This window comes from Triticum aestivum, chromosome 3D (assembly GCF_018294505.1).
Source record: "Triticum aestivum cultivar Chinese Spring chromosome 3D, IWGSC CS RefSeq v2.1, whole genome shotgun sequence".
NCBI classification, from domain to species: Eukaryota; Viridiplantae; Streptophyta; class Magnoliopsida; order Poales; family Poaceae; genus Triticum; species Triticum aestivum.
The window spans coordinates 590527627-590599715 of NC_057802.1; the positions used below are offsets into that span (position 1 = coordinate 590527627).

The following is a 72089-nucleotide window of genomic DNA, read 5'->3' on the forward strand; positions in this document are numbered from 1 at the left end:
TCTATAGCTGCAAGATGGAGGAGAATAGTTCTGTCAGTGAACACATACTCAGAATGTCTGGGTACCATAACCACTTGACTCAACTGGGAGTTAATCTTCCTGATGATAGTGTCATTGACAGAGTTCTTCAATCACTGCCACCAAACTATAAAGGCTTCATGATGAACTATAACATGCAAGGGATGGAAAAGATAATTCCTGAGCTCTTCGCAATGCTAAAGGCTGCGGAGGTAGAAATCAAGAAGGAGCATCAAGTGTTGATGGTTAACAAAACCACTAGTTTCAAGAAAAAGGGAAAAGGGAAGAAGGGAAAATTCAAGAAGAATAGCAAACAATTTGCTACTCCTGGGAAGAATCCCAAGTCTGGACCTAAGCCTGAAACTGAGTGCTTCTACTGCAAAGGGACTGATCACAGGAAGCGGAACTGCCCCAAGTATTTGGCGGATAAGAAGGATGGCAAAGTGAAAGGTATATTTGATATACATGTTATTGATGTGTACCTTACTAATGCTCGTAGTAGCGCCTGGGTATTTGATACTGGTTCTGTTGCTCATATTTGCAACTCGAAACAGGGGCTATAGACTAAACGAAGATTGGCTAAGGACGAGGTGACGATGCGCGTCAGAAATGGTTCCAAGGTCGATGTGATCGTCGTCGGCACACCACCTCTACATCTACCTTCAGGATTAGTTTTAGACCTGAATAATTATTATTTGGTGCCAGCGTTGAGCATGAACATTATATCTGGATCTTGTCTGATGCGAGAAGGTTATTCATTTAAATCAGAGAATAATGGTTGTTCTATTTATATGAGTAATATCTTTTATGGTCATGCACCCTTGATGAGTGGTCTATTTTTGTTGGATCTCGATCGTAGTGATACACATATTCATAATATTAAAGCCAAAAGATGCAAAGTTAATAATGATAGTGCAACTTATTTGTGGCACTGCCGTTTAGGTCATATTGGTGTAAAGCGCATAAAGAAACTCCATGCTGATGGGCTTTTGGAATCACTTGATTATGAATCACTTGATGCTTGTGAACCATGCCTCATTGGCAAGATGACTAAAACTCCGTTCTCTGGACAATGGAGCGAGCCACTGACTTATTGAAAATAATACATACTGATGTATGCGGTCCGATGAGTGTTGAGGCTCACGGCGGGTATCGTTATTTTCTGACCTTCACAGATGATTTGAGCAGATATGGGTATATCTACTTAATGAAACATAAGTCGGAAACATTTGAAAAGTTCAAAGAATTTCAGAGTGAAGTGGAAAATCATCGTAACAAGAAAATAAAGTTTCTATGATCTAATCGCGGAGGCGAATATTTGAGTTATGAGTTTGGTCTTCATTTGAAACAATGTGGAATAGTTTCGCAACTCACGCCACCTGGAACACCACAGCGTAATGGTGTGTCCAAACGTCATAACCGTACTTTATTAGATATGGTGCGATCTATGATGTCTCTTACCGATTTACCGCTATCATTTTGGGGTTATGCTTTAGAGACAGCTGCATTCACGTTATATAGGGCACCATCTAAATCCGTTGAGACGACACCATATGAACTGTGGTTTGGCAAGAAACCTAAGCTGACGTTTCTTAAAGTTTGGGGCTGCGATGCTTATGTGAAAAAGCTTCAACCTGATAAGCTCGAACCCAAATTGGAGAAATGTGTCTTCATAGAATACCCAAAGGAAACTGTTGGGTACACCTTCTATCACAGATCCGAATGCAAGATATTCGTTGCTAAGAATGGATCCTTTCTAGAGAAGGAGTTTCTCTCGAAAGAAGTGAGTAGGAGGAAGTAGAACTTGATGAGGTAATTGTACCTTCTCCCGAATTGGAAAATGATTCATCACAGAAATCAGTTCCAGTGATGCCTACACCAATTAGTTAGGAAGCTAACGATGATGATCATGAAACTTCAGATCAAGTTACTACCGAACCTCGTAGGTCAACAGAGTACGGTCCGCACCAGAGTGGTAAGATAATCCTGTTCTGGAAGTCATGTTACTAGACCATGATAAATCTACAAACCATGAGGAAGCAATGATGAGCCCAGATTCCGTGAAATGGCTTGAGGCCATGAAATCTGAGATGGGATCCATGTATGAGAAAAAAGTGTGGACTTTGGTTCACTTGCCCGATGATTGCCATAGAAAACAAATGGATCTTCAAGAAGAAGACTGACGTTGATAGTAATGTAACTATCTACAAAGCTCGACTCGTTGCGAAAGGTTTTCGACAAGTTCAAGGAGTTGACTAAGGTGAGACCTTCTCACCCGTAGCGATGCTTATTAATGGATTTCTTAAAGAAGACTTGTATATGATGCAACCAGAAGGTTTTGTCGATCCTAAAGGTGCTAACAAAGTGTGCAAGCTCCAGCGATCCATTTATGGACTGGTGCAAGCCTCTCGGAGTTGGAATATACGCTTTGATGAGGTGATCAAAGCATATGGTTTTATACAGACTTTTGGAGAAGCCTGTATTTACAAGAAAGTAAGTGGGAGCTCTATAGCATTTCTAATATTATATGTGGATGACATATTGTTAATTGGAAATGATATAGAATTTCTGGATAGCATAAAAGGATACTTGAATAAGAGTTTTTCAATGAAATACCTCGGTGAAGCTGCTTATATATTGGGCATCAAGATCTATAGAGAGAGAACACGACGCTTAATTGGACTTTCACAAAGCACATACCTTGATAAGATTTTAAGAAGTTCAAAATGGATCAGTCAAAGAAAGGGTTCTTGCCTGTGTTACAAGGTGTGAAGTTGAGTCAGACTCAATGCCCGACCACTGCAGAAGATAGAGAGAAAATGAAAGTCATTCCCTATGCTTCAGCCATAGGTTCTATCATGTATGCTATGCTGTGTACCAGACCTGATGTGTGCCTTGCTATAAGTATAACAGGGAGGTACGAAAGTAATCCAGGAGTTGATCACTGGACAGCGGTCAAGAACATCCTGAAGTACCTGAAAAGGACTAAGGATATGTTTCTCGTTTATGGAGGTGACAAAGAGCTTATCGTAAATGGTTACATCGATGCAAGCTTTGACACTAATCCGGATGACTCTAAGTCGCAAACCGGATACGTATTTATATTGAATGGTGGAGCTGTAAGTTGGTGCAGTTCCAAGCAGCGCGTCATGGCGGGATCTACGTGTGTAGCGGAGTACATAGCTGCTTCAAAAGCAGCAAATGAAGGAGTCTGGATGAAGGAGTTCATATCCGATCTAGGTGTAATACCCAGTGCATCGGGTCAAAGGAAAATCTTTTGTGACAATACTGGAGCAATTGCCTTAGCGAAGGAATCCAGATTTCACAAGAGAACCAAACACATCAAGAGACTCTTCAACTCCATCCGCAATCAAGTCAAGGAGGGAGACATAGAGTTTTGCAAAATACATACGGATCTGAATGTTGCAGACCCGTTGACTAAGCCTCTTCCACGAGCAAAACATGATCAGCACCAAGACTCCATGGGTGTTAGAATCATTACTATGTAATCTAGATTGTTGACTCTAGTGCAAGTGGGAAACTGAAGGAAATATGCCCTAGAGACAATAATAAAGTTGTTATTTATATTTCCTTATATCATGATAAATGTTTATTTTTCATGCTAGAATTGTATTAACCGGAAACTTAGTACATGTGTGAATACATAGACAGAAAAGAGTGTCCCCAATATGCCTCTACTTGACTAGCTCGTTAATCAAACATGGTTAAGTTTCCTCACCATAGACATGTGTTGTCATTTGATGAACGGGATCACTGTTGGGAATTGTAGCATAATTTTAAAATTTTCCTACGCTCACCAAGATGCATCTATGGAGTATACTAGCAACGAGGGGAAAGGAGTGCATCTACATACCCTTGTAGATCGCGAGCGGAAGCGTTCCAATGAACGTGGATGACGGAGTCGTACTCGCCGTGATTCAAATCACCGATGACCGAGTGCCGAACGGACGGCACCTCCGCGTTCAACACACGTACGATGCAGCGACGTCTCCTCCTTCTTAATCCAGCAAGGGGAAGGAGAGGTTGATGGAGATCCAGCAGCACGACGGCGTGGTGGTGGATGTAGCGGGTCTCGGCAGGGCTTCGCCGAGCTTCTGCGAGAGGGAGAGGTGTAGCAGGGGAGGAGGGAGGCGCCCAAGGCTGAGATATTGCTGCCCTCCCTCCCCCCTATATATAGGCCCCCTGGGAGGGGGGGGGCGCCAGCCACATCCCATCTAGGGTGGGGGGGCGGCGGCCAAGGGGGGTGCCTTGCCCCCCAAGGCAAGTGGGAAGCCCCCCACCCTAGGATTCCCAACCCTAGGCCCATGGGGGGGCGCCCAGCCCACTAGGGGCTGGTTCCCTTCCCACTTCAGCCCACGGGGCCCTCCGGGATAGGTGGCCCCACCCGGTGGACCCCCGGGACCCTTCCGGTGGTCCCGGTACAATACCGGTAACCCCCGAAACATTCCCGGTGGCCGAAACATGACTTCCTATATATAATTCTTCACCTCCGGACCATTCCGGAACTCCTCGTGGCGTCCGGGATCTCATCCGGGACTCCGAACAACTTTCGGGTTTCCGCATACACATATCTCTACAACCCTAGCGTCACCGAACCTTAAGTGTGTAGACCCTACGGGTTCGGGAGACATGCAGACATGACCGAGACGCCTCTCCGGTCAATAACCAACAGCGGGATCTGGAAACCCATGTTGGCTCCCACATGTTCCATGATGATCTCATTGGATGAACCACGATGTCGAGGATTCAATCAATCCCGTATGCAATTCCCTTTATCAATCGGTATGTTACTTGCCCGAGATTCGATCGTCGGTATCCCAATACCTTGTTCAATCTCGTTACCGGCAAGTCTCTTTACTCGTACCGCAATGCATGATCCCGTGACTAACGCCTTAGTCACATAGAGCTCATTATGATGATGCATTACCGAGTGGGCCCAGAGACACCTCTCCGTCACACGGAGTGACAAATCCCAGTCTCGATCCGTGCCAACCCAACAAACACTTTCGGAGATACCCGTAGTGCACCTTTATAGTCACCCAGTTACGTTGTGACGTTTGGCACACCCAAAGCACTCCTACGGTATCCGGGAGTTGCACGATCTCATGGTCTAAGGAAAAGATACTTGACATTGGAAAAGCTCTAGCAAACGAAACTACACGATCTTTTATGCTATGCTTAGGATTGGGTCTTGTCCATCACATCATTCTCCTAATGATGTGATCCCGTTATCAATGACATCCAATGTCCATAGTCAGGAAACCATGACTATCTGTTGATCAACGAGCTAGTCAACTAGAGGCTTACTAGGGACACGTTGTGGTCTATGTATTCACACATGTATTACGATTTCCGGACAATACAATTATAGCATGAACAATAGACAATTACCATGAACAAAGAAATATAATAATAACCATTTATTATTGCCTCTAGGGCATATTTCCAACAGTCTCCCACTTGCACTAGAGTCAATAATCTAGTTACATTGTGATGAATCGAACACCCATTGCGTCCTGGTGTTGATCATGTTTTGCCTCTAGGGAGAGGTTTAGTCAACGGATCTGCTACATTCAGGTCCGTATGTACTTTACAAATATCTATGTCTCCATTTTGAACACTTTCACGAATGGAGTTGAAGCGACGCTTGATATGCCTGGTCTTCCTGTGAAACCTGGGCTCCTTCGCAAGGGCAATAGCTCCAGTGTTGTCACAGAAGAGAGTCATCGGGCCCGACGCATTGGGAATCACCCCTAGGTCGGTAATGAACTCCTTCATCCAGACTGCTTCCTGTGCTGCCTCCGAGGCTGCCATGTACTCCGCTTCACATGTAGATCCCGCCACGACGCTTTGCTTGCAACTGCACCAGCTTACTGCTCCTCCATTCAAAATATACACGTATCCGGTTTGTGACTTCGAGTCATCCAGATCTGTGTCGAAGCTAGCGTCGACGTAACCCTTTACGACGAGCTCTTCGTCACCTCCATAAACGAGAAACATATCCTTAGTCCTTTTCAGGTACTTCAGGATATTCTTGACCGCTGTCCAGTGTTCCATGCCGGGATTACTTTGGTACCTTCCTACCAAACTTACGGCAAGGTTTACATCAGGTCTGGTACACAGCATGGCATACATAATAGACCCTATGGCCGAGGCATAGGGGATGACACTCATCTTTTCTATATCTTCTGCCGTGGTCGGGCATTGAGCCGTGCTCAATTGCACACCTTGCAATACAGGCAAGAACCCCTTCTTGGACTGATCCATATTGAACTTCTTCAATATCTTGTCAAGGTATGTACTCTGTGAAAGACCAATGAGGCGTCTCGATCTATCTCTATAGATCTTGATGCCTAATATATAAGCAGCTTCTCCAAGGTCCTTCATTGAAAAACACTTATTCAAATAGGCCTTTATACTTTCCAAGAATTCTATATCATTTTCCACCAATAGTATGTCATCCACATATAATAAGAGAAATGCTACAGAGCTCCCACTCACTTTCTTGTAAACACAGGCTTCTCCATAAGTCTGTGTAAACCCAAACGCTTTGATCATCTCATCAAAGCGAATGTTCCAACTCCGAGATGCTTGCACCAGCCCATAGATTGAGCGCTGGAGCTTGCATACTTTGTTAGCATTCTTAGGATCGACAAAACCTTCCGGCTGCATCATATACAACTCTTCCTTAAGGAAGCCGTTAAGGAATGCCGTTTTGACGTCCACCTGCCATATCTCATAATCATAGTATGCGGCAATTGCTAACATGATTCGGACGGACTTCAGCTTCGCTACGGGTGAGAAAGTCTCATCGTAGTCAACCCCTTGAACTTGTCGATAACCCTTAGCGACAAGTCGAGCCTTATAGATGGTCACATTACCATCCGCGTCTGTCTTCTTCTTAAAGATCCATTTGTTTTCTATGGCTCGCCGATCATCGGGCAAGTCAGTCAAAGTCCATACTTCGTTTTCATACATGGATCCTATCTCGGATTTCATGGCTTCTAGCCATTTGTCGGAATCCGGGCCCGCCATCGCTTCTTCATAGTTCGAAGGTTCACCGTTGTCTAACAACATGATTTCCAGGACAGGGTTGCCGTACCACTCTGGTGCGGAACGTGTCCTTGTGGACCTACGAAGTTCAGTAGTAACTTGATCCGAAGCTTCATGATCATCATCATTAACTTCCTCCCCAGTCGGTGTAGGCACCACAGGAACATTTTCCCGCGCTGCGCTACTTTCCGGTTCGGAAGGGGTGACTATCACCTCATCAAGTTCCACTTTCCTCCCACTCAATTCTTTCGAGAGAAACTCCTTCTCCAGAAAGGACCCGTTCTTGGCAACGAAGATCTTGCCTTCGGATCTGAGGTAGAAGGTATACCCAATAGTTTCCTTAGGGTATCCTATGAAGACGCATTTTTCCGACTTGGGTTCGAGCTTTTCAGGTTGAAGTTTCTTGACATAAGCATCGCATCCCCAAACTTTTAGAAACGACAGCTTAGGTTTCTTCCCAAACCATAATTCATACGGTGTCGTCTCAACGGATTTCGACGGAGCCCTATTTAAAGTGAATGCGGCAGTCTCTAAAGCATAGCCCCAAAATGAGAGCGGTAAATCGGTAAGAGACATCATAGATCGCACCATATCCAATAGAGTGCGATTACGACGTTCGGACACACCATTTCTCTGAGGTGTTCCAGGCGGCGTGAGTTGTGAAACTATTCCACATTTCCTTAAGTGTGTACCAAATTCGTGACTTAAATATTCTCCACCACGATCTGATCGTAAGAATTTTATTTTCCTGTCACGTTGATTCTCAACCTCACTCTGAAATTCCTTGAACTTTTCAAAGGTTTCAGACTTGTGTTTCATTAGGTAGACATACCCATATCTACTTAAATCATCAGTGAGAGTGAGAACATAACGATATCCTCCGCGAGCCTCAACACTCATTGGACCGCACACATCGGTATGTATGATTTCCAATAAGTTGGTTGCTCGCTCCATTGTTCCGGAGAACGGAGTCTTGGTCATCTTACCCATGAGGCATGGTTCGCACGTGTCAAATGATTCGTAATCAAGAGACTCCAAAAGTCCATCTGCATGGAGCTTCTTCATGCGCTTGACACCAATGTGACCAAGGCGGCAGTGCCACAAGTATGTGGGACTATCGTTATCAACTTTACATCTTTTGGTATTCACACTATGAACATGTGTAACATCACGTTCGAGATTCATCAAAAATAAACCATTGACCAGCGGGGCATGACCATAAAACATATCTCTCAAATAAATAGAACAACCATTATTCTCGGATTTAAATGAGTAGCCATCTCGAATTAAACGAGATCCAGATACAATGTTCATGCTCAAAGCTGGCACTAAATAACAATTATTGAGGTTTAAAACTAATCCCGTGGGTAGATGCAGAGGTAGCGTGCCGACGGCGATCACATCGACCTTGGAACCATTCCCGACGCGCATCGTCACCTCGTCCTTCGCCAGTCTCCGTTTATTCCGTAGTTCCTGTTTTGAGTTACAAATATGAGCAACCGCACCGGTATCAAATACCCAGGAGCTACTACGAGTACTGGTAAGGTACACATCAATTACATGTATATCACATATACCTTTGGTGTTGCCGGCCTTCTTGTCCGCTAAGTATTTGGGGCAGTTCCGCTTCCAGTGACCACTTCCCTTGCAATAAAAGCACTCAGTCTCGGGCTTGGGTCCATTCTTGACTTCTTCCCAGTAACTGGCTTACCGGGCGCGGCAACTCCCTTGCCGTCCTTCTTGAAGTTCTTCTTACCCTTGCCCTTCTTGAACTTAGTGGTTTTATTCACCATCAACACTTGATGTTCTTTTCTGATCTCCACCTCCGCTGATTTCAGCATTGAATATACCTCAGGAATGGTCTTTTCCATCCCCTGCATATTGAAGTTCATCACAAAGCTCTTGTAGCTTGGTGGAAGCGACTGAAGGATTCTGTCAATGACCGCGTCATCCGGGAGATTAACTCCCAGCTGAGTCAAGCGGTTGTGCAACCCAGACATTCTGAGTATGTGCTCACTTACAGAACTATTTTCCTCCATTTTACAGCTGAAGAACTTGTCGGAGACTTCATATCTCTCGACCCGGGCATGAGCTTGGAAAACCAATTTTCAGCTCCTCGAACATCTCATATGCTCCATGTTTCTCAAAACGCTTTTGGAGACCCGGTTCTAAGCTGTAAAGCATGCCGCACTGAACGAGGGAGTAATCATCAGCACGCTGCTGCCAAGCGTTCATAACGTCTTGGTTCTCAGGGATTGGTGCTTCACCTAGCGGTGCTTCTAAGACATAATCTTTCTTGGCTACTATGAGGATGATCCTCAGGTTCCGGAACCAGTCCGTATAGTTGCTGCCATCATCTTTCAGCTTGGTTTTCTCTAGGAACGCGTTGAAATTGAGGACAACGTTGGCCATTTGATCTACAAGACATAGTGTAAAGATTTTAGAACTCCCACTCAGATAGACATCCCTCTAGTCATCTAAGTGAAACATGATCCGAGTTAACTAGGCCGTGTCCGATCATCACGTGAGACGGACTAGTCAAGATCGGTGAACATCTCCATGTTGATCGTATCTTCTATACGACTCATGCTCGACCTTTCGGTCCTCCGTGTTCCGAGGCCATGTCTGTACATGCTAGGCTCGTCAAGTCAACCTAAGTGTATTGCGTGTGTTCCGAGGCCATGTCTGTACATGCTAGGCTCGTCAACACCCGTTGTATTCGAACGTTAGAATCTATCACACCCGATCATCACGTGGTGCTTCGAAACAACGAACCTTCGCAACGGTGCACAGTTAGGGTGAACACTTTCTTGAAATTATTATAAGGGATCATCTTACTTACTACCGTCGTTCTAAGCAAATAAGATGCAAAAACATGATAAACATCACATGCAATCAAATAGTGACATGATATGGCCAATATCATTATGCTCCTTTGATCTCCATCTTCGGGGCACCATGATCATCTTCGTCACCGGCATGACACCATGATCTCCATCATCATGATCTCCATCATTGTGTCTTCATGAAGTCGTCACGCCAACGATTACTTCTACTTCTATGGCTAACGCGTTTAGCAACAAAGTAAAGTAATTTACATGGCGTTATTCAATGACACGCAGGTCATACAAAATAATAAAGACAACTCCTATGGCTCCTGCCGGTTGTCATACTCATCGACATGCAAGTCGTGATTCCTATTACAAGAATATGATCAATCTCATACATCACATATATCATTCATCACATCTTCTGGCCATATCACATCACATAGCACTTGCTGCAAAACAAGTTAGACGTCCTCTAATTGTTGTTGCAAGTTTTTACGTGGTTTGTAGGTTTCTAGCAAGAACGTTTCTTACCTACGTATGACCACAACGTGATTTGCCAATTTCTATTTACCCTTCATAAGGACCCTTTTCATCGAATCCGTTCCGACTAAAGTAGGAGAGACAGACACCCGCTAGCCACCTTATGCAACTAGTGCATGTCAGTCGGTGGAACCTGTCTCACGTAAGCGTACGTGTAAGGTCGGTCCGGGCCGCTTCATCCTACAATGCCGCCGAAACAAGAAACGACTAGTAGCGGCAAGAAGAATTGGCAACATCAACGCCCACAACTGCTTTGTGTTCTACTCGTGCATAGTAACTACGCATAGGCCTGGCTCATGATGCCACTGTTGGGAATCGTAGCATAATTTTAAAATTTTCCTACGCTCACCAAGATGCATCTATGGAGTATACTAGCAACGAGGGGAAAAGAGTGCATCTACATACCCTTGTAGATCGCGAGCGGAAGCGTTCCAATGAACGTGGATGACGGAGTCGTACTCGCCGTGATTCAAATCACCGATGACCGAGTGCCAAACGGACGGCACCTCCGCGTTCAACACACGTACGGTGCAGCGACGTCTCCTCCTTCTTGATCCAGCAAGGGGGAAGGAGAGGTTGATGGAGATCCAGCAGCACGACGGCGTGGTGGTGGATGTAGCGGGTCTCGGCAGGGCTTCGCCGAGCTTCTGCGAGAGGGAGAGGTGTAGCAGGGGAGGAGGGAGGCGCCCAAGGCTGAGATATTGCTGCCCTCCCTCCCCCCCTATATATAGGCCCCCTGGGAGGGGCGGCGCCGGCCACATCCCATCTAGGGTGGGGGGGCGGCGGCCAAGGGGGGTGCCTTGCCCCCCAAGGCAAGTGGGAAGCCCCCCACCCTAGGGTTCCCAACCCTAGGCGCATGGGGGGAGGCCCATGGGGGGGCGCCCAGCCCACTAGGGGCTGGTTCCCTTCCCACTTCAGCCCACGGGGCCCTCCGGGATAGGTGGCCCCACCCGGTGGACCCCCAGGACAATTCCGGTGGTCCCGGTACAATACCGGTAACCCCCGAAACATTCCCGGTGGCCGAAACTTGACTTCCTATATATAATTCTTCACCTCCGGACCATGCCGGAACTCCTCGTGACGTCCGGGATCTCATCCGGGACTCCAAACAACTTTCGGGTTTCCGCATACACATATCTCTACAACCCTAGCGTCACCGAACCTTAAGTGTGTAGACCCTACGGGTTCGGGAGACATGCAGACATGACCGAGACGCCTCTCCGGTCAATAACCAACAGCGGGATCTGGATACCCATGTTGGCTCCCACATGTTCCACGATGATCTCATCGGATGAACCACGATGTCGAGGATTCAATCAATCCCGTATGCAATTCCCTTTGTCAATCGGTATGTTACTTGCCCGAGATTCGATCGTCGGTATCCCAATACCTTGTTCAATCTCGTTACCGGCAAGTCTCTTTACTCGTACCGCAATGCATGATCCCGTGACTAATGCCTTAGTCACATAGAGCTCATTATGATGATGCATTACCGAGTGGGCCCAGAGATACCTCTCCGTCACACGGAGTGACAAATCCCAGTCTCGATCCGTGCCAACCCAACAGACACTTTCGGAGATACCCGTAGTGCACCTTTATAGTCACCCAGTTACGTTGTGACGTTTGGCACACCCAAAGCACTCCTACGGTATCCGGGAGTTGCACGATCTCATGGTTTAAGGAAAAGATACTTGACATTGGAAAAGCTCTAGCAAACGAAACTACACGATCTTTTATGCTATGCTTAGGATTGGGTCTTGTCCATCACATCATTCTCCTAATGATGTGATCCCGTTATCAATGACATCCAATGTCCATAGTCAGGAAACCATGACTATCTGTTGATCAACGAGCTAGTCAATTAGAGGCTTACTAGGGACACGTTGTGGTCTATGTATTCACACATGTATTATGATTTCCGGACAATACAATTATAGCATGAACAATAGACAATTACCATGAACAAAGAAATATAATAATAACCATTTATTATTGCCTCTAGGGCATATTTCCAACAATCACATCATTAGAGAATGATGTGATGGACAAGACCCATCTGTTAGCTTAACATAATGATCGTTAAGTTTTATTGTTATTGCTTTCTTCATAACTTATACATATTCCTCTGACTATGAGATTATGCTGTAGGGGAACGCAGCAGAAAACAAAAAATTTCCGACCTACGCACCAGCCCAGGACCACTATGGAGACTGCATACATGGTTTGATCTTTTTCGTTACCGACTCGTAGCGCAGCGGGAAGTAGAGTCGATGACGATCGGCGGTGCAGATCCCCGCAGCTAGGATTTACAACCTCCCAACCGCGAGGATGTATACCCTCATCTGCTCCTCAGACAGCCCTCCGGGAGGCGGTCGAACAGCCCCCCGGACGGTGTCGCGGACAGCCCTTCGGGAGGACCTTCGAAACTCGAACGGTCACTCGGACAGCCCTTCGGGAGGACCTTCGAAACTCGGACGGTCACAGGGACAGCCCTTCGGGAGGCACTCACGAACTAAGACCGAAACTACGATCTCTCTACAGAGTTGCACACATACGGTGTCATCTATCCGGCAGGGCTTCGCCGTCCAGAACTAGTTCCTGCCGGAACCCAGACAGCCTTATGGCTCTACGAAACTCTTTTCGTGGGAGGGAGAGAAGAAGCCAGATAATGCATGGCATGTGTATGAGAGCAAGGGATGAGTGTGGAGGGCTGCCCCTCCACCTCTATTTATAGGAAATCCCAAGGGGGTAGGGTAGTTTCACAAAAAACCCAAAATGCACATGAATGAAGTCCTTCCACAAGGACCTAGGAGTGAAACCAAGGAACAAGAGGGTCCCCAAGGGGGGATACCCCATGTGGCCGGCCACACCCCCATGAGGGGCCCCAAAAATGGCTCCTATCCATCCATGTCATCCCCAAGATCTTTTGGAGCAAAGCCCCAAAAGGTGGCTTTCCATAAAGTAACCATAAAGCTGATTTTCACTATTCACGACGACATTTTTCAGCGTCTGATCGAACTGAAAATATTTATGTGGGCTAAGAACATTTCCAGTACCCACTAAAATGATTTTCAACGCGTTCCGAAACAATTCCGGTTTTAGTGATTTTCATCTGCGAAACGCATCTGAAGTGGCTCCGGCAGCTCCGGAACATTTCCGGTTTTTATCTCAGAAAATTCCAAAAAGCTTCCAGAATGATTCTGGCATCCTCCAAGAATTATCAGGCATGTGCCGAAACCAATTTGACTTAATGGTGTATCCCGAAACAACTTTTCGGTATCATCGAAACTTATCCGATGACCTCTCTCTGCGGTACGATTCCGCTGTCCGAAACTTTTCGGTGTCCGAAACTTTTTCGGTGATTTTCTCTCAGACTCCCTGTCTAGTATTCAGCAGATAGATGACCCTTAAGCGTGTGACCCTATAGGTTCGGTGAAGTATAGACATGACCCGGAACCCCTTCCGATCAATGATCAACATCGGAGCCGTGGACACCCATATTGACCCCTATACCCACACGAATAAATATTCGAGTGAACCTCCAGTTGCCGTGTGCTATTCCTGTTGCTTCGCGATATGTTACAAATACCCGAGGTGAGACATGTTGGCATTCCCGTGGATCAACAACTTGTCCACTATGCTAGTTACCTCGTTACCGGTATTGTTCTCTTTTCTCGTTATCGTGTTCCGGCATCCCCGTGATCAAATCACAAAGTGTCTGGCCAGACGATGATGGATACCGTAACACCGAGAGGGCCCAGAGATATCTCTCCATCGTCGGAGGAGCAAATCCCAATCTTGAGCTATCAAGTTACTTGACACACTTTTCCATGAACCCGTAAGCCGCCGTAATAGCCACCCATTTACGGATGACGTTTAACAAACCCCAAAGTTCATGAAGCAAGCATGAAGAAACTCGATACTCTCATGGTCTAAGGAATCATGCAAACGTTAACCATCTCTGTGTTATGTACCAATAAACTTGTGACGAATGAATCTCATAGCATAACATCAATCCGGGTCGATTCAACACAAATGTTCTCTTAACATTGTGCCCTCAAGGTTGCTGAATAGACATGCCCATGATCAGGAAAACATAACCATCATGCAACACTTGAGCTAGTCTTAGAGGCCAGACTAGGAATACATTTTACCGTTTATTATTCCACACGTGCATATGAGTCTTCCTCCGAGCCTCGTGGTTATTGCAGACTCGAGAACCATAGCAGTTATAGCATGGAACATAAACATAATTATGAACTCGGAGATAAATAATATCATTTATTATTGCCTCTAGGGCATATCTCCTACAGACTCCCACTTGCACTAGAGTCAATAATCTAGTTAATGCTAATGCACTTTACACCTGTGGCACACCGGTGTAAATATGCTTCGCTTGTGGTATAGCCTGATGTCCAACGGATCTGACGACTTCAGTTCCGTGTGTATCTTTGCATGTCCTCGCGTTTTCACGTTTTCACAAAATTCATATTTTGTGTGGACTTGGCTTTGTATGTATGTGAATCACAGGTCGAACCTGGATTCCTCAGACTGAGTTTTGGAGCAACTACCTGCAGTAGTGTCCCATTGTCAAAAGCCATCTTGGAACTATACTAAGTTCATGAATGAACTATATGATTCAACATCTTCTTTGTCGCTTCTAAAGCGTCAACATACTTAGCCCTTGTTATAGAATTCGCCACAGTAACTAGTTTGAACAAATTCCAACTAACTGTGCCACCACAATGTGTGTTACACAAAACCCTTAACTTAAATCGAAAATCGCACGGTGAAAAGATGAAGACTATCGATGTAACATTTTACAACGAACTCTTCATGATCTCCGCTTGCAAGAAAACATATCATCAGTACTTACTCTAGTACTCAATGACATCTTTCACTGTTGTCCCACGATCAGTACTTTGATCACTTTAGTATCCATACTCGCAACACCATGGGAGTATCGGACATATCTGGTTGTTTTACATACCATGGAATACATGATTAATCCAAACACAAAAGTGTGTGGAATCTGCATCATGTATTTTACTCATCAGTGTTTTGGGACACCGAGTCTTGCAAAAACTCTTTCCATGTGACTTTGGCAAGAATCACTCCTTGGCGTTTTAAATGCTAAAAGGTTTTAGCATCTTGTCAATATGTATTCATTGCTTAGCCCCATTAGGTAAATCTATCTCCATAGATCATCATGCCTAATATTGAGGCTATTTAGCCTAAGCACTTCATCGAAAAACTATTTTCAAATGAAGTCCTAATTTGTGTCAAGAAATTTATTTCCAATTACCAATGTGCCAAGCACATAAGGTTTTTAGAAATATTATTACGCTCCCACTTACTTTCTTGAATTACAAGCATCTTCGTTACCCATTGATGAAGTCAAAACCCCTTTGACCATTTCATCAAAACCCGAAGATTCCAACTCCATTTTGCTCTCTTCTGTCCATTGCTGGAACTCTGAAGTTTGCATACCTACTAGCATCCTCTGGATCGACAAATTACTTTGGACTGTATCATATACAAGTCCTAGCTTTCATTTCCATCAGATGGAAATCCTTTTATCATCCATGTTTCATATCTCATGATTGAAATATGTATTAATTGCTAGTTCAACCCGAACCGACTTTAAGCATCGCTACGATGAAAACAACCTCATCGTAGTCAACTCTTGAACTTGTTATTCAACAAGTCGAGCTTTATGGATAAAACATTTTATCCGTATCAGTTTTAAGTTCCATAAATATTCTTTAGACTCTAAGTCTTCCGAAAGGTGTATCAAGGTTTTAATCTTGAATCACTTATATGGAAACTAACTCGGGTTGTATTGGCATTTAGCCAATTCCGGAGTCAGGGCCCATCAACGCTTCCTTGTGTATCGTAGGTATAATGTTGTCTAACAACAATATCTCGTTTGCGCACCTGAGAGGTTTGCACGAGCCTTGCCTACGTGGTTCAGCTGCAAGTTCGACCGAAGTTCATACATTTTATTGTAGAGACTTCCGTATCAGTCGCAGTAGGAAACTCTGGAATTACTTCCAAGGTCTCTTTCCTTTGATCTGATGACGTAGATACTGTTTATCTCGTCGAGTTGCACTATTCTCCCACTCACCTTTTTGAAAGAACCATTCTCTTTAAAAGCACACCGTTTCGCGGCAAAACTATTTGCCTCGGTATAGTGAGGGAGGAATACCCAACATTTTGGTATAACCTACAAAGTAGCACTTGTCTGATTTGGAATAGGTTTGTAACCTTTTACACAAGCCCCATATTCCAAATGTTAAGAAAAGATATAACATGGTTGGGCGTACCATACCATGGCTTCATTTCAACAGACCCGATGTAGCTCTTTTCAGTGTAAAAGCCGCAGTCTCTAAAGCATCACTTTAAAAGGGATAATGGCAAATTTATTTATGTCATCTTTGACCTTACCATGTCATAAATGGTTTGATTACATCTCCACAGACTTTCCACTTGCAGTGGTGTTCCGGGAGGTGCAAGTTATGAAACCCCTTTCACAACTCATCAGACATTCGCTAAACATGTAACTCAAATATTCCTTTGTGCAATCAAATTGCAGAAACATAATTTTCTTGTTACAATAACTTCTACTTCATTTTTGAGAACCTTTCGAATGATTTCAAAAGATCCAGACTTACGTCTCATCAAGTAAATATCCATATATCTACTTGAGTCATTTCTGAAGATAAATAAATCCACCACTAACAACACTTATCGGACTACACACATCAAATGTATGATCACTAATAAGTTTGTTGTTCGTTCCTTATGGCCTGTGAACGGTATTTTAGTCACTTCACTTTTCGGAGGAAAGTTGCAAGTGTCAGATGATTCAAAATCAAAAAGACTTCAAAATCCATCATAATGGAATTTTCCATGCGGGTTTCTCCAATGTGACCAAATGTAGTGCCACACTTGTGTGGTATTCTTTTAGTCTTGCGACATTTAGCGTCAGTGTTATGGATGTATCATATTACCATCAATATTCATAACATACATGCCATCTTGGATGGAAGCATGGCCCTTCATGTTATTCATAATACTTAACAACAATTGTTGTTTTTATGAACAACTCTTTTGCAACAAACATTGTGCAATGGGCTAGAGTGTATGAAACTCTAAAATGAATTATGAAAGTAAACCCAGAGGTATTGTATTATTATCAATATTCATAACATACATCTCATTCATAATGAAAGTATGGCCCTTGTGTTATTCATAACATCGAACATAAAAAGTTCTCTTATGAACAACCTTCTTGCAAGATACCTTATGCAATGGGATAGAGTTTGTAAAACTCTAAATGAATTATGAAAATAAATACAGACGGCAATACACCGATGGAAGGTATAGTAACATTTACTATGTTCCCTGTGTATACCTTAACCTCATTTCTAGCTAGTCTTTCAGGCCATAGTAGTTCTTACATCGAGTTGCAACAGAATGCAATCGAGCGGGCAATTTTGTGATGAACTCACAATACCCAAGAATTAGTGATTAACATGTTTAACCATAATTCGCAAGAACTATATCTTTGACCAGCCTTCTATACATCAAAAACTTGTATGACATTCATACATGAGCTGGATATTCCAGTCTTCTTTCCTTTTGCCTTTATACTTCTAACAGTTTAACTTTTAGTATTTCTCCTACTCTCAGAAGAAGCACCCAACTTAAGAGTGGCATTAGCCCCGGACTTCCTAGGCGTGTAAGTCATACTAACACCCTTTGGACACTTCCTTTCTCTTTAAGTTGTTGTTTTATTCACCTTTCATTATATGACAGGCGTTCTTCTGGATCCCTTTCCCAACAGTCAAATGCATAGTAAACACTTTTACTAATACTTGCAAACAAACATTGCTTTGTTTGTATCTGAAAATAATTTTCAGTTCCATGAATATCATATAACTATCCCAACTTTCGAAGTTTGGGTTTCATGGAAGCAAACATATTCCACTTGACTGTAACAGAATCCTAGCTTTTGGATCGAAGGACGAGAGTCACATGATCCATAGCATTAGCGGGAGGATACGGAAAGCATGCGATAGGACAATGTCCTTCTCGGCACTTTTGAGGACAATCCTCATATTACGTTACCAATCGTAAAGTTTTAACCAGATATTTAACAGCTATTCAATTTTAATAGGGAAGGTGGAAATGCGAGCCATTATTCTACAACTATTATGCAAGAAACACTTAGACAATGTTCATAATTAATTGCACTGAGAATTAAACATGTTAATTCAACAGTGCGCTCCCACTCAAATCAATATCTCTCACAATTAATTTTGAGTGATACAAGATCCAGACTTCAATTCATCGCCATAGAATCATCATCTCATAACGGGAATTTTAATCGGTAGGCCAACTTGCCGATCACATCTCTATGTGACTCTTGCTCATCTTTCGATGCGTGTGTTCCGAGCTCAGGACGATCCTGCCATGAACGTCAAGACAACCAAGTGATCTTGCTGCGAGGTCTGACCTCACCCGCCTCACACTTCTCTAATCGTTCGTACCCATGCATCCATGGCGCACCCCGAAAAGATAGGTGCCGTGACGGTGCTACACTTGGGAGAACACTAACTACTTGATATTTTAAGTGAGAGATCACCCTAATAAAAGCGACTACCGCGCAATCAAGAAGGGTGCATCATAAGGGATAAACATCTCAGGCAATTCATAATAGCATGATATGGTATAGCCCTTTCTGACGGAGAAGTATTTCATTTCTTCGTCTTCGGCATTCGCGTCGGTGTTCACCTTCGCGAAGATTGCCACCACCTTGTCGATGCACCAGATAATATTGCTATCTCTATAGCTAACAAAATAATGCATTACAACAAGGTTGACACGCAGGTCATTAAAGTGCAATCATATGGCTCCAGCCATCATGCCGAATCATGACACGCAGGTCATGTTAATCAAATTACATCATATAGTCATCTCATACATAATCGAATTAGTATGAGCACTGCTATACCACATCACATGCACATCCTGCAAAACCAAGTTAGACGCCTCTAATAGGTTTATGCAAAATTTTATTTTACGTGGCTTCTAAGGTTTTGACTTAAACCGCAGCTACCAACGTTTTATCATCAAGTATGATTATTCAAGTTGCTACATTAACATCTCGGGGTGTATGAAACACGGGATAATTAAATCTCGAGCCCCATACTAAACTTCGTCATACGCATGACCCCCGTGCAGATCATATCTGCAATGCCCTTTCATCTGCGAATTTCATCTTTCTTTTGACTACGGCAGAACCCAAAGAACTGATAGCACTTCCATGATCAATCAGGATCACGGATTGCCAGAACTTTGTCAAATTCCACCATGCTGTCTCGAGATTGAGCAAACGCAAATTCTAGGGAAGCAACAAGAACCTCGGGTAACAGATTTCATCTGTCACCCGCATAAATAATTTTCAGCAATAGATCTCATCTACTACCTAATTATATTATGCAATACCCATACATCTCCATGTATTCTAGATCGAAACCTGCATCTACGCATAGCACGGCTCTTGATGCCACTGTAGGGGAACGCAGCAGAAAACAAAAAATTTCCGACCTACGCACCAGCCCAGGACCACTATGGAGACTGCATACATGGTTTGATCTTTTTCGTTACCGACTCGTAGCGCAGCGGGAAGTAGAGTCGATGACGATCGGCGGTGCAGATCCCCGCAGCTAGGATTTACAACCTCCCAACCGCGAGGATGTATACCCTCATCTGCTCCTCAGACAGCCCTCCGGGAGGCGGTCGAACAGCCCCCCGGACGGTGTCGCGGACAGCCCTTCGGGAGGACCTTCGAAACTCGAACGGTCACTCGGACAGCCCTTCGGGAGGACCTTCGAAACTCGGACGGTCACACGGACAGCCCTTCGGGAGGCACTCACGAACTAAGACCGAAACTACGATCTCTCTACAGAGTTGCACACATACGGTGTCATCTATCCGGCAGGGCTTCGCCGTCCAGAACTAGTTCCTGCCGGAACCCAGACAGCCTTACGGCTCTACGAAACTCTTTTCGTGGGAGGGAGAGAAGAAGCCAGATAATGCATGGCATGTGTATGAGAGCAAGGGATGAGTGTGGAGGGCTGCCCCTCCACCTCTATTTATAGGAAATCCCAAGGGGGTAGGGTAGTTTCACAAAAAACCCAAAATGCACATGAATGAAGTCCTTCCACAAGGACCTAGGAGTGAAACCAAGGAACAAGAGGGTCCCCAAGGGGGGATACCCCATGTGGCCGGCCACACCCCCATGAGGGGCCCAAAAATGGCTCCTATCCATCCATGTCATCCCCAAGATCTTTTGGAGCAAAGCCCCAAAAGGTGGCTTTCCATAAAGTAACCATAAAGCTGATTTTCACTATTCACGACGACATTTTTCAGCGTCTGATCGAACTGAAAATATTTATGTGGGCTAAGAACATTTCCAGTACCCACTAAAATGATTTTCAACGCGTTCCGAAACAATTCCGGTTTTAGTGATTTTCATCTGCGAAACGCATCTGAAGTGGCTCCGGCAGCTCCGGAACATTTCCGGTTTTTATCTCAGAAAATTCCAAAAAGCTTCCAGAATGATTCTGGCATCCTCCAAGAATTATCAGGCATGTGCCGAAACCAATTTGACTTAATGGTGTATCCCGAAACAACTTTTCGGTATCATCGAAACTTATCCGATGACCTCTCTCTGCGGTACGATTCCGCTGTCCGAAACTTTTCGGTGTCCGAAACTTTTTCGGTGATTTTCTCTCAGACTCCCTGTCTAGTATTCAGCAGATAGATGACCCTTAAGCGTGTGACCCTATAGGTTCGGTGAAGTATAGACATGACCCGGAACCCCTTCCGATCAATGATCAACATCGGAGCCGTGGACACCCATATTGACCCCTATACCCACACGAATAAATATTCGAGTGAACCTCCAGTTGCCGTGTGCTATTCCTGTTGCTTCGCGATATGTTACAAATACCCGAGGTGAGACATGTTGGCATTCCCGTGGATCAACAACTTGTCCACTATGCTAGTTACCTCGTTACCGGTATTGTTCTCTTTTCTCGTTATCGTGTTCCGGCATCCCCGTGATCAAATCACAAAGTGTCTGGCCAGACGATGATGGATACCGTAACACCGAGAGGGCCCAGAGATATCTCTCCATCGTCGGAGGAGCAAATCCCAATCTTGAGCTATCAAGTTACTTGACACACTTTTCCATGAACCCGTAAGCCGCCGTAATAGCCACCCATTTACGGATGACGTTTAACAAACCCCAAAGTTCATGAAGCAAGCATGAAGAAACTCGATACTCTCATGGTCTAAGGAATCATGCAAACGTTAACCATCTCTGTGTTATGTACCAATAAACTTGTGACGAATGAATCTCATAGCATAACATCAATCCGGGTCGATTCAACACAAATGTTCTCTTAACATTGTGCCCTCAAGGTTGCTGACATAGACATGCCCATGATCAGGAAAACATAACCATCATGCAACACTTGAGCTAGTCTTAGAGGCCAGACTAGGAATACATTTTACCGTTTATTATTCCACATGTGCATATGAGTCTTCCTCCGAGCCTCGTGGTTATTGCAGACTCGAGAACCATAGCAGTTATAGCATGGAACATAAACATAATTATGAACTCGGAGATAAATAATATCATTTATTATTGCCTCTAGGGCATATCTCCTACAGACTCCCACTTGCACTAGAGTCAATAATCTAGTTAATGCTAATGCACTTTACACCTGTGGCACACCGGTATCGAAGAGGTATCTCTAGGCCCTCTCGGTAATGCACATCACTATAAGCCTTGCAAGCAATGTGACCAATGAGTTAGTTGCGGGATGATGTATTACGGAACGAGCAAAGAGACTTGCCGGTAACGAGATTGAACTAGGTGTGATGATACCGACGATCGAATCTCAGGCAAGTAACCTACCGATGACAAAAGGAAATAACGTATGGTGTTATTGCGGTTTGACCGATAAAGATCTTCGTAGAATATGTAGGAACCAATATGAGCATCCAGGTTCCGCTATTGGTTATTAACCGAAGATGTGTCTCGGTCATGTCTACATAGTTCTCGAACTCGTAGGGTCCGCACGCTTAACGTTCGATGACGATTTGTACTATGAGTTATGTGTTTTGGTGACCGAACTTTGTTCGGAGTCCCATATGAGATCACGGACATGAAGAGGAGTCTCGAAATGGTCGAGAGGTAAAGATTCATATATTGGAAGGTAGTATTCGGACATCGGAATGGTTTCGAGTGGTTCGGGTATTTTACCGGAGTACCGAGGGGTTACCGGAACCCCCCGGGGAAGTATTGGGCCTACATGGCCTTAGTGGAGAGAGAGGAGGGCCGCAAGGGGTGGCCGCGCCCCCCCCCCCCATGGCAGTCCGAATTGGACTAGGGGAGGGGCGGCGCCCCCCTTTCCCTCTCCCTCTCCCTCTCCTTCCTTTTCCCCTCAGATAAGAAAGGAAAAAGGGGGGCGAATCCTACTAGGAGTGGAGTCCTAGTAGGACTCCCCCATGGCGCGCCCCTCTTGGTCGGCCGCCTCCTCCTCCCCTCCTTTATATACGGGGGCAGGGGCACCCCGTAGCACATCAATTGTTCTCTTAGCCGTGTGTGGTGCCCCCCGCCATAGTTTACTCCTCCGGTCATAGCGTCGTAGTGCTTAGGTGAAGCCCTGCGCGGATCACATCACAATCACCATCACCACACCGTCGTGCTGACGGAACTCTCCCTTGACCCTCTGCTGGATCAAGAGCTCGAGGGACGTCATCGAGCTGAACGTGTGCTGAACTCGAAGGTGCCGTACGTTCTGTACTAGATCGGTTGGATCGTGAAGACGTTCGACTACATCAACCACGTTAAACTAACGCTTCCGCTTTTGGTCTACGAGGGTACGTAGACACACTCTCCCCCTCTCGTTGCTATGCATCTCCTAGATAGATCTTGCGTGATCGTAGGAAATTTTTTGAAATTGCATGCTACGTTCTCCAACACTAACCCCCCCCCCCTCAACCTTTTCAGCCTACAGAGCAAGTTCCTACTTACATTGCGTTGCCTGCCTAAGACCTTGTCAGATCCCGCTCAAAGAAATGCCCTCTCAATTTTTTTCAAAAGTAAAAAAGGTGCCCTCCGGAGGTGCCAGCGCGGTGATGGTAAAACTTGCTAGGGAGGTGAGCATAGATCTGACAAGGGCCTTCCTACCATCCGCGGTGATGAACCTCCCCTGCTAGGGAACAAGCTTTCCAGCCGCCCTGTCAATGAGAAACTAGAGATTAATCTTCCTTAGGCGATGGATCGATAGGGGAAGGTCAAGATATTTGAGCGGGAAGGAAGAACACTTGGCGGGAAAGCTTTACCAGACGCATTCAAGGTCGATGCCCGCACATCGAATCGGGGCGTCATGACTCTTCTCCAAATTTGTCACGAGACCCATGACCTCCCCAAAACCGGCGAGGATGGAAGTGATGTGCATAATGTCCTCCTTCATGGGCGCCATAAAAATTGCAATGTCGTCAGCACACAAGGAGGTGCGAATACATGTCTCTTCCCACCATTCTGATGAAAATGACCATGTTTAGTGGTGTGGTTGAGCAGGTCCTATATAGGGTAAATTGCCAGCACGAAGAGAAGTTGCGATAGCGGATCACCCTGTCGTAGACCCCGACCATGCTTGATGGGCTCACCCAAAGTACCATTGAGCATAACTCATGAAGACGACGTGCATAGAAAAGGCGGTGAGCATATTTATGAATCTAGCCGGAAAGCCAGGTCTGAGCAGGATATCCAGCAGGTAGTCCCATCGCATAGGATTCAAAAGCGTTTTTGATGTAGGGCTTGCAGAGAAGGGTTGGCTTCTTAGTGTAGTGCAATTTTGTAGCCGAGTTGTGCACATACAAGAAGTTGTCATGGATACTTCTGGTCTTTATGAAAGCACTCTTGGATTGGCAGATAAGGGCGTGATTGAATGGAGCAAGCTGGGATGCCATTATTTTTGCAACAATATTCGCAATCGGGTGGATGAGACTGGGACCTACAGAACAACTACCTCACTGGGGGCATCCCGCCAATGATCTCCAACTATGAAAGCCTTGCGTCTCTACCCCAGCCTCAACTATATCAATGGCTCCATGCCCCAATCCCTCGGCAGCCTTAGCCGGCTCCGAGACCTCATCCTCTGTGGGAGAATAACTCGAGGGTGAGATCCCGCTGTTAAGAAACGTAGTAATTTCAAAAAAATTCCTATGCACACACAGGATCATGGTGATGCATAGCAACGAGAGGGGAGAGTGTGTCCACGTACCCTCGTAGACCGAAAGCGGAAGCGTTAGTACAACGCGGTTGATGTAGTCGTACGTCTTCACGATCCGACCGATCCAAGTACCGAACGCATGGCACCTCCGAGTTCAGCACACGTTCAGCTCGATGACGTCCCACGAACTCCGATCCAGCAGAGCTTCGAGGGAGAGTTCTGTCAGCACGACGGTGTGATGACGGTGATGATGATGCTACCGACGCAGGGCTTCGCCTAAGCACCGCTACGATATGATCGAGGTGGATTATGGTGGAGGGGGCACCACACACGGCTAAGAGATCAAGAGATCAATTGTTGTGTCTAGAGGTGTCCCCCTGCCCCCGTATATAAAGGAGGGAGGGAGAGGCCGGCCCTAGAGGGGGCGCGCCAAGTGTGGGGAGTCCTACAAGTCCTAGTAGGATTCCCCTTTCCTTTCCGGAGTAGGAGAGAAGGAAAGAGGGGGAGAGGGAGAAGGAAAAGGGGGCTGCACCCCTTGTCCAATTCGGACCAGAGGGGTGGCACGCGCCTCCTTCCTTTTGGCCGCTCTCCTCTATTCCCGTATGGCCCAATAAGGCCCAATACTTCTCCCGGTGAATTCCCGTAACTCCCCGGTACTCCGAAAATACCCGAATCACTCGGAACCTTTCCGATGTCCGAATATAGTCGTCCAATATATCGATCTTTACGTCTCGACCATTTCAAGACTCCTCGTCATGTCCCCGATCTCATCCGGGACTCCGAACTACCTTCGGTACATCAAATCACATAAACTCATAATACAATCATCACCGAAACTTTAAGCATGCGGACCCTACGGGTTCGAGAACTATGTAGACATGACCGAGACACGTCTCCGACCAATAACCAATAGCGGAACCTGGATGCTCATATTGGCTCCCACATATTCTACGAAGATCTTTATCGGTCAAACCGCATAACAACATACGTTGTTCCCTTTGTCATCGGTATGTTACTTGCCCGAGATTCAATCGTCGGTATCTCAATACCTAGTTCAATCTCGTTACTGGCAAGTCTCTTTACTCATTCTGTAATACATCATCCCGTAACTAACTCATTAGTTACGATGCTTGCAAGGCTTATAGTGATGTGCATTACCGAGTGGGCCCAGAGATACCTCTCCGACAATCGGAGTGACAAATCCTAATCTCGAAATACGCCAACCCAACAAGTACCTTCGGAGACACCTGTAGAACACCTTTATAATCACTCAGTTACGTTGTGACGTTTGGTAGCACACAAAGTGTTCCTCCGGTAAACGGGAGTTGCATAATCTTATAGTCATAGGAACATGTATAAGTCATGAAGAAAGCAATAGCAACATACTAAACTATCAAGTGCTAAGCTAACGGAATGGGTCAAGTCAATCACATCATTCTCCTAATGATGTGATCCCGTTAATCAAATGACAACTCATGTCCATGGCTAGGAAACTCAACCATCTTCGATTAACGAGCTAGTCAAGTAGAGGCATACTAGTGACACTCTGTTTGTCTATGTATTCACACATGTATTATGTTTCCGGGTAATACAATTCTAGCATGAATAATAAACATTTATCATGAAATAAGGAAATAAATAATAACTTTATTATTGCCTCTAGGGCATATTTCCTTCACCCGCCGCCGTTGGTCAGCGATCGTACACTCGAGAACCTCATCCTCCAGTACAATGGCTCACATATCCCATCAGAATTTATGAACTACGAGAACCTGAGATGGATATTGCTCGAGAGCAATCGGCACTCCGGGATGGTGTCGGCCTCGCTGGGTGGCTAGACAACCTTGCAATCTTGAGTCTCAACAACAACTCCTTCTCAGGCCGAATACCGCCGGAGCTAGGAGACTGCATGAGTATAGTTTGGCTGGATTAGTTAGTCTCACATCTAGAGCTTGTTCGCGCGACCGATAATTTCAATGAAGATAACATGTTGGGATATGAAGGATGTGGAAGGTATTTAAGGGACAAGTCGGCAATGGTTTGGTGGTTGCAATAAAGGTTCTTGACATGCAGTCTAACTGCCTAAGAGTGCAGTGTCGGAGCTAGACAAAATGAGTTGGGGGAGACAAAATGTGAGTGTTGGGAGGGGCAAAAGCTAAAAATGTTTCCATCTAATCACAATAATTGATGCTGGGGCCATAGCCCCCCCCCCCCCCCTCCAGCAACACACATAGCTTCGTTGTTGCAAGCGTGCCATTGGAAGTTCTTTCGGTGAGTGTCGTGTGCTTCACATATCCCGGCACCACAATCTGATACAGATAATCAACACATGTTCTAACATGGATTTCAGCGCGTTGGTGCTATAGTACATGCCCAATGGTAACTTAGAGACACTGCTTCTCTTCCTGCTAGGCGGCGAGAGGCAATTCGGGTTCCGTGAGAGCCTAGGCGTTATGCTCAAGGTATCGATAGCAATGGAGTATCTACACAATGATTACCATGAAACCGTTATGCATTGCGACTTAAAGCCAAGCAATGTGCTCTTTGACGAGGACATGATTGCACATGTCGCAAATTTTGGCACTGCAAGGCTACTAGAAGTTGATGATGGATTTGCGTTCGCCATGAGCATGTGTGGCACAACTGGGTACATGTCACCAGGTACTTAGTAATGATTATCTTACTCAGTGTACCAAATATTTGTTAAGCTGTTGATTAACTATTATTGGTCAATCACATTGAAAGTTGCATTTATCCCCTTTTTTCAGAGTATGGGTTGTATGGGAAAGTGTCACTAAACAACAATGTGTTTACTTATGAGATCATGCTCCTTGAAGTCTTTAGTGGAAAGAGGTCGGCATATGCTATGTTTGTTGGAGAATTGAGCCTAGATGGTGGGTTCACTAGTTGTTTCAGGCAGATCAGCTTGCTCATGCTGTGGATAGACGACTACTCAATGCTCCGACATGGGCATTGACTTTCTTGGGCCAACACTCGTATCAAGTGCACCGGATGCCATATAACATTTTAAAAATCTGAAGAAAAAAAATCTACGTTGTCACAAAATTTGAAACATATCTTGAGATATAAAAATGAAAAATTTGATATCAATGTAATAATGGGCCAAATCTAAAGCCCAACTTATGTTATATACTGTTCAATTGCCATTTATCTTTTCGATCTATGTTTTGGATTTTGACTTGATGTTGTGTGGATGTGCTAACTATTTTTCAGAAATTTTTGAACATTAAAAATGTGCATTGTGAGTTTGGGGCACCGGTAGTACCACAAGCACGGGTGCATCAGATATTCTCCCAACACAGGAGGTTGGTGTGCTCTGCTCCAATGACTCACCACATGATAGGATAACGATGAGCGATGTAGTGCCGAGCGTGAAGAACATCAAAACAGAGTATACCAAAAATACAACATCTGCATCAGGAAGTGCGTCACAATGATTGGTCGCCCTTGCTTCATGGCCACGTGCACGACCGTTCTGGGGAAACAAAAAGAGGAGTGAGCAATATTTTTTTTGATATATTCGGTAGCGCTTTCTTTGTTCTAAGACAATGAACAAAGATCGATTCGGAACCGAAACTTTGTGTAGATCAATGTGCCATGTGTGATTCGTACTATTTGAAATGAGACCGAGAAGTCCGCGGCGTCACTCCATGATTGGTCTTCCCTTTCATAGTTTTTTTAAAAAGGAGGATGATCCCCGGCCTCTGCATCTGAGAGATGCATGCGATCATTTTATTGAATATTCTCGAGGACCTTATAAAGTAGAACAATAATATGCCTGAATCCGCCATCTTGGCAACATCTGCCGCTACTCCTATCCAAATTATGAAGGGGTGCAAGCTGGGCCACATACCCATACCTCTCACCTAAGCCTAATATCTACAGCCGGAGGCCCCGACCAAGCCATCTGCCGGGTCCGGTGCTCAAACCGGTCTTATGCACTCACATGTGTCGTCGCCGCCATCTTCCACTGGTCCATCTTCAGAGCATATTGAGGCGACAACCTTGGTAGGTCCTCCGCCATCGACGCCACCACGACGCCAAACGACGACCTCCACCTCCGCGAGCCTTGGCAGGTCCTCCGCCATTGACGCCACCACAACGCCAGCCGACGACCTCCACCTACGCGAGTCCATCTCCAAGCAACGGACGTAAACCCATGCTAGGATAGGGCCGCACCACCGCCGTCGCCTACCACCCACAAGCGCCACCCAACCCCAAGGTTCCCAAAGCGGCGCCTTCAAGAAGGGAACGGCGCCGTGAGCGCCGCCGCCGCCCAACAAAGTTAGGGCTTTCGGCCGGGAGACCTAGGGGAAGGTGAAGTGAGGAGATCAGTCCATACCAACGCCTCCAAGGAGGGGAACGGCGCCCTCAGGCGTCGCCGTCGGCGCGCCGGTCATTTCCGGCCAGGGATTTCGCCCGAACTAGATCCCCGCCACCAGCAGCACCTCCTGTACAGAACTGGCGACCAAGAGGAAGCGCGGACCGACCAGGCTGGCCCGCACGCCGAACAGGGGAGCAGGGGAGGCGCTAGATCGCGCGCACCGACCGCCGCAGAAGCTGCCGCCGGCCGCCAACGACCACCGGATCCCGCCCCCGCGCGGCCGGGACACCAGATCCACCGCCCGCACGGCTGCTAGCCGGCCGTGCCTTGCCAATGAAGCCGCCGCTCCAGATCCGGGGTTCCCCACGCACATGTAGGGCAACCGAGGCCCCGCCGCCACCATCCTTGGCGCCCCGGGCTTCCCCGGCGGCTGCCTCAGGCGGCGGCGAGGAAGGGAAGAGGGGGAGGGGGGTGAGGAGGAGGGGCGGCTAGGGTTGGGAGGAGGGGCGGCTAGGGTACACCTAGTAATAATTTACATCTAAGACGTTCATGCTCTGCACCTGAGAAGAAACACAAAACTTTTACAAAGAACCAGAAGAGTACAGGTGACCATAACCACGTGCTGTCAACAGAAAACTGTTGATGGGTAATTAAACCAAAAAAGGTGGGATAATTCATATCTTATGGAAGAGGACAATGGGATTATGCACACACAAAAATCGCCATCTTTATTGACTCATAATTTAGCATCAAGGAAATACAAATACATCGAGCACACACCGCAAGAGGATTATGCTATTGGCTCATCATATTCATTTGACCCAATATTTCAGTTGTACAATCATGGAAAATACTGAATTTATAGTACATTGGAAAATGTGACTGAATTTGCAGGAGAAGTTGTATGATAAACCTCCGAAATGCTTTACAGAAGGGGAAGTGTCGATCTATTATTACATTGGAAGGGAAGAAATAACCTTGATTTCTATAGATGTTGCCAAATCATTAAACCCTCGGCAAACAGTAGAGCAGCAGATTTATTACAGATTTCAGTCTGCTGACAGTACATCACCTGAATGTGAGGTAAAAATGTCATCAAATAAGGCATATTATACAATACCCACAGCACAAAACACCAAAGAAAACAAAGGCAGATTAACACGATCATGTGTTGCTTCAATCCTTCTTCTGGACTCTGAGTGTGAAGGCCTGGAGGGACAAGAGCACTTGCTTGATCCTCTCTCTGATCTCGCCGTCAATCAGATTTCCATCAGCGTCAAACTTTGGCGGCTGCTGAAATGCTTGGACGAACAGCTCTGGCTTGTTAATGAAATGAAGATCTAAGAACTGTTAGAGTTGTGTCGAATATTATTGTACAAGTTAGGTTACGGTTGGACTTGGAGTCGTATAGTAGGTAGACAAGATATGGAATCGTGTCCAAGTAGAACGCTTGTATCCAAGGCCTCTCATATATAGCGGGGGTAGACACACGACGTAACCTATGCCAACATAATAGCACGGGCACGCAGGGGAGCCAACGGCGTGTGCCGGTGCCCGGGCGGCCAGGGTGCGGTATTGTGACGGTGTCATGGGGAGGAGCGCCCATAGTCATGCCCCGGGGATGTAGCCATATTGGTGAACCTCGTTAACAAATCTCGGTGTCATGCCTCGTGTGATTGCTTGGTCCTCGGTAGATCGATGGTAACCTCGGATTAATTATAACAAGTGGTATCATGAGTAAGGTTCGAAGAGGTCGCAGATTGTTGATCTAGAGGAGGTCGTGGTCGTGGAAAAGGTTTACGACAGATGGCGCAATTGGGCGGCAGCGGATGTTGCCGGCAGTTTTCATGTCGCGGAGTCTTGGCCAGTATAGCAACGGTGACACGAATCGGAAGCAGTCGGAAGCTGCAGGATGACGGTAGATCGGATCAGCGGAACAGAGGCTCGGGGACGCAACGCGTGGCGGAGGCGGGATCGTGCAGGGGCGGGAGTCTTGCGTCTCAATCGGAGCGGCGGCACTTTCAAGGGCGCTCGCGCGTGGCTCTGGCCGAGCCGGACCGAGCAGGCAGCGCCAGGTGGGCCTCTAGGCCAAGGCGTGGCCGTTTTTTCAGGAAAAAAGGCAAGGGCCAAGGCATGGCTGTTCAAGTGCAAGGGGGTTCCGAGGAGCGTGACGCGAAGACGGACGGGGCTGCTGCATGCATGGTAAACAAGGAGGCCTCACGTACTAAGGCAGATGGCCTGGAGCTGCTCGTGTGGTGGTACAAGTTGTGCAAAGCCAAGGGTACCACGAGATTTGTTTGTGAAAAAAAAAAGTGCAGTTCTTGTGCGTGCATGGAGGAGCTATTAGTGGACCAAGACAAGAGCAGGGAATTGTGCGGAGGGATCGCTCGGTCAGGTTTGCATGAAAATTTCTCTTGTGGGTCATGTTTGCTAAGTGGTTGTTTGGATACAGGGAATTAGATGTGGGATTTTAGAAAACGAGTTTTTAGAGGATTTTTAGGAAAACCTGTTTTGGTTAGTTATTCTGGTAAAGTAAGTACATACAATACTTTGTTTGGATGAGAAATATAGTAAAGCATGGATACGCAGCTCCATCACATAGCGACTTAGTCAAAATTCCAATACGTTCCTTCAGTCGATCTATTGAGCTGCTGGCGCTTAGCGGGAGCGTCTCCGTCGAGCGCTCCTGTCAGCCTTGCTGTGGCCGCTTCCCCAAGTAGGGCGACAGAGACAAGGGCGCCGTCGGTGGAGTCGTTGAGGACAAAACGAACCAGGCTGCCGGCGGCCGGCCATGCAGTAGTGTCCTCTGTGCGCCGCTGGGATGACCAGGGAGGGAGTAGTGCTTACGATGTGATGCCATTCGCCGCTCATGTTCATTGGGAGATCAGGTTGTAGCAACCGTTGGTAGGACGAACACATCGGCTATGTGTGCTCCGCGGCAGCTCCCACCTCGCCAAGTCGCCATGCCACACGGCAACAGGCACATGCGAGCCCCGAACAACATGCTCGCCGATGCTTGTAGAGGACGTCGCGAAGCATGCGATTCGTCGCCGTGTCACATGACGACGGCCACGTCCGGGCCAGAGCGGCTAGCCGAGCGGCACTGACTGCCAGCGTCGCCTCGCATGTGCCTGCAAAGGAAGTGGCGGCGCTCTGATGCGTCGCCGTGCGACACGACAACGACCACGTCCGGGCCCGAGCGGCGAGCTCACCCACTCGGCGGCGACTCGCTCATGCCCGAAGAGGATGTCGTGGGGCGCTCGTGATGCGCCCAACACGTCTCTATAGCGTAGCATCTGGCCAGGTCAGATTGCGGCCGTCGTCGTCGGCAGAAGGAAGAGCACGTCGGCCATGGCACCATGCGCTCCATACATGGCCGCCGTATTCATAAAACTCGTTTATATAAAAATGCCAAATAGTCGTTTTTCTATAAGCCGGGTTTTTGAGGTTTTGTAGAACTCAGTTTTCTTTATCCATGATTTGGTTAGGTGATCCAAACAAGATTTTTGGTTGTTACAACCGAAATTGCATTTAACTAGAACTAGTTCTCTATAATCTTGCTATCCAAACAACCCCTAAGAGTGCTTGGTGCGTGTACTTTAAGGACGGTAACACGCGCATAAAGCTTGGAGGAGTCTGAAGTGTGGCATGGCAGGATCATGCATACACAGGGCGTCAGGCAATGCACGGATGTGCGGGCAGACACGACGCAGGGTGGAGCATGGTTGCAGTCGGTAAATTCGGCTGGGTCGGACTGGACAGTCTGATGGATCGAAATTGATGTCGGTTAGACAGAAGACGGCGGTGATTTCAGCGACGACGACACAGGAGCGTGATGCTGATGGTGGCCGACTTCTGTGGCGTGGAAACACGTGGTGCATGCCTGAGGCTTGTGCGGCTTCGACAGACTATGGCACGGGGTTGATTCAAGACGGTGCGCACAAGGGAGCTTGAAGTCAACAGGGCGCGGGGTAGCACAGCGCAGCTACATGGAGTCATGTTGAAGGTGGAGCTGAAGTCTGATGGATGACTATGCTCTGTGCTGATGGAGGGGCTACGACGTAAATGCATGGAGAGTCGAAGACTATTTCAGCGGAAAAGTGAGAGGCACGTGGATTGGACTAGGTACCGGTGGTCTGATGGAGACGTGATACTCGGTATCGGTCGGTGATGATTGATGGTTCTCTGCAGTGGGGGTTGAGGCAGTGTGGGCTAGCTACCCGGGAGACTCGACCAGGACAGCAGAGGCTCGACGCGGTGATAACGGCGAGGTGTGCGGTAAGCACGGGACATAGCACCAGACCGAGGCACTAATGGTGTGACATGTGGTCAGACAAAGTGTGCAGGGGTGTTGAAGCTTTGTTGACGAGTACTAGATTCAAGTTGGTGACTGGGTCTATCGGTGCCGGTTGATGGACAGGAGTTGACCATGAAGAATCTGAGAAAGTGGTGGAAAGTCTGAAATTGTCAAAAGCTAAGAGGGTACATGGCCGTATATTCTGTGGTGTTCAGTGCATATGGGAAAGTGCAGATGACAAGTACAGAAGGAGGCGGAGTGCTATAGCTATGAGACATATCAGAGACTATCCGGAAGAAGGGTGATACAACTATGAATTTGACTCAGGGTGACACAGGGCAACGGTGAAATTCCTTCAAGTTTCAGACAGACGGTCATGAAAGAGCGGTGATGTTGAGTTCAGGTAACTCTTATATGTGGCATTCAATATGTGAGTTGTTCACTTCCACGCAGATCTGTTATCGGTGTGTGATGGCGTTGAACGGATACTCCGGATATTGGAAGCAAAAAGTTGAGTAATGAGGAACTTAATTTTTGCTCGAGTGTTGACTGTGAAGAAGACGAGAAGGGACTAGAGTTGCAGGTGGAGTCACATGGAGTCTGGGAGTAGCAGTGGTGCTCATGGCGTATCTCAAGTCCAATGTACATGGAGGTTCGACTCACGGATGAATCCGAGGTGGTGGAGAATATTCGTCAAGGTGGAGTTTGTTAGAGTTGTGTCGGATATTATTGTACAAGTTAGGTTACAGTTGGACTTGGAGTCGTATAGTGTGTAGACAAGAAATGGAGTCACGTCCAAGTAGGACACTTATATCCAAGGCCTCTCATATATAGTGGGGGTAGGCACACGACGTAACCTATGCCAACATAATAGCACGGGCACGCGGGGGAGCCGGCGGCGTGTGCCGGTGCCCAGGCGGACAGGGTGCGGTATTGTGACGGTGTCATGGGAAGGAGCGCCCATAGTCATGCCCCGGGGATGTAGCCATATTGGTGAACCTCGTTAACAAATCTCGGTGTCATGCCTCGTGTGTGATTGCTTGGTACTCGATAGATCGATGGTGACCTCGGATTAATTATAACAAGAACACCCTGACCTGCCGGAGATGGTACTGTCATCTATCCACCTCCTGCGCTGACAATCGCAGCAGGTTTGTCTGCCCAGTAATTCTTTCCTCTAGAAGCCCAATCAAGCGCATTCTTTAGAGGGGCTGCAGTAGAGAGTTGAGACACAGAACATGTGAAGAAAACACGTATACGAGCATCAATGATACATTCTAATAAGAAAAAGTTGGTCAAAGTTTGTCCATCGACAGTTTAGGAATCACTAAACTGTCTATGGGCCTTCATGTCTCAACCTTCATGATAACTGCATTTTTCGGGTTAGCTATCTGTCCTCCTTTTGCTCCAGATAATTAAGGTGTTACAACAATTGATCATTTTATTTTGCACGTAAACTAAGCATGTTATTCTACTGCGCCTAGTGTATGTATGCACTGGACCAGTACACCAAAAAATTATTGCTTATGATGATTTTCAGAATTCCAATGTTTATGAAGCAGATAGAGAGGTTCAAGGACTAAGAGCTCAACTTGGCTGCACATTCAGCAATTTTGCATAAGAGAGCATGTCTTAGGCTCAACCACTTGTTCAGGTTTATGAAAAAAAGGCACATCAAAGAGGAAAAATATCAAGAGAACTTGATGAGAACCATTTAATTGGTCAATCGAAATAGGGCAACCGCTGTCAATTAATAGTACCGAACATAGTTTTACAGTCAGTGTGAGTAGTTCACTCGAACATAGTCTTACGATTATCTGGTAGTACTGATATACACTGCTATAACACTTTATAGTTGGACTGCCACTAGGAGCCAAGAGCAATAGATTGTTAATAGTATCTTACATCCTTCAAGCAAATATAATAAGTGAAACAGCTGAGTATCAAATTGCCATATTTGTTTAATCAGACTTGTCAATTAGCATATATAACTACTGAAACGCAGAAAGAGGGAATGTCCGTTGGATATTTTGTGCAGTAGAATTGGACATTTCTCTCCCCGCAAAAACAAAAAGAATTGGACATTTCTCAGGTGTACCGGTTATCACAGAATCATATAAAATTGAACTAGAAGGGCAGGAAAGAATATTTTTGGGCAGTATAGAATATTGACACCCTTTACTTTATAAAATCTGCAAGAAAGGAATAAAGGAGGTTCTAACACTTCATGATGGCATGCTTACTTACTGACAAGACAAAATTGTTCCTTCTTTTTTCAGTTGGTCTAAAAAATTTCGTATTCCGTGATCACTACTTTAGATTCAACATACTATATGTTCATGTTTTCAATATACACACGCCCGACATGACTCCACTAACTAAGCACCATGACAATGGCATGAGAATCAATTACACTGATTTTCCATAATGGGAATCAGACAGAACCCGCCACTTTTGCACCATGGAAAACCAAGTGTGAATCCACCTTCTGAAACACTGCTCTTATGCACACAGAAACTCATCATTTGGCATAGCCAGCCTCCATTACCTATACTGCCGACAAACCATAACATAATCCTTGGTTGTATTTGAGACAGAACATATGTACGCCCAAATTACACTGACCACTAGTAACTTGTAAACTGTATCCATGTCAATTCGTGCAGGAGCAAGTGCCAATTTGGGCGACATTCTTACATAGCTTGAGCAATCGGAAGAGTACTCAGGAAAACGAGGCTGAAATTATGGAGGGGGAGGAGCGGGCACTTACTTGTGATGGAGTAGTTGTACTCTGGTGTGCCGAAGAGGAAGCAGTCGGCGGCGCGGATGCGGCCGCGGAAGGCCTCATTGTTCTTACCTCTTGCCGTGGTAAATGAAAAAAAAAATGTCCTTGACTGAATTTTCATCATGGTTATCATACTTCAAAATTCCAATCCATATCATGCTACCCACTTTGCAACCGATTTTGATCGCTCTTGCTTCAGGGCCACATGATATGCACAACCGTTCTTCAAAAAGAAAAAGGAAAGGATTGAGCAATATATAATTTGGACACAAGCTGTAGCACTTTGTTTGTTTAACACAATGACTTGCAACCGGTTTTCAAGCTTAAATTTTGTGTGTGCCATTCTGCCAATGTGTGCTGGTGAAATAAAATACAGAACGTTCAGAGAGAAGTGGGCATGATAATGATAGAAAATTAAACCTAGAAAACGGGGGTATAGTTTATCTCTTGCGGAGGACAACAGGATCAGTCAATTTGTGCATGGTATTCATATAAGCCAATATTTCAGTTGTAAAATCAGGAACAATGCTGAGTATATGTCATACAGTAGTATGCTGGAAAAACAGACTGAATTTGCAGGGCAAGGCGTATGATAAATCCTCATCATGCTTTACAGAGGGGAATGTGTCGATGTATGATTACAAGGGGAAGGAAATAACCTTGATGAAAAACAACCTCGATGCCAAATCATTAAACCCTCCACAAACAGTCAGCATATTTATTACAGATTTCAGTCTGCTGACAACACGTCACCTGAATGTAAAGTGAAAATGGCATCAAATAAGGCATATATTATACAACACCAACAGCACAAAACACCAAAGAAAACAAAGACGGATTAACACAATCATGTGTTGCTTCAGTCCTTTTGGACCCTGAGTGTGAAGGCCTGGAGGGACAAGAGCACTTTCTTAATCCGCTCTCTGATCTCGGCGTCAATCAGATTTCCATCGTTGTCAAACTTGGGTGGCTGCTGAAATGCCTGGACGAACAGCTCTGGCTTGTTGATGAAATGAAGATCTAAGAACACCCCGACTTGCCGGAGGTGGTACTGCGATCTACCTCCTCCAAAGCCACCTCCTGCACTGACAATGGCAGCAGGTTTGTCTGCCCAGCAATTATTTCCCCTAGAAGCCCAGTCAAGTGCATTCTTCAGAGGGGCTGTAGTTCAAACACAAAACATGTGAAGCAAGCACACATACGAGTATCAATGATACAATCTAACAGGAAAAGCAGCACCTCTGTTCCCCATTTAGGAACCACTGAACTATTCGACCTTCACACCTAAGCTACAGCTACATGCTTGTGTCTAGCTCGATAATAATTGGATTTTTCAGGTTAGTTGTTTGTCCTTCTTTTGCTGCAGACATCAACACGTCCATCAATACGCATAAGGTGTTGCGAAAATTGAATGGTTTTAGTGTGAACGTCAAATACAGGTTCAAGCACTAAAGGCTCAATTTGGCTGCCCATCCAGCAATGCTGCATCAGAGAGCCAGGTTCATGAAAAAAGGCCCATCAAAGAGAGAATACAGCAAGTGAACTTGATGAGAATCACTGCAATGCTCAATCAAAATAGGGGCACCGATGTCAATTAATATAATCAAACAACGTTCTACTGTTAATGTGAGCAGATCAGAGCAACATAATCTTGCGATATCTGCTAAAACACTTATATAGTTGGATTGCCACAAGGACCTAGACCCATAAGATGGTTAGTGTAGAATATCAAATTTGGTATTTTTTCACTTATATACTGTGCTCCTTGTGACTAGACAAATATGACAATTTGATACTCTGCTCTCCTTCGAGCACATAATATAATTGAAAGAGCAGAGTACCAGATTGCCATATTTGTGTAGTTAGACTAATCGATTAGCTTAAATTAGTAGTAGAAGACAGAAAGAGTAAGATCTGGAAATGTTACAGGGTGGGCAATCATGTGAACCAAACTTAACTGAGCAACAACTACAAGAATGTTGGTTGCTGCTGGACAGGTGTTGAGGGAAGATCTTTTTTTTGCGGGGTAGGTGTTGAGGGAAGATCAGCTGTGTATTTGTGCGATAGAACTAGATAGGGGCATTTTTCAGTTCTACCAGTTATCATTGAACTACACTAATGTGAGCTAAAAGGATATGATAGAATATTGATACCCTTTTCTTTATAAAATTTGCAAGAAAGGAATAAAGGAATTCCCAATACTATATGATATGATGACATGCTTACTGTCCCCATACAAATAATGATCGCTGCTTTAGCTACAATCCACCAACTGGTTATGTTTCCAATAGAGCATGCTTGACAGGACTCCACTAATTGGGCATCATAATGAGTGAAATGGGAATCAATTCCACTGATAGTGCATCATGGGAACCAAATTGTGAAACATCCCACAATGCCACCACAGTTGGTCTCAATTACCGACAGTTCCAGAAAACAAAAACCTTGTCGAATTGCGACGAAACAAGTGCAGGCGACATTAAACATCACTAAGAAGAGATGCCCCAAATTACACTGACCATGGTAACTTTTAAACTGTATCCATGTCAATTCGTGCAGCAGCAGCAGCAGCAGAAGCAACTGACAATTTGGGCGATAAACTTACATGGGTTCAGCAATCGAAGAGTACATGGTAGGGAAACCAGAATAAAATTAGGGGGAGCGGAGGACTAGCGAGCGAACACTTACTCGCGATGGAGTAGTTGTACTCTGGCGAGCCGAAGAGGAAGCAGTCGGCGCTGGCGATGCGGTCGCGGAAGGCCTCGACGGCGGGCGGGAAGCCCCCGTCGGGCGTCTCGAGGTCGGTGTTGAGCAGCGGCAGCGCGGAGATGTCGACGTGCTCCACGCGCATCCCCGGGACGGACTCCTCGCACACCTCCGCCGCTGGGCAGTCAACGACGTGTCAGCAGACGACTAGTGCTAATGCTAAGAAGGGGAGAAGAGGATTGGCGGAAGAGCGTGCGTACCGGCGCGGAGGAGGCCGCGGTTGTAGGAGGCCCTGCGGAGGGAGCCGCAGACGGCGGCCACGCGGAGGATGGGCTTCGCCGCGGCGACCTCCATGCTCTCTCTCGTCTCCCGGCTTCTTTCGGCTTTGGGAGGGAGGAGGCGGGGATGCTGTGCCGGGCACCTTCGGGGGGGTGGGTGGGTTCTGCTTTGGGTTGCCCGAGCGAGTGTGACTCTAGCCTGAACCTGAACCTGAATAAGGTGCAGTCTGCACCTGCATCGGTCAGTGTAAACGTGAGGCTCGCACATCAGCTTGGATGATGGCCAAAAACTTGCCAAACAAAACCATAAAATTCAGCAAAACAAAGTACTGTGCTGTCCATTTTGAAAGCAAACTAGAGTACTACCTCTGTCCTGATTTATTGGTCTACTTTGTATTTTGTGTTAAATTTTAACTAGCGATTTAACTAACAAGATACTAATGCATGCCACCAAAAATTATATCATTAAATTTGTATTTGAATATAATTTCCAATAATTTACAACATGCATTAACATTTTGTTAATTAAATTTAAAGTTAAAATTTGACACGGAATACAAAGAAGATCCATAAATCAGAACGAAACTAGTAGCACTGCTAGATTAAAATTGGACCGACTCTTGTGCGCACCACTCGGAAAACTCGGACGACGACAAGGCCAATCAACATACATCAGCCACGATGACCATTATGCATGTTCCTTTAGCATTTGCCGGCGCCTCTAGCCGCCTGGTGGTCTACTACTCACTACCATCTTTTCGATTTAAAATGGATTTTGTGCTCCCACAATGACCAATGGGCTCCACCAGTTCCATGGCGTTGCCTGGATTGGGATGGGCTGCTACACCAACCGCCATGGGATCATGTCAGCAGCCGGCAGCCAGAAAAGTCCTTGACGGATGTACCGAAGAAACAACAACAACCTGCCCCTAAAGATGGATATAAACAGAAAACATGTACCAAAAGGCCAACTGGAGACTGAGCTTTATGGAGGCCTTAATATAAGAACTCTAAACTTCAAACTTTTCAGCTCCAAAATATTCTAGAAAAAATATACAAATACTTAGAGACATAATGTACATGCGTGTAAATTTTCAGGGTAAAATACATTAAAATGAAAGCTACACACACAAAAATTAAAATCTGAGGCTTTTTAGCATACGTAAGGTTCATCCTCAAAGTACATCCTGAAGTTTTATACACATACGCATTACATCCTTGTATGCATGTATATTTTTTCCACAAGTTTTTTAAACTGAAAATTTTGATTATGAAAATTTTAAAATTAAGGCCTTCATGGAGCCCAATCTCCAAAATGCCCTACTCAAACATGTACAGCTTGATACCCTGTGCCCGATATGTATGCGATTTGATGAGGATGGGGGGAACCTCTTTCTACAATGCAAATGGTTGAAGCAAGTGTGGCGGGAAGCCTAGGTTGATGAACTAAATCTTAATGACCCGAAGAAAATTTGCATTAGCTATGAACAATTCAATTTTAATAAAAAGTTTCTGCAAATCAAATGCGAATGCAATTCACATGTAACTAAATATTTCTGCTATAGAAAGGGGATAAAATATGTAAAATGGGTAAATGTGCCTGTATGCTGATGATGCGGCGGTCCTTTAGCCCCAATCAAAGATGACATTCAGTTTCTGGCATCCACCCTGCAATCCTTCGGCGAGGTCATCGGTTTGATTACCAACTATTAAAAAACCAGAGTAGCACCAATCCGTTGTGGGGGAGTGTGAAGGAAATATGCCCTAGACGCAATAATAAAGTTGTTATTTATATTTCCTTATATCATGATAAATGTTTATTATTCACGCTAGAATTGTATTAACCGGAAACTTAGTACATGTGTGAATACATAGACAAAATATAAGTGTCCCTAGTATGCCTCTACTTGACTAGCTCGTTAATCAAAGATGATTAAGTTTCCTAGCCATAGACATGAGTTGTCATTTGATGAACGGGATCACATCATTAGAGAATGATGTGATGGACAAGACCCATCCGTTAGCTTAGCACTATGATCGTTTAGTTTATTGCTATTGCTTTCTTCATTACTTATACATGTTCCTCTGACTATGAGATTATGCAACTCCCGAATACCGGAGAAACACTTAGTGTGCTATTAAACGTCACAACGTAACTAGGTGATTATAAAGATGCTCTACAGGTGTCTCCGATGGTGTTTGTTGAGTTGGCATAGATCGAGATTAGGATTTGTCACTCTGTGTTTCGGAGAGGTGTCTCTGGGCCCTCTCGGTAATGATCATCATTATAAACCTTGCAAGCAATGTGACTAATGAGTTAGTTGTGGGATGATGCATTACGGAACGAGTAAAGAGACTTGCCCGTAACGAGATTGTACTAGGTATGATGATACCGACGATCGAATCTCGGGCAAGTAACATACCGATGACAAAGGGAACAACGTATGTTGTTATGCGGTTTGACCAATAAAGATCTTCGTAGAACATGTAGGAGCCAATATGAGCATCTAGGTTCCGCTATTGTTGGTTATTGACCGGAGATGTGTCTTGGTCATGTCTACATAGTCCTCGAACCCGTAGGGTCCGCACGCTTAACGTTCGATGACGATTTGTATTATGAGTTATGTGATTTGATGACCGAAGGTTGTTCAGAGTCCCGGATGAGATCACGGACATGACGGGGAGTCTCGAAATGGTCGAGACATAAAGATTGATATATTGGACCATGTTATTCGGACACCGGAAGTGTTCTGGATAGTTTCGGGTAAAACCGGAGTGCCGAAGGGGTTACCGGAACCCCCCGGGGGAACTAATGGGCCACCATGGGCCTTGTTGGAGAGAGAGGAGGGTAGCCAGGGCAGGCCGCCCCCCCCCCCCCCTTGCAGTCCGAATTGGACAAGGGAAGGGGGGCGGCGCCCCCCCTTTCCTACTCCCTCTCCCTCTCCTTCCTTCCCCCTCTCTCCCTTGTGGTGGAATCCTACTAGGACTAGTAGTCCAAGTAGGACTCCCCCTCCTTGGGCGCGCCCCCTAGGGCCGGCCGGCCTCCCCCTCCCTCCTTTATATACGTGGGGAGGGGGCACCCTAGAGCACACAAGTTGATCTTTTAGCCGTGTGCGGTGCCCCCCTCCACAGTTACACACCTCGGTCATATCATCGTAGTGCTTAGGCAAAGCCCTGTGCCGGTAACTTCATCATCACCATCGCCACGCCGTCGTGTTGACGGAACTCTCCCTCGGCCTCAACTGGATCAAGAGTATGAGGGACGTCATCGAGCTGAACATGTGCTGAACACGGAGGTGCCGTACGTTCGGTACTAGGATCGGTCGGATCGTGAAGACGTGCGACTACATCAATCGCTTTGATAAAACGCTTCCGCTTTCGGTCTACGAGGGTACGTGGACACACTCTCCCCGCTCGTTGCTATGCTTCTCCTAGATAGATCTTGCGTGATCGTAGGAATTTTTTTGAAATACTACGTTCCCCAACAGAGTGGACCTTGAAGACATCCTTCAGGCCTTCCCCGCCAGCAGAGCTACGTTCCTGATGAAGTACCTTGGACTACCTCTTTCGGTGACCAGCCTTAAAGCGGTCCATTTCTAGCGCCTCAAAGATAATGTTGTTGGTAAGCTCACTCCGTGGCACGGGTGCGACGCCCGGATAATTAAGCTACAGTAACTTTCTACTAATGATGCCACGCCACCTCGATTACTGTTGCTAATCTCACGTTAGTTCGAAACTGACTCAAATTCAAATTCAAAATCAAGCAAACAATAAAAGTTTTCAAATATTAAAACTAAAATGTTCGGGGTGAGCCAAATAATCCATACTAAATATTGGTGTAGAAACCACACTCCTCTAAAGTATTTAAATGCACCATAGTAATTAAAATAGCGGCAAAACTGTTATTTGATAAATACTTTTAAATAATAAATAATTACAAAACTATTTTATTTAGGTGCCAAAGTTAATGTGGCAGTAGTGTATTTATAAATACAAATTTAGGTGCTAGTGTTAATTTTTATAAAACTGAAATAAAAAGGAACAAAAAAAACAAAAAAAAAGGAAACGACTAAACAAAGAAATAAAGTCAAACAAGAGAAAAGAGAAAAAGCCCACCCCCCGGCCAACTGGGCCAACAGGCCCAGCTGCCCACCCACGCGGCCCAGCTGGCCCACCCCGGCTGGATATCCCCACCCGCAGCCAAACCCTAACCCCTATCACCCCACTTTCCCCCACACGATCCCCTTCTCTCCCCCCCTCGATCTGGATCGGGATCGGCCCCGATCCCGTCGACCCCGACGCCCAGCGCTCGCCGCCGCCCGGGACCACCTCGCCGGACCTTCCCCCGTCGTCCTTTATGCCGTCATCCCCGTCTTCCTCCCGCGCCTCTCCCTCGCGGGGTCCCCCCCCCCGCAACCCATCGACGGATGCCATCACCGCCCTCCTCTCCGTCGCCGGCGCTCCCCGTCCCCGTCGCCTGTGCCGCCTCGCCGGACCTCCCCGAGCCCGCTGTCAGTCCCCTACGGCCCCGCCGTGAGCACCTCCCTCTCCTCGCACTCCCCTTCCCCCCGTGTCGGACGTCACCGTGCACGCCGTCGCGCACCGGCGCTTGCCTGCGACCTCGATGCCCCCCCCCCGCTACTGCTCTCTGATCCCTCCTGCCTCTGCTCCACACGCGCTCGACGGCGCTCCCCTCCCTTCGGGCGCGTGCCCGCTCCCTGCCTCGACGCACTGGTCGCGCCCCCGGCGCGCCCCGCCCCCGTTCTCACGCAACTTCCCCGGCCCCGGCCTCGCTCTGCAGCTCCTCCGCTGCCTGGCCACGCCCGGCGCCGGCTCCCCTCGCCCCTGTCCGTGGCCGCCTTGGCCGAGGCCAGCCGCCGCTCGGCTCCCTTCCGCTCCGGCCACTTCGGCCACGGCCTCGCCCAGCTCTGGCATCGCCGTGCCTCGCCGTCCGCCCCGCTCTGTCGCCCCCTTGCCGCGCTGCTCCGGCTGCCGCCGTGGCCGGCGGCCCCTTGTTGGCCTCGGGCCTCCAAGCGGGCGCACGTTCCGCCCGCGCCCGTAACCGCACCCCCAGTGCCCGTCAAGGCCCTTGGGGCCTATGACAAACGGGGCCCACTGCCCAAAACATTTCTATAAAAAAATTAAATTAAAAAATATAATAAAAATATTAATTAATTAACTTAATTAATCATAATTAGAATAACCTAATCACTAGTTAACTTAATTAAACCCCGTTTAGCCTAATCTGTCAATGACACGGGGGCCCCACCCCATGTTGACCAGTCAAACATTGACTGGTCAACTGGGTCCCCTTGGCCCACATGTCAGCCCCTGTGTAAACTGCTGTGTACACAGGACTGGGTACATTTAGCAATTTCTCTTTTATTTTCAAATTAAAATAAATCCTGGAAATTTAGAAAATCATTTAAACTTATAAAAATCATATAAAATAATCCGTAACTCGGATGAAAATACTTTGTACATGAAAGTTGCTCAGAACGACGAGCCGAATCCGAATACGTAGTCCGTTTGTCAGCCACACGTTCCTAGCATAGCGAACATAGAACTTTCCCCCTCCGGTCCGTCTGTCCGAAAACGCGAAACATCGGGAATACTTTCCCGGATGTTCCCCCCCTTCGCCGGTAACACCTACTGCCGCATTAGGACACACCTAGCACCGCTCATTGTCATGTCACGCATCGTCATGCTTATGTTTGCATTGTATTTACTGTTTCTTCCCCCCTCTTCTCTCCGGTAGACTACGAGACCGACGCTGCTGCTGCCCAGTTCGACTACGGAGTTGACGACCCCTCCTACTTGCCAGAGCAACCAGGCAAGCCCCCCCTTGATCACCAGATATCACCTATTCTTCTCTATACTGCTTGCATTAGAGTTGTGTAGCATGTTACTACTTTCGGTTAATCCTATTCTGCTGCATAGCCTGTCATTGTTTCTACAGTTGTTACCCTTACCTGCTATCCTACTGCTTAGTATAGGATGCTAGTTTTCCATCAGTGACCCTACATTCTTGTCCGTCTGCTGTGCTATACTATCGGGCCGTGATCACCTGGGCGGTGATCACGGGTATATACTTATATACTATATACATGACACATGTGGTGACTAAAGTCGGGTCGGCTCGTTGAGTACCCGCAAGTGCTACTGATGAGGGGGCTGAAAGGACAGGTGGCTCCATCCCGGTAGAGGTGGGCCTGGGTTCCCGACGGCCCCCGACTGTTACTTTGTGGCAGAGCGACAGGGCAGGTTGAGACCACCTAGGAGAGAGGTGGGCCTGGCCCTGGTCGGCGTTCGCGGATACTTAACACGCTTAACGAGATCTTGGTATTTGATCTGAGTCTGGCCATTTGGTCTATACGCACTAACCATCTACGCGGGAGTAGTTATGGGTATCCCGGCGTCGTGGTATCAGCCGAAGCCTTCGTGACGTCAGCGACTGAGTGGCGCGCGCCGCATTGGACCGTAAGCTCGCGCTTGTATTAAGGGGGCTAGGTCTGCTTCCGGCCGCGTACGCAACGTGCAGGTGTGCATGGCGATGGGCCCAGACCCCTGCGCGCATAGGGTTTAGACCGGCGTGCTGACCTCTCTGTTGTGCCTAGGTGGGGCTGCGACGTGTTGATCTTCCGAGGCCGGGCATGACCCAGAAAAGTGTGTCCGGCCAAATGGGATCGAGCGTGTTGGGTTATGTGGTGCACCCCTGCAGGGAAGATTATCTATTCGAATAGCCGTGTCCCTCGGTAAAAGGACGACCCGGAGTTGTACCTTGACCTTATGACAACTAGAACCGGATACTTAATAAAACACACCCTTCCAAGTGCCAGATACAACCCGGTGATCGCTCTCTAACAGGGCGACGAGGAGGGGATCGCCGGGTAGGATTATTCTATACGATGCTACTTGGAGGACTTCAATCTACTCTCTTCTACATGCTGCAAGATGGAGGCTGCCAGAAGCGTAGTCTTCGACAGGATTAGTTATCCCCCTCTTATTCTGGCATTCTGCAGTTCAATCCACTGATATGGCCCCTTTACACATATACTCCTGCATAAGTAGTGTAGCTCCTTGCTTGCGAGTACTTTGGATGAGTACTCACAGTTGCTTTTCTCCCTCTTTTCCCCTTTCTATACCCGGTTGACGCAACCAGATGCTGGAGTCCAGGAGCTAGAGATCTCGAGGATGATTCTACATGGAGTTCGGCTTCGAGGAGTAGTTAGGAGGTCCCAGGCAGGAGGCCTTGCCTTTTCGATCGTTGCTACTTTTGTGCTAGCCTTCTTAAGGCAAACTTGTTTAACTTATGTCTGTACTCAGATATTGTTGCTTCCGTTGACTCGTCTATGATCGAGCAATTGTATTCGAGCCCTCGAGGCCCCTGGCTTGTATTATGATGCTTGTATGACTTATTTATGTTGTAGAGTTGTGTTGTGATATCTTCCCGTGAGTCCCTGATCTTGATCGTACACATTTGCGTGCATGATTAGTGTACGGTCAAATCGGGGGCGTCACAACGGGAAGCATGTCTCTTCCGCTGGTCATGGCATCCTAATCAAAGCAGTCCTCACTACACATAGTCGCTTCTTTGGTGGGGTTGTGGATGCCCCGGCGGGGGCCTCTTCAGTGTCGGTCACTAGGATCATCTGTGACGTCAGTGGTCGTGGCGAGGGAGCCCGCGCCATCCCCTTAACTTTGCCTGATACAAAACCTCCAGTGGCAATGGAGGTGGGAACATCTTTCGGAGATAATACGCCTACTCACAAGACTCAAAATGATGGGTCGCTCGCCTTGTCGATCCGGGTGGGTCTTCCTTTAGGTGGTCAGTTGTGTAATATAGTAGAAAACAAAAAATCATCCTATGATCAAACCAAAAACACTATGAAGATGCATTAATGGTTTAGATCGAGGCATTACCACCTCCTAGTTGCAGCGGAAGAAGAGTTGGTGTAGATCATACTTGAAGTCCATCGAACCTTTCACGAACGATCCCTTGAACCGAAGACCGAAAGCACAACCTCTCCATAGTTTACAAGCATACAGTCTTCACGATCCGGCAGCGCTTCGTCGTCCAGAGCTAATCGTCGCCGGAGAATAAGACGAAGAAGATTAGAACCACACCGGGATTCTAATGAGGACTAGAGACAGTTAGATCTAGCCCTAATTGGATCAACTAGAACTATAGAACTAGAGGAGGCTCCAAAACTTGTGTGTCCAAAGGGCCAAATCCTCAAGTATAGATAGGTTCGAGGGAGAGGGAGACGCACCCGGCACTATTTTTTTAAATAGTGGTGGTGTTTGGCTTATTTGGTACGACATTGCTAGGGACATAGTGGTGGCATTGGAAAATAGACGAGCATCACAGGTATATGTGATCCACAATTTGTACAAGGCACAATATAGTGCTGGCGTGGTATAACATGGAACGACGGCACTGTTGTATTTACTTTTGTTGAAGTGGTGGTCATATTTATATTATATTGTAGTTTACTTTTGTTAAATTTATTAAATTAAGAATATTGTTTTGAATTTTATTAAAGTACTATTATTATTTTGGGTCTTTTATTTGTTATGTTTTTGCTAAAAAGTAAATTTAAATTAGTCTTATTATTTTGAATTTTATGAAAGTACTATTATGTTTTTGATAAATTAAGAATATTATTTTAAATTTTTATGTTTTTTTTCTAAATTTACTTTTTCGTATTGGGCCAAGCCCAAATATTTTTAGGAGTCAGGGGGTCAAAACCAAGGGGCAACGCCCCCCTCGCCCCACTCCTCTCTCCCGCTTTGCCCGAGCGCGTTCGTCTCTTTGTTCCTCGCGTTCACCTTGCTTCCTCTCTCGCTGCTCCGATTATAGCATGTTCCGGCGGTGATGTAATCTCCCTCTCTCGTGCCAAAATTTGATTGGGTTTGATTTCATTTTGAGCTCGGTTTTCAGCGACGGCGGCGGCGAAAACGACGTACTGCTAGGGTTCATCGCCTCCACCTTCATCCCATCGGTAGCATTGAGTACGGTGAGTTCATGTAAGTGCATCTAGTGTCCCTTAGTGATTTTGGTGTATTGAAGACTTATAGATTAAGGGACTAATGTGTTTACGAGTGTACACTGGTCTATAAGTCTATGAGGAGTTTGATATTTACAGAGAAAGTCGACCCCTAAAAATGAAGTTCTTCGACTGAAGACTTTGAAAGTGAAGAAATTGGTGTGACCTTGAAGACTTGGTATTCATTCGAGGAACATGAAGCGTGAAGACTTTTGTTTTCGTAGTTTCATTTTCTCTTTCTTGAGTCATAGGAAACACCGTACTGTTAAAGGGGGTCGAGGAAATACTAAGGAAAAATTTCCATGTGATGCTCAACTCAAAATCCTACACCTACCAATCCCTTCGAGTGAAGCCATTGGAAATCTCATACAGTTCAGTCATATTCTTCAGTGACAGAGACGAAGTTCTTCTTGTCTCTGAGGAATTTGTTCTGACTGAGGAGTTAGGAATTCGCCAGTGCGGATTGCCTACACAGTGAGGAACATGATAGCCCTGAGGAATTTGATACTCAAATTTCCGACCGTTGCTGTGCTACGCGCCAGCTGTCCCAAAATATCTACCCACCTAACGGTCATATCATTGAAGGGCATTTATGTCTTATCATGTCGGGCTGCTCCCTAGGCTATAAATAGCCGCCCCCTACAACCACTAGTTGGTTGGCTGCTCCGAGAGAAACTGACACTTGTCATTTGAGAGCAACCCATCCTCCGAGGACTTTGAGCGAAAATCATCAAGTGAGGAAAACCCAAACCCAAACACCTACAAACCCAAAGTGATTGAGCATCACTGAAGAGATTGATCATGCGTGGATCCGACGCTTGTTACCTTTGAAGACCGTGCTTCTTCCAGACGGTTAGGCATCATGGTCTAGAGCATCCAAGAGGAATTGTGGATCGCCGAGTGACCGAGTTTGTGAAGGTTCGGAAGTCACCTGAAGACTTACCATGAGTGATTGGGCGAGGTCTGTGTGACCTTAGCTCAAGGAGAATACGGTGAGGACTGTGTGTCCGGGACTGTGTGTCCTCGGGTTTAAATACCTAGCCGCTCCAACCAGATGTACAACTGAGACAGCAGTTGGAACTGGTCTACCAAATCATTGTCTTCACCAAGCCTAACTAGTTCTATTTCCTGACCTCTTTCATTTCCTCATATCTGTGTTGTGCACTTATTCATATCTGTGTTTGAAGACTTTGACTGAAGACTTTCTCAATTTCCTCAGTTCAATTTCTTCAGTCTATTTGTCTTCATCCTGTGTTATCATGTGCTTATGCTTTCCATACTCTATGCTCGTCTTCATTTCATCATGATGACCATGCTTGTGTTCTGTTATGTTTACTTTTGAGTAATTATTTCGCTGCAAGTAGTTCTTCGCTAAGGAATTTCCTCACCCGCAAATTCCTCAGTGAAGAATTCATAAAAATCGCCTATTCACCCCCCCTCTAGTCGATATAACGCACTTTCAATTGGTATCAGAGCAAGGTACTCCCTTGTTCTGTGTGATTTTGGTTTAACCGCCTGGAGTTTTCGTTATGTCGACCGCAGGTATGATCAAGGTCTCTGCTGGGTGTCCTACCTTCGATGGGATGGACTACCCCTACTGGAAGAATAAGATGCGAATGCATCTTGAGGCAATTGATAATGATCTCTGGTATGTTGTGGAAAATGGTGTTCCCTCTGTCACACCTTCTCTGAATGCTGCTGATGTGAAGAGATTCAAGCAACTCGATTCTCAAGCGAAGAATATCATATGTGGCCATCTGAGCAAAGGACAATATGGAAGAGTGAGTGCTCTGGAAACTGCTAAGCTTATCTAGGATAGGCTGTCCAAAGTCAATGAAGGAGTCTCAACACAGCGTGACTCTCGAGTTGATGTTCTTCGCAATCTCTTCAACTGCTTCAAAAGACTCGACAATGAAAATGTTCATCAAACCTTCGATCGCCTCACTGACATCTCAAATGAGCTTCAAGCACTTGGTGCCACTGACATCACCGACCATGAGGTGGTGAAGAAATTGCTGAGATCGCTTGATTCCTCATTTGATACTTTGGCATTGATGATACAAGAGCGTGCGGATTACAAGTCACTTGATCCCGCTGATATCCTCGAGAGGCTAAATACTCATGAGTTCCAGCTTGCTGAGAAGAGAGATCTATATGGTTCGAGCTATGGCAGATCACGTGCCCTGAAGGCCAAGGTCGTCTCTGAATCTGAAGGTGAAGATTCTGGTAGTAGCCTTGGTGATCCTGAAGAACTGAGCCAGGAGCTAGCACTGCTCGTGAAGAAATTCCAAAGGTTCTCAAGACGTGGTCGCTTTGGAAAAACCTCAGGGAGCAATGATTCCTCATCCAGTGACTAAAAGAAGAGGCTATGCCACAAATGCAAGAAGCCTGGTCACTACATTCAAGATTGTCCTCAGTGGGAAAAGGAACCAAAGAAGAAGAAATACAAGGATTACAGTTCTGATGACGCGAAGAAGAAGAAGAAATCATCAAAATCCTCTAAGTCTTCATCTCACAAGAAGAGCAGCTCCAAGAAGGCTCGAGCATTCATTGGTAAGGAAATGGACTCTGCGGCTGAATCTGAGGAACATGAGGAAGAGGAGGCATCTGAGGAGTCCGAGTCTGGTGTGGCGAGTCTAGCTCTCGCTACTGCATTCGTCAGTAAGTCTATCTTCAACTCTGAAGAAAATGGCTTCACCAACAAGGCTGATAAAGGCAATGATGACTATGCTTCCACCTATTGCTTCATGGCAAAGGGTGCCAAGGTACTCAAATATACCTCCTCTGAATCAAGTGAGAATGAATCTGAAGAAAACCTCAAGCCCAGCTACTCTAAACTTGCTAAGATTGTTGTGAAACAACAAAAGGCTTTTGAAAAGGTTCAAACCATGCTTGACAAAAGTGATGATATGTTGGGTGAAGAAATGGATCGCACTAAACCTTGACTGAAAATCTTCAGAGACTTCAGTCTAGGTTTGACAACCTTCAAGGTCATCATAACACTCTCTTATCTGATCATGAGAAGTTTTCTGATGAATTTCTTCAAAGAAAGCAAGATCTTGGAAAGCTAAGAGTGAGTTATGAAGATCTTCAGAAGGAGCGCGATTCATTACTTGCTCAACAAACCAGTGCTGCTCAGGAAGAATTTGTTCCTCCATGCTTGAAGTGCATTGAACATGAATCTGCTAATTCTTTACCTGAATGTTCAAATGCTTATAATGCTACAAATTCTTCAACTGTCTCTGCTATCACTAATTCCTCATCTGAGGACATTGCTAGTATCACTGATGATGCGGGGCTGAAGGAATTGTACATGACAGGCATGTACAAAAGCCTCAAAGGGCATCAGACTCTTTGTGATGTGCTTAAAAAGCTGATCCTCAACAGGAACCCTAGGAAAGAGGGTATTGCCTTTCAGAGGAAACTCAATGCTGATGGTACATATTGGAAGCCTGAGCAGTACCCCAAAACCTCATGGGTTGCTGCGAAGGGACCTCCAGTTGATCCATCCAATTTATCTGGCTTTACATGTGAATCTCCTCATTCTTCTGATGAGTCATTTGACCCCAACTATAAATTGTTCAAAAATCAGAATGGTGAAGTATTTGTTAGATATGTTAGCACTAACTGCAGGAACGGTTCCCCTATGAAGAAAATCTGGGTTCCCAAAAGGTGCCTTGAAAGTCTTCAGGTGAATGTCCTCATGACACCACATGTGAAGAATAGGAACCCCAGATCAAATTCTTCATATGGACCAAATTCTTCATACGGATCCAAGTCCTCATACGGACTAAATTCCCCACGTGGATCAAATTCCTCAAAAGGATCAAAGTCCTCATATGAACATCATCGTGCTAACAACTCTGTTTCACAGGGAAGAGCCAAGGGCTATGAATATGAGCATTATTCTTCTAATCATTATGTTCATAAGTCCTCGAAGAATTTCTCTGCTTATTCATATGCCTATCTAACTCCTCTTACGTGAAACGAAATGGACTGGCTTCTATGCCACCTTTCTCATATGGAGCTTGCAGAGTGATGAACTCTTTGCCACCCCTTCAGATGTGGGTGGTGAAGAAAAAGAACTAATCTCTTATGCAGGGTCAGGTCTCCGGACGTAAGTAAACGTCTGAAGAATTTGCTGGAGACCTGAAATTGCCTGAAAGGACGTAGGCTAATCATGAAGAAATGAACTCTCATTTCTCACGTCCTCACATTGCTTTATCTGTTCTATTACTTGATGAAATTGATCTGATGAATTGTGATGTCATATTCTTCACTGATGAAGTATATGAGTTCGTAAGTTGCACTAATTCATCTGCAGGATGATCAACCCACAGCCACTGAGTGGGTCCTCGATAGTGGATGTACAAATCACATGACTGGTGACAAGAATCTATTGATGGATGCTCCCTTATCACCATCGCATCTGAAGCATATCATCTTCGCTGACAAAGGAAAATGTCAGGTATTGGGTCTAGGTAAGGTTGCAATCTCAAAGGATCGACACATGGACAAAGTCATGCTTGTCGAGTCCTTAGGATACAACCTCATGTCTGTCTCAATGCTTTGCGATCTTGATATGGTTGTTGTCTTTGGCAAGTATCGTTGTGTTGTGATCATGGAAGCTGACAATTCCAAAGTCTTCGAAGGCTTTAGGAGAGGAGACTTGTATATTGTTGATTTCTCTACAGGACCACAACCAGTTGTGTGCCTACTTGCAAAAGCTTCAGAAGGCTGGCTATGGCATCGACGACTTGGTCATGCAGGCATGAGGAATTTGCACACGCTTGCGAAGAAGAATCATGTCATTGGCATTGAGAATGTCAAATTCCTCAAGGATCACTTATGCGGAGCCTGTGAAGCTGGAAAGATGACCAAGGCTAAGCATCTAGCGAAGACTGTAATGACCACTACTCGACCATTTGAATTGCTTCACATGGATCTCTTTGGTCCTAACCATTATTCTGCAGTTTCAAATGATGCATCTCAATATGGCTTTGTTATTGTTGATGATTACTCTCGTTACACATGGGTACACATTGTTACTTACAAACATGAAGTGCAGGAAGTCTTCAAACGATTTTCCTCGAGGGCTTCAACCAACTTTGGTGTGAAGATCAAGCACATCAGGAGTGACAATGGAACTGAGTTCAAGAATTCTGGTCTTGATGACTATCTTGATGAACTTGGTATTACTCATGAGTTATCTGCTCCTTATACTCCTCAGCAGAATGGTGTCGTGGAGCGCAAGAACAGGACTCTTGCTGAGATGGCTCGCACTATGCTTGATGAATACAAAACGCCTCGTCGTTTTTGGATTGATGCAATTGATACTGCGTGCCACATCATCAACAGAGTTTATCTTCACAAATTCTTCAAGAAGACTGCCTATGAACTCCTCACTGACAAGAAACCCAATGTGAGTTATTTCAAAGTCTTCAGTGCTAAATGCTGGATTATAGATCCTCATCACAACTCTAAATTTGCACCGAAAGCACATGAAGGTTTTATGGTTGGTTATGGAAAGGACTCACACACCTACATAGTCTTCAACAACGTTCTTCACAAGGTTGTTGAAACTGTAGATGTGCGGTTCGATGAAACTAATGGCTCGCAAAGAGAGCACCTTCCTTCTGTAATAGATGAATCAGCACCTGAGGAATCTATCAAGTTCAAGACTACTGAGGATGTCATTCCGACTGAAGAATCTGCTGAAGAATTCATTCCAGAACATGAAGAACGTCGAGCTAATGCACCTAAAGAAAATGGTGCTGAAGAAAATGCTGATCAAATTCCTCGATGACAACCAGCTCATCCTCGCGTTGCAAAAGAAGTGCAAATTGAGAAGATCATCGATGACATTGAAGCACCAGGTCCTCTCACACGCTCAAGAGCTTCACATTTGTCTAACTTTTGTGGGCACTTTGCTTTTGTCTGTATCACAGAGCCCACTAAGGTAGATGAAGCATTTTTGGAACCTGAGTGGATTCAAGCTATGCAAGAAGAATTACATCAGTTCGTGTTGGAAATATGCCCTAGAGGCAATAATAAAATGGTTATTATTGTATTTCCTTGTTCATAATAATTCTCTATTGTTCATGCTATAATTGTATTAACTGGAAACCGTAATACATGTGTGAATACATAGACCACAACATGTCCCTAGTAAGCCTCTAGTTGACTAGCTCGTTGATCAATAGATGGTTATGGTTTCCTGACCATGGACATTGGATGTCATTGATAACGGGATCACATCATTAGGAGAATGATGTGATGGACAAGACCCAATCCTAAGCATAGCACAAAATCGTGTAGTTCGTTTGCTAAGAGCTTTTCTAATGTCAAGTATCGTTCCCTTAGACCATGAGATTGTGCAACTCCCGGATACCGTAGGAATGCTTTGGGTGTACCAAACGTCACAATGTAACTAGGTGGCTATAAAGGTGCATTACAGGTATCTCCGAAAGTGTCTGTTGGGTTGGCACGAATCGAGACTGGGATTGGTCACTCCGTATGACGGAGAGGTATCTCTGGGCCCACTCGGTAATGCATCATCATAATGAGCTCAATGTGACTAATGAGTTAGCCACGAGATCATGCGTTACGGAACGAGTAAAGAGACTTGCCGGTAACGAGATTGAACGAGGTATTGGGATACCGACGATCGAATCTCGGGCAAGTAACATACCGATAGACAAAGGGAATTGTATACGGGATTGATTGAATCCTCGACATCGTGGTTCATCCGATGAGATCATCGTGGAACATGTGGGAGCCAACATGGGTATCCAGATCCTGCTGTTGGTTATTGGCCAGAGAACGTCTCGGTCATGTCTGCATGGTTCCCGAACCCGTAGGGTCTACACACTTAAGGTTCGGTGACGCTAGAGTTGTTATGGGATATAGTATGTGGTTACCGAAGGTTGTTCGGAGTCCCGGATGAGATCCCGGACATGACGAGGAGCTCCGGAATGGTCCGGAGGTGAAGATCGGTATATTGGACGAAGGGTATTGGAGTCCGGAATTGTTCCGGGGGTATATGGCCAGCATGTCCGAAAGGGGTTTCGGAGGCCCCGGCAAGCGTTGGGGGGCCTTATGGGCCAAGGGGAAGGGGCAAACCAGCCCACTAAGGGGCTGTGCGCCCCTCCCAACCCCTCTCACGTAACCAGGAGAGGTGGGGGCGCCACCCCTAGGGCAGCCGCCCCTCCCGGCTTGGGGGGCAAGTTTCCTAGGGGGTGGGGGCGCCGAAACCCATCTAGGGTTTCCCCTTGCCGCCGCCTCCTCCTCTAGATCCATCTAGAGGGGCCGGCCCCCTCTCCCCTTCCCCCTATATATAGTGAGGGGGTGGGAGGGCAGCCATACCCTTCCCTTGGCGCAGCCCCTTCCTCCTCATACATCTCCTCCTCCTCCGTAGTGCTTGGCGAAGCCCCCGCAGAACCACAAGCTCCATTGCCACCACGCCGTCGTGCTGCTGGAGTTCTCCCTCAACTTCTCCTCTCCCCTTGCTGGATCAAGAAGGAGGAGACGTCCCCGGGCTGTACGTGTGTTGAACGCGGAGGCGCCGTCCGTTTGGCGCTAGATCGGATCTTCCGCGATTTGAATCGCCGCGAGTACGACTCCATCAACCGCGTTCTTGTAACTCTTCCGCTTAGCGATCTTCAAGGGTATGAAGACGCACTCCCTCTCTCTTGTTGCTAGCATCTCCTAGATTGATCTTGCTGACACGTAGGAAAATTTTGAATTATTGCTACGTTCCCAACAGTGGCATCATGAGCTAGGTCTATGCGTAGAATCTATGCACGAGTAGAACACAAAGTAGTTGTGGGCGATGATTTGTTCAATTTGCTTGCCGTTACTAGTCTTATCTTGATTCGGCGGCATTGTGGGATGAAGCGGCCCGGACCGACCTTACACGTACACTTACGTGAGACAGGTTCCACCGACTGACATGCACTTGATGCATAAGGTGGCTAGCGGGTGTCTGTCTCTCCCACTTTAGTCGGATCGGATTCGATGAAGAGGGTCCTTATGAAGGGTAAATAGAAATTGGCATATCACCGTTGTGGCTTTTGCGTAGGTAAGAAACATTCTTGCTAGAAACCCATAGCAGCCACGTAAAACATGCAACAACAATTAGAGGACGTCTAACTTGTTTTTGCAGGGTATGCTATGTGATGTGATATGGCCAAAAGGATGTGATGAATTATATATATGTGATGTATGAGATTGATCATGTTCTTGTAATAGGAATCACGACTTGTATGTCGATGAGTATGACAACCGGCAGGAGCCATAGGAGTTGTCTTAATTTATTGTATGACCTGCGTGTCAATGAAAAACGCCATGTAATTACTTTACTTTATTGCTAACCGTTAGCCATAGTAGTAGAAGTAATAGTTGGCGAGACAACTTCATGAAGACACGATGATGGAGATCATGATGATGGAGATCATGGTGTCATGCCGGTGACGAAGGTGATCATGCCGCGCCTCGAAGATGGAGATCAAAAGGCGCAAGATGATACTGGCCATATCATGTCACTTTATGATTTGCATGTGATGTTTGTCATGTTTACATCTTATTTGCTTAGAACGACGGTAGCATAAATAAGATGATCCCTCACTAAAATTTCAAGAGATGTGTTCCCCCTAACTGTGCACCGTTGCGAAGGTTCGTTGTTTCGAAGCACCACGTGATGATCGGGTGTGATAGATTCTAACGTTCGCATACAACGGGTGTAAGCCAGATTTACACATGCGAAACACTTAGGTTGACTTGACGAGCCTAGCATGTACAGACATGGCCTCGGAACACAAGAGACCGAAAGGTCGAACATGAGTCGTATAGTAGATACGATCAACATGAAGATGTTCACCGATGATAACTAGTCCGTCTCACGTGATGATCGGACACGGCCTAGTTCACTCGGATCATGTATCACTTAGATGACTAGAGGGATGTCTATCTAAGTGGGAGTTCATTAAATAATCAGATGAACTTAATTATCATGAACATAGTCAAAAGGTGTTTGCAAATTATGTCATAGCTTACGCTTTGGTTCTACTGTTTAAGATATGTTCCTAGAGAAAATTTAGTTGAAAGTTGATAGTAAAATTATGCGGACTGGGTCCGTAAACTGAGGATTATCCTCATTGCTGCGCAGAAGGCTTATGTCCTTAATGCACCGCTCGGTGTGCTGAACCTCGAGCGTCGTCTGTGGATGTTGCAAACATCTGAAATACACGTTTTGATGACTACGTGATAGTTCAGTGCGTAATGCTAACGGTTTAGAATTGAGGCGCCAAAGACGTTTTTGAAACGTCGCAGAACATATGAGATGTTCCAAAGACTGAAATTGGGATTTCAGACTAGTGCCCACGTCAAGAGGTATGAGACCTCTGACAAGTTTCTTAAGCCTGCAAACTAAGGGAGAAAAGCTCAATCATTGAGCATGTGCTCAGATTGTCTGAGTACTACAATCGCTTGAATCGAGTGGGAGTTAATCTTCCAGATGAGATAATGATGGTTCTCCATAGTCACTGCCACCAAGCTATTAGAGCTTCATGATGAACTATAACATATCAGGGACAGACATGATGATCCTTGAGCAACTCGTGATGTTTGACACCGCGAAAGTAGAAATCAAGTAGGAGCATCTATTGTTGATGGTTAGTAAAACCACTAGTTTCAAGAAGGGCAAGGGAAAGAAGGTATACTTCATGAAACGGCAAATCAGTTGCTGCTCTAGTGAAGAAACCCAAGGTTGAACCCAAACCCGAGACTAAGTGCTTCTGTAATGAGGGGAACGGTCACTGAAGCAGAACTACCCTAGATACTTGGTAGATGAGAAGGTAGGCAAGGTCGACAGAAGTATATTGGATATACATTATATTAATGTGTACTTTACTAGTACTCCTAGTAGCACCAGGGTATTAGATACCGGTTCGATTGCTAAGTGTTGGTAACTCAAAATAAAAGGCTACAGAATAAACGGAGACTAGCTAAAGGTGAGATGACGATATGTGTTGGAAGTGTTTCCAAGGTTGATGTGATCAAACATCGCACGCTCCCTCTACCATCGAGATCGGTGTTAAACCTAAATAATTGTTATTTGGTGTTTGCGTTGAGCATAGACATGATTGGATTATGTTTATCGCAATACGACAATTCATTTAAGGAGAATAATGGTTACTCTGTTTATTTGAGTAATACCTTCAATGGTCTTGCACCTAAAATGAATGGTTTATTGAATCTCGATCGTAGTGATACACATGTTCATGCCAAAAGATATAAGATAGTAATGATAGTACCACATACTTGTGGCACTGCCATTTGAGTCATATTGGTATAAAACGCATGAAGAAGCTCCATGTTGATGGATCTTTGGACTCACTCATTTTTGAAAAGATTGAGACATGCGAACCATGTCTATTGGTAGATATGCATGAAGAAACTCCATACAGATGGATCGTTTGGACTCGCTTGATTTTGAATCACTTGAGACATGCAAATCATACCACATGGGCAAGATGACTGAAAGGCCTCATTTTCAGTAAGATGAAACAAGAGAGCAACTTGTTGGAAGTAATACATTTGATGTGTGCAGTCCAATGAGTGCTGAGGCATGCAGTGGATATCGTTATGTTCTTACTTCACAGATGATTTGAGTAGATGCTAAGAATATTTACTTGATGAAACACAAGTCTGAATTATTGAAAGGTTCAAGTAATTTCAGAGTGAAGTTGAAGATCGTCGTGACAAGAGGATAAAATGTCTATGATATGATCATAGAGATATCTGAGTTACGAGTTTGGCACACAATTAAGACATTGTGGAAATTGTTTCACAACTAATACCGCCTGGAACACCATAGTGTGATGGTGTGTCCGAACATCATAACTGCACCCTATTGGATATGGTGCATACCATGATGTCTCTTATCGAATTACCACTATCGTTTATGGGTTAGGCATTAGAGACAACCGCATTCACTTTAAATAGGGCACCACGCAATTCCGTTGAGACGACACCATATGAACTATGGTTTAGAGAAACCTAAGTTGTCGTTTCTTAAAAGTTTGGGGCTGCGACGCTTATGTGGAAAAGTTTCAGTCTTATAAGCTCGAACCCAAAGCGGATAAATGCATCTTCATAGAATACCCAAAACAGTTGGGTATACCTCCTATTTCAGATCTGGAAGCAAAAGTGATTGTTTCTAGAAACGGGTCCTTTCTCGAGGAAAAGTTTCTCTCGAAAGAATTGAGTGGGAGGATGGTGGAGACTTGATGAGGTTATTGAACCGTCACTTCAACTAGTGTGTAGCAGGGCACAAGAAGTTGTTCCTGTGGCACCTACACCAATTGAAGTGGAAGCTTATGATAGTGATCATGAAACTTCGGATCAAGTCACTACCAAACCTCGTAGGACGACAAGGATGCGTACTACTTCAGAGTGGTACGTAATCCTGTCTTGGAAGTCATGTTGCTAGACAACAATGAACCTACGAGCTATGGAGAAATGATGGTGGGCCCAGATTCCGACGAATGGCTCAAGGCCATAAAATCCGAGAGAGGATCCATGTATAAAAACAAAGTATAGACTTTGGAAGAACTACTTGATGGTCGTGAGGCTGTTGGGTGCAGATGGATTTTAAAAGGAATACGGACAATGATGGTAAGTGTCACCATTAAGAAAGCTCGACTTGTTGTTAAGATGTTTTCCAACAAGTTCAAGGAGTTGACTACGATGAGATTTTCTCACTCGTAGCGATGCTAAGAGTCTGTTGGAATTATATTAGCAGTTACTGCATTATTTATGAAATCTTGCAGATAGGATGTCAAAAAACATTGTTTCCTCGACGATTTTCTTGAGGAAAGGTTGTATGTGATACAACCAGAAGGTTTTGTCAATCCTGAAAGATGCTAACAAGTATGCAAAGCTCCAGCAATCCTTCTGACTGGAGTAAGCATCTCGGAGTTGGAATGTACGCTTTGATGAGATGATCAAAGATTTTGGGTTTATACAAAGTTTATGAGAAACTTGTATTTCCAAAGAAGTGAGTGGGAGCACTATAGAATTTTTGATGAGTATATGTTGTTAACATATTGTTGATCAGAAATGATGTAGAATTTCTGGAAAGCATACAGGGTTATTTGAAAACTGTTTTCAATGAAAAACCTGGATTAAGCTACTTGAACATTGAGCATAAAGATCTATAAGGATAGATAAAAAACGCTTAATAGTACTTTCAAAATGAATACATACCGTGACAAGATTTTGAAGGAGTTCAAAATAGATCAGCAAAGAAGGAGTTCTTGGCAGTGTTACAAGGTGTGAGTATTGAGTAAGACTCAAGACCTGACCACGGCAGAAGAGAGAGAAAGGACGAAGGTCATCCCCTATGCTTTAGACGTAGGCTCTACAGTATGCTATGCTGTGTACCGCACCTGAAGTGTGCCTTGCCATGAGTTAGTCAAGAGGTACAATAGTGATCCAGGAAGGGATCACATGACAGCGGTCGAACTTATCCTTAGTATCTAGTGGACTAAGGAATTTTCTCGATTATGGAGGTGGAAAAGGAGTTCGTCGTAAAGGGTTACGTCAATGCAAACTTTGACACTAATCCGGATGACTCTGAGGAGTAAACCGGATTCATATAGTAGAGCAGTTATTTGGAATAGCTCCAAGTAGCGCGTGGTACCTGCATCTACAAGATGACATAGAGATTTGTAAAGCACACACGGATCTGAATGTTGCAGACCCGTTGACTAAAACCTCTCTCGTAAGCATAGCATGATCAAACCCTAGAACTCATTGAGTGTTAATCACATGGTGATGTGAACTAGATTATTGACTCTAGTAAACTCTTGGGTATTAGTCACATGGCGATGTGAACTTTGAGTGTTAATTACATGGTGATGTGAACTAGATTATTGACTCTAGTGCAAGTGGGAGACTGTTGGAAATATGCCCTAGAGGCAATAATAAAATGGTTATTATTGTATTTCCTTGTTCATAATAATTGTCTATTGTTCATGCTATAATTGTATTAACTGGAAACCGTAATACATGTGTGAATACATAGACCACAACATGTCCCTAGTAAGCCTCTAGTTAACTAGCTCGTTGATCAATAGATGGTTATGGTTTCCTGACCATGGACATTGGATGTCATTGATAACGGGATCACATCATTAGGAGAATGATGTGATGGACAAGACCCAATCCTAAGCATAGCACAAGATCGTGTAGTTCGTTTGCTAAGAGCTTTTCTAATGTCAAGTATCGTTTCCTTAGACCATGAGATTGTGCAACTCCCGGATACCGTAGGAATGCTTTGGGTGTACCAAACGTCACAACGTAACTGGGTGGCTATAAAGGTGCATTACAGGTATCTCCGAAAGTGTCTGTTGGGTTGGCACGAATCGAGACTGGGATTTGTCACTCCGTATGACGGAGAGGTATCTCTGGGCCCACTCGGTAATGCATCATCATAATGAGCTCAATGTGACTAATGAGTTAGCCACGGGATCATGCGTTACGGAACGAGTAAAGAGACTTGCCGGTAACGAGATTGAACGAGGTATTGGGATACCGACGATCGAATCTCGGGCAAGTAACATACCGATAGACAAAGGGAATTGTATACGGGATTGATTGAATCCCCGACATCGTGGTTCATCCGATGAGATCATCGTGGAACATGTGGGAGCCAACATGGGTATCCAGATCCCGCTGTTGGTTATTGGCCGGAGAACGTCTCGGTCATGTCTGCATGGTTCCCGAACCCGTAGGGTCTACACACTTAAGGTTCGGTGACGCTAGAGTTGTTATGGGATATAGTATGTGGTTACCGAAGGTTGTTCGGAGTCCCGGATGAGATTCCGGACATGACGAGGAGCTCCGGAATGGTCCGGAGGTGAAGATCGGTATATTGGACGAAGGGTATTAGAGTCCGGAATTGTTCCGGGGGTACCAGGCTATGGCCAGCATGTCCGAAAGGGGTTTCGGAGGCCCCGGCAAGCGTTCGGGGGCCTTATGGGCCAAGGGGAAGGGGCAAACCAGCCCACTAAGGGGCTGTGCGCCCCTCCCAACCCCTCTCACGTAACCAGGAGAGGTGGGGGCGCCACCCCTAGGGCAGCCGCCCCTCCCGGCTTGGGGGGCAAGTTTCCTAGGGGGTGGGGGCGCCCAAACCCATCTAGGGTTTCCCCTAGCCGCCGCCGCCTCCTCCTCTAGATCCATCTAGAGGGGCCGGCCCCCTCTCCCCTTCCCCCTATATATAGTGAGGGGGTGGGAGGGCAGCCATACCATTCCCTTGGCGCAGCCCCTTCCTCTTCATACATCTCCTCCTCCTCCGTAGTGCTTGGCGAAGCCCTGCCGGAGAACCACGAGCTCCATTGCCACCACGCCGTCGTGCTGCTGGAGTTCTCCCTCAACTTCTCCTCTCCCCTTGCTGGATCAAGAAGGAGGAGACGTCCCCGGGCTGTACGTGTGTTGAACGCGGAGGCGCCGTCCGTTCGGCGCTAGATCGGATCTTCCGCGATTTGAATCGCCGCGAGTACGACTCCATCAACCGCGTTCTTGTAACGCTTCCGCTTAGCGATCTTCAAGGGTATGAAGATGCACTCCCTGTCTCTCGTTGCTAGCATCTCCTAGATTGATCTTGGTGACACGTAGGAAAATTTTGAATTACTGCTACGTTCCCCAACAGTTCGAGCTCAACAACGTCTGGGAACTGGTCAAAGGCCCAGATCCTCGCAAGCACAATATCATTGGCACAAAGTGGATCTACCGCAACAAGCAAGATGAAAATGGCCTTGTGGTGAGGAATAAGGCACGACTTGTAGCTCAAGGCTACACACAGGTTGAAGGAATTGATTTCGATGAAACTTTTGCACCTGTTGCTAGACTTGAGGCTATTCGCATATTACTTGCTTATGCTAACCATCATGATATCACTTTATATCAAATGGATGTGTAAAGTGCATTCCTCAATGGTAAGCTTGAGGAAGAAGTATATGTTGCTCAACCCCCAGGTTTTGAAGATCCAAAGCATCCTGACAAAGTCTTCAGACTCAATAAGGCCCTCTATGGCCTCAAGCAGGCCCCTCGGGCGTGGTATGATACTTTGAAGGAATTCCTCATGAAGAAAGGCTTCAAACCCGGTTCACTCGACCCCACTCTTTTCACTAAATCTTATGATGGTGAACTGTTTGTGTGCCAAATATATGTTGATGATATTATCTTTGGCTGTACTGACCAACGTTATAGTGATGAATTTGCCTATATGATGAGTGAAGAATATCAAATGTCTATGATGGGAGAATTGAAATTCTTCTTAGGTCTTCAAATTCGTCAACAACGCAATGGCATATTCATATCTCAGGAGAAATACCTCAAGGACGTATTGAGGAAATTCGGCAGGCAAGATTGCAAAGGCGTCAAAACTCCTATGCCCACAAATGGCCATCTGTGCACTGATGAAAATGGTATTGACTTCGATCATAAGGTATACCGCTCCATGATTGGTTCTTTATTGTACTTATGTGCATCTAGGCCAGATATAATTCTTAGTGTTTGCATGTGTGCCCGATTTCAAGCTACACCGAAGGAATCACACCATAAGGCTGTGAAGCATATTCTTCGATATCTAGCTCACACACCAACACTTGGATTATGGTACCCCAAGGGCTCGGCTTTTGATCTCATTGGATATTCTGACTCTGACTATGCTGGTGATCGTGTGGACCACAAGTCAACATCTGGCACATGTCATTTCCTCGGACGATCTTTGGTCTGTTGGTCCTCGAAGAAATAGAACTGCGTATCACTGTCTACTGCTGAAGCTGAGTACATTGCTGGTGGTTCTTGCTGTGCGCAATTGCTGTGGATGAAGCAAACTCTCAAGGACTACGGCGTCAACGTGAAGAATGTGCCTCTCTTCTGTGACAATGAGAGTGCCATCAAGATTGCTCACAACCCAGTTTAGCACTCAAAGACAAAGCACATTCAGATTCGTCATCATTTTCTTCGTGATCATGTGTTGAAGGGCGACATTTCTATTGAGCATGTGAAGACTGAAGAACAGCTAGCCGATATCTTCACAAAGCCCTTGGATGAGAAGAGATTTAGCAAGTTGCAGTGTGAGCTAAATATCTTAGAATCTTCGAATGTTCTTTGAAAAGGACACTCATCCTAACACTTATGCAAAATTGATGACTTAGATGTGCAACACATGAAGAATAGTTTTTCTTTAATCAATGAAGAATAACACTCTAAGTGTGAATAAATTAACGAAGAATTTGATTCTCAGAGCCCTACGACAATTGTACGCGGTGTCTGAATTCATCATTCTTATACGGTGGGTCACGCCACCACCAAAAGTTGAAAATCTTCAATTTGAGTTTTTCCTCAGTTTTGAAATTCCTCAGTTGTTCAAATTCTTCAACTTTGCATTGTCTTCACTTATTCCGTCATTTTTCTTCATTGGCTATATATATATGAGTTTATGTCCTCTACAACATTCACTTATTGCTAATTCTTCAAGTTGCTTTTTCTGCTAAGTGAATGTGATCGGACCCTTCCCCCTCTATGCTATACTCAACCCAATCTATTCACAAATTCTTCATGTGCGTTCTATTTGAAACTCGTTCAAAATCTTCACTGTGTCCTTGACAGCTGAAGAATTTGCGAACGGAACGTTAAAACTTATCTTATCCAAAACTTTCGGTTTTGCCGCTCAAACTGTTCCGCATCCCACGATAATACTTTCTATTCACCCACGATCTCACATGATCTCCACTTCTCGGTACGTGGGTGACACATGTCAAGCGAATGAGAAGGGTCAGGGGCACGTTCGTCCAAATTCTTCGGATGAACAGTTTTTTCATCGTGGCTGTAAATACCCCTCCCCTTCCTCACTTCTCTTTTTACTCCGCTCGACCTCACTCCAGCTCGAGCTTCTCAAACCCTAGCGCCGTCGCTACTTCATCGTCGCCGGTGAGGAAGAGCTTCACTGCCTCGACCTCGTCGCCGTCGTACTCGCGCCGGCCGCGGATTTCTTCACTCCGCCGTCGCCGTAGCTGTCTTCCTCTGCCGAGTTAGGGCGTGGAAGATCTGCACTGACGAACTTCACATCTCCACATCCCAGTTCGTCATGTTCTTCGTCCAGGGTAATTAAAAGTTACTTTTACTGCCCTCTTTGATTCAAATGATTTCTACAAAATCTTCAAAGGTGTTATTCTTCAGATTCTCACACACTAAAACACCTCACATGTCATCTGCTCTTGACTCATTTCTCTAAGCTGCATTTTTCTTCAAGATTCCTCAATTGTATGGATTTTTGATTTGTACAACTCTGGAACCTAAGACAAAGAACGCTTAGTGAAATTCTTCAAGACTCATCTGGTCAAATTCCTCAAACTTGTTCTTTTTACAAAACCTTCTGAGAACGCATATGACCTCTCCAAATTCCTCGCAACTATACTCTGTTCACAGGTACTCATGTCCGCTGCTGAATCACTAGGTTCTCCTCAACTTAACTCATTTGCAGCGTTCCTCGAAGAAAAGTTGCATACTTCTTCAGAGAATTCCATTGTTCAAATTCCTCATCTGAAGAAAATGGCTGATGGAAAGAAGCCACAAAAGGGAGGAAAGAGGCCTGAGGTTAATACTGCTTTTGAAATCCCCGATGACATATATGCTGGGTACTGCACACCCCCTGAGGAGGACAAAAATCAGTGCAAGGTGCGCATTCAAAAGATTGAGAGGAGATGGGCACGGGAATGGAGGGAGTACAGATATGTTACTCCCAAATACATGAAGAAATTCGTTGTTACCCCTCCATGCTCAAGACCTCCATTGGCACCTGGCCAAATAGCAGATCCCACCAGTCTCAAGCGCGGTGAGGACGATCCTGAAGAATGGGCCAAGCACCAGGCCAAATTGGCCAAACAGGCAAAAGATGCAGTGAGGAAATTTAATGAGGACTCTGCTGCTGCTGCCACTGCTGAGGCCTCTGCAAGCAAGCCAAAGAAGGCCATGGCAAAGAAGCCTGCGCATAAGCCAAGTGCTTCACCCTCAATGCCCTCACGACCCAGTTCCTCAGCAATGCCCTCACGGCCAGTTTCCTCAAAGCCTTCACGGCCAACTCCTCATGCTGCTCCTGCTCCTCCAAAGTCCTCAGCTCCTCCGACAAATTCTTCGGCTGCTCCGACAAAATCCTCTGCACCTGTGCATCTTGCCACGTGCCAAAGGACTACAGGCATCTCTATTGCCTCAGGAGCTTCTGCTAGTTCCTCAGCTGCTCCTAGTTCCTCAGGTGGCCCCTCTCTGCTGAAGAAGAAGACCACTGCTGGACGAGGTTCACGCCCAAGTCCTCACAAGAAGCAGGTTGCCTTCCAAGTGCCCTCTGATGATGATGAGGCTGATGATGATGAACTAGCCGAAATCATCAGAGACAGACAAGTCAAGGCCGCTAGAGCCAAAGGCAGCAATGTGCCTCTTCTTCTGGATCCGAAGCTGGTCCTAGACTTCATTGACTTATGGCACAAGGATCCCAACACGCCTTTGCCGGAGATGAACCTCACTCCTGGTCAAAGTCATGTTTTGACTTCCTTCATTGAAGAAGAGAAATGGAAATTTGAACAAGGAAGAAGAGTGAAGAAAGCGCAGTACAAGAAACAGCGCTTTCTGAAGCAAAATGTCCTGAAGCTTTCCCCCGAAGAACTCGTTGCCTTGCAAGCTGAGATCAAGCAACTGAGTGATGAATTTGATCGTTACTACGCTGACTGGCTTGGAGCCAAAGTCCGTTTTGTCAAGATGACAGAAAAGTTCACTCCAAATGTTGCAGCCCCAACGCAACAGGAAATTCCTCGGGCTGAAGCATCTGCTCAGCCGACTGAAGAAAATGCCAGCACTGCTGATGACATTCAGACTGCTGAAGAAACTCAAAGCACCAGGGCTGACGACTTCATTCCAGCCGCTGAAGAAATTGCCAGGGCATCCACTAGTGGTGCGCCTGAAGAAAATGAAGAAGTCAGGACAACTGCATCAGTTGTGCCTGAAGAAATTCAACCAAATTCCTCTGCTCCTCCTGCGCCTACCCCAACTCCAATCCTTCCATCTGCATCAGATGTGAAGAAGACCAAGGCTGCAGAGTGTGCAGCAGTGAAGAAAAGGAAGGCATCAACTTCATCAGATTCTTCAGCTCCGAAGAAGATGAAGCCTTTGACCAGCTCGTTTGCAAACCCAATTGATGTTGTTCCGATCTCAACCATGCCATCAAAGGACCTTGTTCCTTTTGATGAAGATTATGTGATCCCCAGCAGATCTGATGAAGACATTCCCTCTGCTGCTTCCTCAGAGCAGATGGATGAAGAAATTGAAGTAGATGCAATCCCTTCAACACCAGTTGTTTCTTCGCCTATGCCTCAGTTTACTGCTGAAGAGGCCGGCGTCGAAGAAATGGAAGATGAAGATGTGGACATTGGTTGTACCACACCAGTGCTAAATGATGACTTTTGGGAAAGTCAGCACCCCAACTCTCCACTCTTCACACCGTTGCAACAAATTCCTCAGTCCCCAGTAACTACAGTACAAATGGGATCTGATGAACCACATGCCACACCGTCTGTCCACGAAGAAATTCCAGCCACTAGTGCTGAAGAAAATGAAAATGGAGAATTGAAGACCTAGGCTGTCACTGAAGAAGAAGCTGAAATTCCTCAGCCTGTGGAACCTGAGATTGCGATTCCTGAGGTGATAATGCAATTGACTGACACTCCTCGGCCCAAACCAAAGGATCCATTCTCAAAGAAGCAGAAATTCAAGGCTGATGACTTCTTTGGCGAGCACGTGTTCTTCACTGACTATAATCCCTATGACTCTGCTCGGCTTAGAAGGAAGCGCTTCTGGACCGCTAGCCAGGCCAACTTCTATTCTTCACTGCTTTTCAACAAGGACAAAGTCTTCGACCATGAGCATATTCCTCATGTGGACATGGAATCACTGCCTTGTTTCACCCCTGTCCTTAGTGTGCTTCATGACGCAGGCCTCCTCAACTTTTGCACTGACATAGTTGATTGGAATGAAGAGCTCATTCTTCAATTCTATGCAACGCTGCACATCACAGGCGATGCTGATGACATCAACACCTGGGTTTTGGACTGGATAACTGAGAACACACATTTCAAAGCACCGGCCTCTGAATTACTTCACGCCCTGCCCATCAGTCCTCCACCTAAAGGAGCTCGTTGCCTATACCAAGAGCCTGAGCTGGCTGCTCATTATATGCAAGTGCTTATGAAGCCTCTGAAATCTGGTCAAGCCCCAAGGACCAAATTCCTCATGAAGGAATTGCTCTATGTGCCAAGAACAGTCTATCGCATTCTGATGAAGACTATGAGTCCAATCAAAGGCCATGAATCATCTGATGAGGAAATTGTTGGCATCATGAAGAATCTGCTATTCAACATCATGCATGGCATTCCTGTCAATTATCGCGATTTCTTCATGAGGACTCTGGCAAATGTTGCACTTTCTCCGTTTGAGCTGAAGCCTTATGCACCGTGGATTATGAGATTCCTCAGAACAAGGTCTTCACTCAACTACAAGGCTGATTTTCAGAATCACCTCAGCTACTTGCCCCCGATTGAAGTCCTCAAGCGGACCTATTCCTCAGCTGATGAAAAGGGCAAGGCACCAGCTGTTATTGATGAAGGCATTCGTCCATTGGATGGTCAGTTTCGCAAAGCTGCATCTTATTCCACCAATGATGACTCTGCCACCCATGATTCTGCTGCCAATTCACCCAAGTCTACTCCTCAAGCCACAGCTCCAAGAGTGATGACTGACCGTGAGCTGCTTCTTAGTCTTCACCAGAAGGTGGATCGAAATCATAAATGGGTTAAGCGTCAGTGTGGTTCTATTCTTCACAACATGACTGCTACTCACAATGCAGTGAAGAAAAACCATTACTACCTCCATGAAGTCTTCGGTCGCACCTGGGCTATTCTGTCACATGTATATGGTGAAGAAGATCTGAAGAAAATGGGTCTCAAGGAAGATTTTGACTGGTCTGCTCCTCCACCGAAGAAATACAAGAAGGTCGAGGTTCCTTCCTTGGTGGCCAGCTCATATTCTTCATCGCGCGAAACAGACGAGCATGAAGACTTGGACGACACTGCGGCAGGCCCTACATGAACACACGACCCCAACAACGCTGGCGCTCCTTCATCAACTTGATTTTCTTCAGGGGTGTTAGTCCTCATTTTTCGACCCTTTTGTTCATTTGATGACAAAGGGGGAGAAATTTGAGTTAGTCTTCAAGCGGGTCTATCCTATATGGGCATTTTTTTTGCTAAGTTGCAACTCTTGTTCTTCTCATGACTTTGCTGGATCGAGTTGTAAACTTAAACTTTATGGTGGCCTGATACTTTTGCTGTGGTTTTCTGCATGCTTATTCCTCATTAATGTTATGCACGCATGCTTAATTACATCAGTCACCATATTTCATCATGCATTTCAAATTCTTCATATTATGTCAAATGCGTGTATGAATTACAAGATATAGGGGGAGATCTCCATGATTCTAATCTTCAAGTGTGCATTGCTTCAAAACCAAATTCCTCACTATGCACATCTTCAGGGGGTTCTTCTATATCTTGCAATCAAATTCCTAAAATATCAGTATTTACACTTCATATGTTTATCCCCGTTGAAAACTTAACCTATATTGTCATCAATCACCAAAAAGGGGGAGATTGTAAGTGCATCTAGTGCCCCTTAGTGATTTTGGTGTATTGAAGACTTATAGGTTAAGGGACTAATGTGTTTACGAGTGTACACAGGTCTATAAGTCTATGAGGAGTTTGATATTTACAGAGAAAGTCGACCCCTAAAAATGAAGTTCTTCGACTGAAGACTTTGGATTTCTGAAGACTTTCTGAAGACTTTGAAAGTGAAGAAATTGGTGTGACCTTGAAGACTTGGTATTCATTCAAGGAACATGAAGCGTGAAGACTTTTGTTTTCGTAGTTTCATTTTCTCTTTCTTGAGTCATAGGAAGCACCGTACTGTTAAAGGGGGTCGAGCAAATACTAAGGAAAATTTTCCATGTGATGCTCAACTCAAAATCCTACACCTACCAATCCCTTCGAGTGAAGCCATTGGAAATCTCATACAGTTCAGTCATATTCTTCAGTGACAGAGACGAAGTTCTTCTTGTCTTTGAGGAATTTGTTCTGACTGAGGAGTTAGGAATTCGCCAGTGTGGATTGCCTACACAGTGAGGAACATGATAGCCCTAAGGAATTTGATACTCAAATTTCCGACCGTTGCTGTGCTACGCGCCAGCTGTCCCAAAATATCTACCCACCTAACGGTCATATCATTGAAGGGCATTTATGTCTTATCATGTCGGGCTGCTCCCTAGGCTATAAATAGCCGCCCCCTACAACCACTAGCTGGTTGGCTGCTCCGAGAGAAACTGACACTTGTCATTTGAGAGCATCCCATCCTCCGAGGACTTTGAGCGAAAGCATCAAGTGAGGAAAACCCAAACCCAAACACCTACAAACCCAAAGTGATTGAGCATCACTAAAGAGATTGATCCTGTGTGGATCCGACGCTTGTTACCTTTGAAGACTGTGCTTCTTCCAGACGGTTAGGCGTCATGGTCTAGAGCATCCAAGAGGAATTGTGGATCGCCGAGTGACCGAGTTTGTGAAGGTTCGGAAGTCACCTGAAGACTTACCACGAGTGATTGGGCGAGGTCTGTGTGACCTTAGCTCAAGGAGAATACGGTGAGGACTGTGTGTCCGGGACTGTGTGTCCTCAGGTTTAAATACCTAGCCGCTCCAACCAGATGTACAACTAAGACAATAGTTGGAACTGGTCTACCAAATCATTGTCTTCACCAAGCCTAACTGGTTCTATTTCCTCAACTCTTTCATTTCCTCATATCTGTGTTGTGCACTTATTCATATCTGTGTTTGAAGACTTTGACTGAAGACTTTCTTAATTTCCTTAGTTCAATTTCTTCAGTCTGTTTGTCTTCATCCTGTGTTATCCTGTGCTTACGCTTTGTGTACTCTGTGCTCGTCTTCATTTCATCATGATGACCATGCTTGTGTTCTGTTATGTTTACTTTTGAGTACTTATTCCGCTGCAAGTAGTTCTTCACTAAGGAATTTCCTCACCCACAAATTCCTCAGTGAAGAATTCATAAAAATTGCCTATTCACCCCCCTCTAGTCGATATAACGCACTTTCAGTTCATCCCCTCCACTTTATTTTATTTGCATTGCTAGGGTTCATCCCCTCCACCGATTTGATTTCCATCGTCAGGGTTTCAGTAGAAACTACAATTGAATTAGAATTAGAATGTCAATTGACAAAATTAGGATGGGTAGGCAAAATTAGGAGTACTTGAGAAAAAATTATGCTATGGCAAGTCAGTACTATACTTGACAAAAAAATTATACTATTCCAAGTCAGTGCACTTGACATTTTTAGTATACTTGACAAAAAAATTGTGTATCTGTTATGTGGAGAATAAAAGTTCACATCTGAAAATGAGGAGAAAAAGGAAAGTAAATTGTCGTTTCCTATATGTGTGAATGGTCTGCTCATAGTGAATATCAAATGATCTCGGACCTTGAAGACATGAGTTTTGACAAAATGCATGATCTGCTAGATGTGAACTTACACTGCAACATGCATTGACAACAGGAAGCACGACTGAACCTTCAGGAGAAATATAATGAAGTAAGCATCATGATTTCTTATAGAAACTTGTTATTATTTTGCTCAATTTTCAAATGCCCACACTAGTTCTATTTTG

The 72089-nt window shown here is 45.6% G+C and overlaps 2 protein-coding genes and 1 pseudogene across 2 annotated transcripts; 1 reads left to right on the plus strand and 2 right to left on the minus strand.

Moving 5' to 3' along the window:
- The first annotated feature begins 27258 nt into the window (after nucleotides 1–27258).
- On the plus strand, nucleotides 27259–27761 carry LOC123075712 (probable LRR receptor-like serine/threonine-protein kinase At3g47570). Its single transcript, XM_044498254.1, has 2 exons — nucleotides 27259–27445; nucleotides 27553–27761. Exons 1-2 carry the CDS (start codon nucleotides 27259–27261, stop codon nucleotides 27759–27761), a joined length of 396 nt encoding a protein of 131 aa, XP_044354189.1.
- A 2544-nt stretch (nucleotides 27762–30305) lies between these two features.
- Nucleotides 30306–36592, minus strand: LOC123076600 (probable NADPH:quinone oxidoreductase 1; annotated as a pseudogene).
- A 209-nt stretch (nucleotides 36593–36801) lies between these two features.
- LOC123080749 (probable NADPH:quinone oxidoreductase 1) lies at nucleotides 36802–39374 on the minus strand. Its single transcript, XM_044503685.1, has 3 exons — nucleotides 39178–39374; nucleotides 38900–39094; nucleotides 36802–37372 (listed from the first exon to the last, which is right to left on the minus strand). Exons 1-3 carry the CDS (start codon nucleotides 39269–39271, stop codon nucleotides 37071–37073), a joined length of 591 nt encoding a protein of 196 aa, XP_044359620.1. The 5' UTR covers nucleotides 39272–39374; the 3' UTR covers nucleotides 36802–37070.
- Nucleotides 39375–72089: the final 32715 nt, after the last annotated feature.

Coding starts and splice junctions, on each gene's coding strand:
- LOC123075712 (XM_044498254.1), top strand. CDS start 27,259: ATGGAGTATCTACACAATGATTACCATGAAACCGTTATGCATTGCGAC. Junction 27,446..27,552: donor AACTGGGTACATGTCACCAG/GTACTTAGTAAT, acceptor CCCTTTTTTCAG/AGTATGGGTTGTATGGGAAA.
- LOC123080749 (XM_044503685.1), bottom strand. CDS start 39,271: ATGGAGGTCGCCGCGGCGAAGCCCATCCTCCGCGTGGCCGCCGTCTGC. Junction 39,095..39,177: donor CCGCGGCCTCCTCCGCGCCG/GTACGCACGCTC, acceptor TTGACTGCCCAG/CGGCGGAGGTGTGCGAGGAG. Junction 37,373..38,899: donor GTACAACTACTCCATCGCGA/GTAAGTGTTCGC, acceptor TTTGAACTACAG/CCCCTCTGAAGAATGCACTT.